Source organism: Martes martes (assembly GCF_963455335.1).
Source record: "Martes martes genome assembly, chromosome: X".
Lineage (NCBI taxonomy): Eukaryota > Metazoa > Chordata > Mammalia > Carnivora > Mustelidae > Martes > Martes martes.
Window position 1 is genome coordinate 46466515 of NC_137897.1, and position 72089 is coordinate 46538603.

The window sequence follows — 72089 nt, forward strand, 5'->3', positions numbered from 1 at the left end:
GGCAAGGTTTTAAAGATTATGTGACCACCAATCCAGCACTAAAATAAATATTAATGGGGGGGGTTCTATAAAAGAATGGAGAACCTGAGAGTGACATAGATCAGAAATGTACAAAGACAATCTATAGAAACAAGGACTTCACAGGCAATATGATGTCAATTAGAACTTATCTTTCAATAATCACTCTCAATGTGTACGGCCTAAATGTTCCCATAAAAAGGCACAGAGTTGCAGATTGGATAAAACAACAGGATCAGTTCATATGCTGTCTACAAGAGACACGTTTCAAACCTAAAAATACATCCAGACTGCAAGTGAAGGGATGGAGAAGCATCTTTCAATCCAACGGGCCTTAAAAGAAAGCCAGGGTCGCAATTCTCATACCAGATAAATTAGATTTTAAGCTAAATACTGTAGTCAGAGATACAGAAGGACACTATATCATTCTTAAAGTGTCTATCAACCAAGAAGATCCAAAAATTGTAAACATTTATGACCCCAATACAAGAGCAGCCAACTACATAAGTCAACAGTTAATCAAAATATAGAGTCATATTGATATCAATACATTAATTGTAGGGATCTTAAGATGCCACTCTCAGTAATAGACAGATCATCCAAGCAGAAAATCTATATAGACACAAGAACTTTGAAAGACACGTTGGACCAGATGGACCTCATAGATATATACAGAACATTCCACCCTAAAACAACAGAATACTCATTCTTCTCGAGCACACATAGAACTTTCTCCAGAATTGATCACATACTGGGTCACAAATCAGGGCTCAATTGATACCAAAAGACTGAGATTATTCCCTGCATATTCTCAGACTACAATGCTTTGAAACTGGAACTCAACCAAAAAATAGTTTGGAAGGAATTCAAAGACCTGGAAGCTAAAGACAACCCTGCTTAAGAATGTTTGGATCAACCAGAAAATCAAAGAAGAACTTAAACATTTCATGGAAACCAATGAGTTTGAAGACACATCCGTCCAAAACCTATGGGATATGGCAAAGGCAGTCCTAGAGAGAAATACATAGCCATCCAAGCCTCTCTCAAAAAAAAAAAAAAAAAAAAAAAAAAAAAAAAAAAAAAAAAAAAAAAGAAAGAAAGAAAGAAAGAAAGAAAAGGAAAGAAAAATCCAAAATATACAAGCTCTTTTTACACCTCAAAGAACTGGAAAATCAACAACGAATTAAGCCAACCCATGCACACGAAGGGAAATAATCAAGATTAGCACACAGATCAATGAGTTAGAAACTAGAGATACAGTAGAACACATCAACAAAACTAGAAGCTAGTTCCTTGAAGGAATCAATAAGATCAATAAACCACGGGCCAAACTAATCCAAAAGAAAAGAGAGAGGACCCAAATTAATAAAATTATGAATGAAAGGGCAGAGGTCACAACTAAAACCAAGGAAATAGAGTCATCAAAAATTATTATCAACAAAAAAATTAAATTAAATAAAAAAAGAAATTATTATCAACAGTAATATACCAATAAGTTAAGCAACCTAGAAGAAATGGATGTATTCCTGGAAACCTATGAGCTTCCACAAATGAATCAGCAAGAAATTGACAACCTAAATAGATCAATATCTGGTAACAAGATTGAAGAAGGGGTCAAAGACCTCTCAAAAACCATGAGCCCAGGACCTAACAGATTCTTTGGGGGAATTCTACCAAACTTTCAATGAAAAAAAAAATACCTATTCTCCTGAAGACATTTCAAAAAAATAGAAACAGAAGGAAAATTTCCATACTCTTTCTATGAAGCAAGCATTACCCTGACCCCCAAACCAGGCAAAGAACACATCGAAAAGGATAATTTCAGATCAGTGTCTTTGATGAATATGGATGCCAAGATGCTCAACAAGATCCTAGCTAAAGGATCCAACAGTACATTAAAAAGATTATCCACCAGGACCAGGTGGGATTTATCCATGTGATGCAAGGGTGGTTCAACATTTGCAAATCAATCAATGTGATAAGACAAATCAATAAGAGAAGAGAGGAGAACCACATGGTCCTCTCAATTGATGCAGAAAAAGTATTTGACAAGATGCAGCATCCATTGCTCATTTAAATGTTTCAAAGTATAAGGATAGAGGAAACATTCCTCAGTTTCATAAAATCTATCTATGAAAAATCCACAGCGATTATCATTCTCAATGGGGATAAGCTGACAGCCTTCCCTTTGAGATCAGGAACATGACAAGGATGTCCACTTTCACCACTGTTGTTCAACATAGTACTAGAAATCCTTGCAACAGCAATCAGACAACAAAATCCCCAAAAGGTATTCAGATGGGCAAAGAAGAAGTCAATGTCTCTCTCTTCGCAGATGACATGATACTTTACTTGAAAACCCCAAATTCGCCAAACTGTGGAAAGAACCAAGATGCCCTTCAACGGATGAATGGATAAGGAAGATGTGGTCCATATACACTATGGAGTATTATGCCTCCATCAGAAAGGACGAATACCCAACTTTTGTAGCAACATGGACAGGACTGGAAGAGATTATGCTGAGTGAAATAAGTCAAGCAGAGAGAGTCAAGTATCATATGGTTTCACTTATTTGTGGAGCATAACAAATAATATAGAGGAAAAGGGGAGATGGAGAGGAGAAGGGAGTTGAGGGAAATTGGAGGGGGAGGTGAACCATGAGAGACTACAGACTCTGAAAAACAACCTGAGGGTTTTGAAGGGGCGGGGGGTGGGAGGTTGGGGGAACCAGGTGGTGGGTATTAGGGAGGGCACAGATTGCATGGAGCACTGGGTGTGGTGAAAAAACAATGAATACTGTTATGCTGAAAATTAAAAAAATAAAAAAAATGGTAAAAAAAAATTCTCCACCCCCAAACTACTAGAACTCATACAGTAATTCAGTAATGTGGCAGGATAAAAAAATCAATGTACAGAAATCAGTAGCTTTCTTATACACTAACAATGAAAATACAAAAAATTATATTAGAAAATTGATTCCATTTACTATAGTACCAAGAACCATAGATACCTGGGAATGAAACTAACCAAGGAGGTAAAGGATCTATACTTGAGGAACTACAGAACACTCGTGAAAGAAATTGAAGAAGACACAAAAAGATGGAACACCATTCCATGCTCATGGATCGGAAGAATAAACATTGTTAAAATGTCTATACTGCCTAGAGAAATCTATACTTTCAATGCCATCTCGATCAAAATTCCACTGGAACTTTTCTAAGTGCTGGAACAAACAATCCTAAAATTTGTATGAAACCAGAAGAGACCACGAGTTGTTAAGGAAAGCTTGCACAAAGAAAAACACAACCGGGGGCATCATGTTGCCTGATTTGCAACTTCAGTGCAAAGCTGTGATCAACTTGACAGCATGGCATGGGCACAAAAATAGACACATAGAATAGTGGAACAAAGTAGAGAGCCCAGATATGGACCTGCCACCTTATGGTCAAATAATCTTCGACAAAGTAGGAAAAAATATCCAGTGGAAAAAAGGCACCCTCTTCAATAAATGGTGCTGGTAAAATTGGACAGCTATGCATAGGAGAATGAAACTCATCCACTCTCTTACACCATACACAAAGATAAACTCGAAATGGATAAAAAGACCTCAATGTGAGGCAAGAATCTATCAAAATCCTAGAGGAGAACATTGGCCACAGCAACTTCTTTCAAGTCATGTCTCCGAAGGCAAAGGAAACAAAAGGAAAAATGAACTTTTGGGACTTCATCGAGATCAAAAGCTTCTGTAAAGTAAAGGAAACAGTCAACAAAACAAAGAGGCCATCCTCGGCATGGGAGAAGATATTTGCAAATGACACTACAGACAAAGGGTGGATATCCAAGATCTAAAGAACTCCTCAAACTCAACACTCAAAAACCAGATAATTATGTCAATAAATAGGCAGATGACATGATCAGACACTTTTTCACGGAGGACATAAAAATGGCTAACAGACACATGAAAAAATATGCATCATCATTAGCCATCAGGGAGATTCAAATCAAAACCATATTGAGATACCACCTTGCATCAGTTAGAATGGCCAAAATTGGGGCGCCTGGGTGGCTCAGTGGGTTAAGGCCTCTGCCTTCGGCTCAGGTCATGATCTCAGGGTCCTGGGATTGAGTCCTGCATTGGGTTCTCTGCTCAGCAGGGAGCCTGCTTCCCACCCCCCCCGCCTGCCTCTCTGCCTGCTTCTGATCTCTGTCTGTCAAATAAATAAATAAAATCTAAAAAAAAAAATTGGCCAAAATTAACAAGACAGTAAACAACATGTGTTGGAGAGGATGTGGAGAAAGGGGAGCCCTCTTACACTGTTGGTGGGAATGCAAGTTGTGCAGCCACTTTGGAAAACAGGGTGGAGATTCCTTAGGAAATGAAAAATAGAGCTACCCTATGACTCTGCAATGGCACTACTGGGTATTTATCCCAACGATACAGATGTAGTGAAATAAAGAGCCATCTGTACCCCAATGTTCCTAGCAGCAATGGCCACTGTCACCAAACTGTGGAAAGAGCCAAGGTGCTCTTCAGCAGGTGGATGGATAAAGAAGAAACGGTCCATATATACAATGGAATATTATGCCTCCATCAGAAAGCATGAATACCCAACTTTTGTATCAACATGGATGGGACTGGAAGAGATTATGCTGAGTGGCAGTACGAAAGTTGTTCAAAAAATTAAAAATCGAACTACTGTACAATCTAGCATTTGAACTACTAGGTGTTTACCCAAAGGATACAAAAACCCTGATTCAGTGGGGCTCATGCACCCTGATGTTTAAAACAGCATTATTATCAATAGCCAAATTACAGAAAGAGCCCAAATGTCCATGAACTGAAGAATGGATAAAGAAGATGTGGCATATATGTATGTGTGTGTTTGTGTGTATCTATCTATCTATCTATCTATCTATCTATCTATATATAGGCATATATATGTATATATACAGATATAAAGGAATATCACTCAGCCATCAAAAAGAATGAAATCTGTACATTTGCAATGAAGTGGATGGAGCTAGAGTGTATTAAAGTAAGCAAAATAAGTCAGTCAGAGAAAGACAGGTACCATATGGTTTTTCTCATATGTCAGTTTAAGAAACAAAAGAGATGAAAATATGGGAAGAAAAATCAAGAGAGGGATGCAAACCATAAGAGAGACTTAACCATTGAGAACAAACTGAAGGTTAATGGCGGGGAGGTCGGCAGGTGTTGGTCTAAGTGGGTATTGAGGAGGACACTTGTTTTGAGCACTGGTTGTTATATATAAGTGATGAATCAATAAATTCTATTCCTGAGCCAATATTACACTATATATTCATTAAAATTTAAATTTTAAAAAAAACAAAAAAATAAGGAGTTGAATTAATTATGCCTCCTTCACTTCCAGATTCTCAACCAACTACAATATATACATAGGAATGAAAGAAAACTTAAAGTATCATGTTCAATATATTAAGTGAAAAAACAAAGTTCAGAATAGCGTGTAGAGAATGTCATAATTTGTACTAAAAAACTGATACACACATATACATGTTATGCTTTTGAAAACATATATTATCTCTGGAAGGACACATACTAACTGGTAGCATTGGTTAGTTTCAGAATGTGGGACTGGAGGATGGAGGTTGGGAGAGGGAAAGGAAGAATGGAGACTTTTTACTGCATGCTCTTTTTCACTGTTTGAATTTACTAGAAGGATGTGGGTCCCCCCACCAAACAACCTATATATTAAACAAATGTTTTAAAGAATAAAACTATATACCACCTTTATTGATGGTAGGTCTGGACTGGAGAATGTGGTTTGGACCTGAGCACAACATGAACTTCCACTGCCAGTCTAAAGACAATGGGATCCCTCACTCCAGAAAGATGGCGAGAGTCTACAGAGTGGGTGTTTACTCAGCCATGTAATGAAGGGCTGCAGTCTTTTCCATGGTTTGCAATGAAGAATGGATTCAAGAGCCAAGAGGGGCCTAGGCTGCTTATCTATAACCTTTTTTTTTTTTTCAACTTCATCAGATATTCCTCCTCCCATATAGAAAACTGAATGAATATAGCAATTGAAGATGGATAGAAATTTTCTTCCAAATATTTTTGAGGGGGGCAAGTATTTTACTTTCTTTCTTTTTTCCTTGAGTCAGAAACACAGACGCAGACGATAAATCCCTTCATACCCTTGGGCATTTTTTCTCTTAAGCCACAGTGATTAATATCCAAGACTATTGTTAACAAACAGGTTTTGACTGCCCCCTTTGGGAAAGACCAAGAATATTTAGGAATGTTATGCTCCCATCTGCGTAAGACTGGTGAGCCATTCTGCTTTTTCCCCTAGAAGACCCTGAAAGAAGTCAAAATAGAACATTAATTAAATTAACTCCAAAGCTATTATTACATCTCAAGGTGAGAATTCATTCACTATTTTATCATCGATTTACAATTATGTCCAGCCACATTATTCACTATAGCTTACAAAGGTTACATAATGAGCCTCAAAAATAGCATTAAACACTCTAAATAATACAGCATAATAAAAATGCCTTAATTTGAACTGTATGAAACCCACACCAACCATTACACTCCAAGGGAGAAATGAATGTTCCAATTTAAATTTCTATTTTAATGTCCAAAGGCAGTAAATTCTAAAATTCTTCCTTTCCCATTTTTTTTTTTCATTTCAGCCATACAGGTCTCACAAAGTTATCTGTACAGGTGTGTGTGTGTGTGTGGGGGGATCCCTCAGCAGCTTCAGCCTGACTGTCTTCCTACATCCTTTTGATGTAGTTCCTTCACAACTTCAGGAGCTGAATTAATCTAACCCCACAACTGCATGTCATATATTTTTAAGAGTTCACAGGGTCAATAGGACATAAGATCATTATAGTATCAGCCTCACATGCAAAAATTAGAAAGCACACTAATCCCCAGCTACTAGAGCAGATATCCCAAGCAAATTTATGTCCTCAGGACTTAATACAATAGGTAATATGACCCACGTTGCTGTTATCAATTATCTCAGCAGAAACTTAGTGGCAACAAGAGGAAGAAAAGTAGAGAAAACAGGGAAGACAAGAGAGTATCTTCTTGGTGTCAGCCCCCGCAGGATGTCAGTCTGTCTGTGCTGGTAGTCTGGACTCCATGACCTGTGAACTTAAACTAATTGGGTTAATTGTACTGTTGGGAGTCTCAGTCCCGAAGTTGCCATAGTCCAAGGCCTGTTACTGCTAAATGGGGCACATATTAGAAGCCCAGTGAGAAAGCACTGTCTTTGGCCAAGTGCTTCTCTATAAAATCTTGTGTATTTTCAAACTTGCTTTCTTAGGCTTAGTTTAACCTTCACTAATGCCTTTAATAATGGAGCATACATGGACCTTTTTATTACCTATTTTTCTCCTGCAGTGGGGCTCACCTTTTTCTTCACATAACTTTCATAGGACCAGCCAAGAAATGGTGTAAAGTTAAAAATTTTTAAAAAACCTAACAAATAACTATTATATTTCTATCTATCAATGCTAGCACTTAAAACATCAATAAGTGTATTGATCACCAAACACTGATTCTAATCTATGCTAAGATACCATGAAAGAATAAAGCTCATTTTCAGCCTTTCTTACTTTTAACAAGTGCCTTGCCCACTTCTTGGAAGCCCCCTAAGAATCATATCTAAAACCTAATATAAAAATTTTCAGATTCTCTTTCTTTTAAAAAAAGACTTATTTACTTATTCATTCACTCATCAATTCATTCATTCATTCATTCATTTAGTTAACAGAAAGAGAGAGAGAGAGAGAGAACACAGGCAGGGGGAGTGGGAAAGGGAGAAGCAGGCTTCCTGCTGATCAGAGAGCCCGACGTGGGCCTTGATCCCAGGACCCTGAGATCATGACCTGAGCTGAAGGCAGACACTTAACTGACTGAGCCACCCAGTTGCCCCTCAGATTCTCCCTTGAGATAAAAAATAAATCTGTATCTTAGTCTGATTCCAGATCTTTGTTCTTTCATTTTGAGATCCTAGACAGAACTGTCAATCCTTGTTATACCCAGTACTCACCATGTAACTAGAATAGAGGTTGGCTTAATCCTCCATTGAGCTGGCAGAGACCACTTGTGGTAAAGCTGGCCTGCACAGCCTGCATCTGTTAAAACCCACTCCCTGTTTGCAGGCATCAGCCAGAGTTACTGCAGACAACAGATACCCTAATGCCATTGATAGCCAACTTTTATTTGTCCACTTGGAGGTTTATTTCCAAATGCTTGCTTTCCTCACAATTTTGCTAGATTTCTCAGCCTATGCTTATATACTATAATGCAAAGTAATTATCCTCTTGATTTTGAACCAAGTTGAACAATAGTGAAAGAACCAGAAAGGGAGCAAAATGTTAGCCTTACTTTAATTCAACTGGGAAAGGAGACTAAAAATGGGCTTCCCACTCCTCCCCAAATTAGACTTTTGAAGTCACCTGGGAGACGGTTGAGGTTGCAAAGAGACTCACCCAGATAGTCATATTGAATATCTCAGGAAGCTTCACACTTCGAGTGCAGAGAGTTCAACTGCCCAAAAGAATGAGGTGAGAGGTGTTCAGCTACCTTTAATCTATTATCACCACCCAAAATGAAAATAAGGGCCACTGGATGTCATACTTTACCCTTTACATTATTAGACAAATCAATTATTCTCCTGTGGAGAAGAAGTAGTTAAAGGTTTGGAGTGATGGGCAAAAGGTTTCTTCAAAAAATATTTGATATGGTGAAAGTTTCTTCCTTCCTCCCTCCCTTCCTTCCTCCCTTCCTTGCCTCCCTCCCTTCTTCCTTCCTTCCTTTTTTCTTCCTTCCTTCCTTCCTTCCTTCCTTCCTTCCTTCCTTCCTTCCCCTTTTCTTTTCTTTCCTTTCCTTTTTTTGCTTTGCTTCTTTCCTTTGCTTCTTTTCTTTTTCTTACCAGGTAAAAGCATGCAAAATGGAGAAGATTGTTCTTACAAATTAGAGAGCAATCAAGACCTTTTGTTTGTATGGATTTTACAAATAGTCTCACATGTTTGGCAAATTTCAAGATAATCTCTAAGATGTTTTTACCAAATCATAGACATAGATATGGAAATCATCATCAAATTTGATGAAGTACACAGAGGGTTTTTCTTCTGCTTGATGAATGACCATGCCAGTTTTCTTAGAGTCATCAGCCTTGGCCTATTCCAGCTGTTAGCCTACAAGGCTGTCTACAACTTCTCCTGGCTCCACCTCTGTAAGAGGAGAATCATTGGAATCTGGAAGGATGTGTGGGTCACCATCTTTATAATCATCTAAGAGCTGATACATGTATAATACAGGATCTTTCTCATAGATAATGTAAAACCATGTGTTCATGACAGGTGCCTGAGCTAAGACCATCCACTTACATTCATTTTTGGAAAGTTTCTCTGTCTCAAAAATATGTTCTAGTGCTTTGCCAATCATAATTTCTATTAAGTGTGTATCACTGATTCTCTAGGTTGCAGTTCTATTAGGAAGGGCTTCAAGTGACAACACTCTTTCATCTCTGTGAAGTTTTAATCCATAAACACAGTCAAATCCATCATATTTTGTAAGATACAAAGAAAGATTTATAGGTACCTGATCCAGAATGGTTCCCTTCCACTGTGTTAGGGGTTCATGTCCATCTTTCCATTCATGCTGAATTCTGCCTATAATGCTTCCCTGAGGCTGGGAGGTGGGCCTGTGCTTCTTGTGTGCAGCCTTTCTCTTCACCATGGTAACGGATACACTGGTATGTCCTGTGGCTGTCCTGGGCTGCTGCCCTGCAGCCTTCTTTCCAAATGGGGTTTTCACACCTGCGAGGAGCACAGTAGCAAGACAGGCAAAGAAAGGAAATTGAGAAAAATTATATTCAATGTATGACATGATGAGCTTTTCTCCTAATTACTGCACTCCATCACCTGTGCCTAAGTTTTCCCTGAAAACTATACAGGAAAGCTGGAAATCAAAACATCCTGGCTATGTGCCTGCATTAACCTTATCCCCTAGTTCTTTCTGGCTATGCTAGAGTAAGAGAGCTGTGGTTGGGGCAAAAGAAATAGAGGGCACCCCTTCATTCTTCCTCCCATTGTCCAACACCTTCCAGGCCAAGGGACATAGACTCACCAAGGCCGCAGACTGTGGGCTTTGTGTGCCCAAATTGGGCACCTTGCTGCTGCCTCTGCTGTGGATCCTCCTGTGGCCAAGGAGTATTAGCAGGCTACCAGCTTTTTCTTGTAAGAGCTGGGAGGGGAGAATGCATAGGCAGGAGGGGCAAACAAAGAGGATACCACATTTGGCTCCCAACAAATGCTGCGGTTGCCAGGGTCTCTTCCTTCTTTCTGTAGCACAGCTTCCTGACAGGAGACAAGCCTCCCTTCCTGCCAAACACCATCCTGCCCCTTCTAAGTCTCATGCTCACCACTGTCCTGGATATAGGAGGCTCTCCTTGGCACCTTGCACACCCTTTTCAAAAGTCAGAAACCCCCTACCAAAACCACCTAAGTGCTGGCTCAGCACTTCAAGGTTTCAGGGTCCCCACCCCCACCTTAGTGTCACTGCCCCATCTGCTCTACATCTTCTAGGAATTTGCCTTTATTTTGCTGAGCTCTCCTAGAGTTGTTCCTTATATACAGACACCTGCCTTTTCTGCCGTTTAAGGGGATCTGAGATAGGACCAGAGAAATGTACCAAGGCTCAGTCAGCCATCTTGACCCAGTCTCTAAATAGTTTTTACTGATTGGTCATTCCTAGACTTCTTGAAGAATTTCTCCCCCTTGTTTTCCTCTTTTATCTTTTCTTTTTCACTGATTGCAACATAATTCTATGAACAATGTGGGTATAGTGTAAGATTCAGGAAATTGACATGAAGAAGAAAATGATCCATTGTAAGCACACCTCCTATTGTAAATAGTTTGTAGCAAAATATTAGCACGTTCCATTTTCTTTAAAAAAAGTTTTTTTTCGTTTATGAACATATAATGTATTGCTTTTTTCAGGGGTACAGGTCTGTGAATCTCACCATAACACATATCCTCCCCAATGTCCATCACCCAGCCACCCTATCAGTGACCCCACCCCCCAGCAACTCTAAGTTTGTTTCCTGAGATTAAGAGTCTCTTATGATTTGTCTCCCTTTGAGTCGCATTTTTTTTTAATATTATTTTTTTAATTTTTTTATAAGCATACAATGTATTATTGGTTCCAAGGGTACAGGTCTATGAATTGCCAGGTTTACACACTTCACAGCACTCACTATAGCACATACACCCAGTCGCATCTTGTTTCATTTTCCCCTCCCTTCCCCCAATCCTGCACTGTCTTCCAAATTCCTCATATCAGAGAGATCATATGAAAATTATTTTTCTCCGATTGACTTACTTTGCTTAGCATAATAGCCTCTACTTCCATCTACATTGTTGGAAATGACAAAATTTCGTGTGTGTGTGTGTGTGTGTGGCTGCATAGAATCTCATTGTATATATATAGCACATCTTTATCCATTCATCTATTGAGGGACATCTAGGCTCTTTCCATAGTTTGGCTATTGCGGACATTGCTGCTATAAACATTGGGGCACATGTGCCCCTTCTGGTCATTGCATTTGTATCTTTGGGGTAAGTAACCAGTAGTGCAATTGCTGGGTTCTAGGATGGCTCTCATTTTAACTTTTTGAAGAAACTACATACTGTTTTCCAGAGTGGCTGTACTAGTTTGCATTCCCACCAACAGTGTAGGAGGTGTCCCCTTTCTCTGCATTCTCTCCAACATCTGTTGTTTCCTGACTGATTAATTTTAGCCATTCTGACTGGTGTGAGGTGGTATCTCATTGTGGTTTTGATTTGTATTTCCCTGATGCTGAGTGATGTTGAGCACTTTTTCATGTATCTGTTGGCCATTTGGATGTCTTCTTTGCAGAAATGTCTGTTCATGTCCTCTGCCCATTTCTTGATTGGATTATTTGTTCTTTGGGTGTTGAGTTTGATAAGATTTTTATAGATTTTGGATGCTAGCCCTTTATCTCATATGTCCATTGCAAATATCTCTTCCCATTCTGTCGGTTGTGTTTTGGTTTTGTTGACCATCTCCTTTGCTGTGCAAAAGCTTTTGATCTTGATGAAGTCCCAATAATTCATTTTTGCCTTGCTTCCCTTGACTTTGGCAATGTTTCTAGGGAGAAGTTGCTGCGGCTAAGGTTGAAGAGGTTGCTGCCTGTGTTCCCTCAAGGATTTTGATGGATTCCTGTCTCACACTGAAGTCTTTCATCCATTTTGTGTCTATTTTTGTGTGTGGTGTAAGGAAATAGTCCAGTTTCATTCTTCTGCATGTGGCTGTTCAACTTTCTCAACACCATTTTTTGAAGAGGTTGTCTTTTTTTCAATTGGACATTCTTTCCTGCTTTTTTGAAGATTAGTTGACCATGGAGTTGCAGTTCCATTTCTGGGCACTCTATTATGTTCCATTGATCTATGTGTCTGTTTTTGTGCCAGTACCATACTCTTTTGGTGATTACAGTTTTGTAATCTAGCTTGAAGTCTAGATCTAGGTGGAATTGGGATGCCACCAACTTTGGCTTTCTTTTTCAACATTCCTCTGGCTATTTGAGGTCTTTTCTGGTTTCATATAAATTTTAGGATTATTTGTTCCATTTCTTTGAATAAAATTGATGGTATTTTGATAAGGATTGCATTAAATGTGTAGATTGCTTTAGGTAGCCTAGACATTTTCACAATACTTGTTCTTCCAATCCACGATCATGGAATGTTTTTTTCTATTTCTTCCTGTCTTCCTCAATTTCTTTCATGAGTACTTTTATAGTTTTCTTCGTACAGATCCTTTGCCTCTTTGGTTAGGTTTATTCCTAGGTATCTCATGGTTTTGGGTGCATTTGTAAATGGGATTGACTCCTTAATTTCTCTTTCTTCTGTCTTGTTGTTGGTGTATAGAAATGCAACTGGTTTCTGTGCATTGATTTTATATCCTGACCTACTGAATTCCTCTATCAGTTGTAGCAGTTTTGGGGTGGAGTCTTTTGGGTTTTCTTTTGGGTTTTCATCTGCAAAGTGTGAGATTTTGACTTCTTTGTTGATTTGGATGCCTTTTATTTCTCTTTGTTGTCTGATTGCTGAGGCTAGGACTTCTAGTACTATGTTGAATAGCACTGGTGATAGCGGAGAGCTCTGCCATGTTCCTGACCTTAGGGGATAAGCTTTTAGTTTTTCTTCTTTCTCTTGAGAATGATATTCGCTGTGGGTTTTTCATAGATGGCTTTGATGATATTGAGGTATGTACCCTCTATCCTCACATATTGAAGAGTTTTGACCAAGAAAGGATGCTGTATCTTGGAACACTGAAAAAAATAAAATAATATTTAAAAAAAGAAAGGATGCTGTGCTATGTCAAATGCTTTTTCAGGATCTATTGAGAGTATCATAAGGTTCTTGTTCAATCTTTTTATTAATGTATTGTATCACATTGATTGATTTGCAGATGCTGAACCAACCATGCAGCCCAGGAATAAATCTCACTTGGTCGTGGTGAATAATCCTTTTAACATACTGTTCGATCCTATGTTCAATCCTATGGTTATCCTATGGTATTCTGGTTAGAATTTTTGCATCCATGTTCATCAGGGATATTGGTCTGTAATTCTCAATTTTGATAGGGTCTTTGTCTGGTTTTGGGATCAAGGTAATGTTGTCCTCATAAAATGAGTTTGGAAGTTTTCCTTCCATTTCTACTTTTTGGAACAGTTTCAGGAGAATAGGTATTAAGTCTTCCTCTTTTTTTGGGGGGGAGCAATATTTTTAAATTGTTTTTCATGGATGTTCTCATCTTAATTAAAAATCAAATAGTTGTAATTTAACAACAGGAAAGGATGCTGATTTCAGATAATTAACATTACAAGGAGATCTTGCTGGTAACTCAAATATGCATGTCTTCATTTCATAAAAAAAACCTCTTAAAAACCCAACAAAGAAAGTCCTTCTGAAGTTTACATTTTACTCACTCATGATTTACATGAGGCAGAAATAATCTCAATATGGTATTTCAAGGTAAATTTAGTGGAAACATAAAATTGTTAGCTTTAGGACAGATATTACTTTTAAATGTTTAGTAGAATTGCCCTGGGAAGCCATCTGGCCCTGGGCTCTTGTTTGTTGGGAGACTTTTGATGACTGCTTCAACATCCTTACTGGTTATGGGTTTGTTCAGATTTTCTATTTCTTCCTTATTTAGTTTTGATAGTTTATAGGTCTCTAGGAATGTATCCATTTCTTCCAGGTTGTCAAATTCGCTGGTGTATAGTTGTTCATAATATGTTCTTATAATTGTTTGTATTTCTCTGATGTTGGTTATGATCTCTCTTCTTTCATTCATGATTATATTAATTTGGATTCTTTCCCTTTTGTTTTGGATATGTCTGGCCAGGGGTTTATCAATCTTATTAATTCTTTCAAAGCACCAGCTTCTAGTTTCATTAATCTGTTCTACTGTTCTTTTGGTTTTTATTTAATTAATTTCTGCTCTGATCTTTATTATTTCTATTCTCCTGCTGGGTTTAAGCTTTATTTGTTCTTCCTTCTCTAGTTCCTTTAGGTGTAGGGTTAGGTTGTGTATTTGAGACCTTTCTTTTTTCTTGAGAAAGGCTTGCATTGCTATATAATTTCCTCTCAGGATCACCTATGTGGTACCCCAAAGACTCTGAACAGTTGTGTTTTTGTTTTCATTTGTTTCCATGAATTTTTAAATTCTTCTTTAATTTCCTGGTTGACCTATTTATTCTTTAGTAGGATGCTCTTTAGCCTCCATGTATTTGAGTTCTATCCAACTTTCCTCTTGTGGTTGAGTTCTAGTTTCAAAGCATGTGGTCTGAAAATACGCAGGGAATGAACCCAACTTTTGTTACCGGTTGAGACCTGATTTTTGACCTATGATGTGATGTATTCTGAAGAATGTTCCATGTGCACTAAGAAGAATGTGTATTCTGTTGCTTTGGGACGTAATGTTCTGAATATATCTGTGAAGTCCATCTTGTCCAGGGTGTCATTGAAATCCTTTATTTTCTTGTTGATCTTTTGCTTAGATGATCTGTTCATTTCTGAGAGGGGGGTGTTAAAGACCCTACTATTATTGTGTTATTGTTGATGCATTTCTTTGATTTTGTTTTAATTGGTTTATATAATTGGCTTCTCCCATGTTAGGGGTATAGATATTTACAATTGGTAGACCTTCCTTTTTTAAATTTAATTTTATTTTTTGAGTGTTCCAAGATTCATTGTTTATGCATCACACCCTGGGCTCCATGGAATACGTGCCCTCCATAACACCCGCAAATAGGCTCACCCAACACCCCACACCCCTCCCCTGCAAAACCTTCAGTTTCATTCTCAGAGTCCACAGTCTCTCATGGTTTGTCTCCCTCTCTGATTTCACCCAACTCAATTCTCTTCTCCCTTGCCATTGTCCTCTGTGTTATTCCTTATGCTCCACAAGCAACTGAAACCATATGATATTTGACTCTCTCTGCTTGACTTATTTCACTCAGCATAATCTCCTCAAGTCTCGTCCATGTTGATAAAAAAGTTGAGTATTCATCCTTTCTGATGGAGGCATCATATTCCATTGTATATATGGACCATATCTTCTTTATCCATTCACCTGCTGAAAAGCACCTTGGTTCTTTCCACACTTTGGTGACAGTGGCCATTGCTGCTATGAACATTGGGGTACAGATGGCCCTTCATTTCACTACATCTATACCATTGGGATAAATATGCTGTAGTGTGAATGCAGGATCATAGGGTAACTCTATTTTTAATTTCTTGAGGAATCTCCATACTATTTTCCAAAGTGGCTGCACCAACTTGCATTGTTGTAAGTTGTAAGAGGGTTCCCCTTTCTCCACATGTAAGAGGGTTCCCCTTTCTCCACATCCTCTCCAACACATGTTGTTTACTGTCTTGTTAATTTGGGCATTCTAACTGGTGCAAGGTGGTATCTCAATATGGTTTTGATTTGAATCTTCCTGATAGCTAATGATGATGAATATTTTTTCATTTGTCTGTTAGCCATTTTTAAATTTTTTAAAAAAAATTTTTAAGTAACATATAATGTATTATTAGCCCCAGGGGTACAGGTCTGTGAATCGCCAGGTTTACACTTCACAGCACTCACCATAGTACATACCTTCCCCAATGTCCATAACCAAACCACCCTCTCCCTACCCCTCCCCCCAGGAACCCTCAGTTTGTTTTGTGAGTTTAAGAGTCTCTTATGGGGGGTGCCTGGGTGGCTCAGTGGCTTAAGCCTGTGCCTTTGGCTCAGGTCATGGTCTCAGGGCCCTGGGATTGAGCCCCACATCAGGCTCTCTGCTCAGCAGAGAGTCTGCTTCCCCCTCTCTCTCTGCCTGCCTCTCCGCCTACTTGTGATCTCTGTCTGTCAAATAAATAAAAAAAATTTTATATATAAAAAAAAGAGTCTCTTATGGTTTGTCTCACTCCCAATCCCATCTTGTTTCATTTATTCCTTTCCTACCCCCAAACTGCCCACTTTACCTCTCCACTTCCTCATATCAGGGAGATCATATGATAATTTTCTTTCTCTGATTGACTTATTTTGCTAAGCATAATACCCTGTAGTTCCATCTACATCGTCAAATGGCAAGATTTCATTTCTTTTGATGGCTTCATAGTATTCCATTGTATATATATACCACATCTTCTGTTAGCCATTTTTATGTCCTCCTTGGAAAAGTGTCTGATCATGTCATCTGCCCATTTATTGATGTGATTACCTGTTTTGTGTGTGTTGAGTTTGAGAATTTCTTTATAGATCTTGGATATCAGCCCTTTGTCTGTGGTATCACTTGCGAATATCTTCTCCCATTCTGTGGGTTGTCCCTTTGTTTTGTTGTCTGCTTCCTTTGCTGTGCAGAAGTTTTTGATCTTGATGAACTCCCAAAAGTTCATTTTACCTTTTGTTTCCTTTGTCTTTGGAGACATGTCTTGAAGAAGTTGCTGTGGCCGATGTCGAAGAGTTTACTGCCTATATTCTTTTCTAGGATTTTGAATATTCCTGCCTCATTTTGAGGTCTTTTGTCCATTTTGAGTTTATCTTTGTGTATGGTGTAAGAGAATGGTCAAGTTTCATTCTTCTATACATAGCTGTCCTATTTTCCCAGCACCATTTATTGAGGAGACTGTCTTTTGTCCACTGGATATGTTTTCCTGCTTTGTCGAAGGTTATTTGACCATAGAGCTGTGGGTCCATATCTGGGCTTGCTCTTCTATTTCACTGGTCTGTGTCTGTTTTTGTGCTTATACCATGCTGTCTTGGTGATCACAGCTTTTTAGTAAAGCTTGGAATCAGGCAATGTGATGTCCTAATTGTGTTCTTCTTTTTGCAACATTTCCTTAGAAATTTGGGGTCTCTGCTGGTTCCATACAATTTTAGGATTGTTTGCTCCAGCTCTTTGAAAAATGCCAGCAGAATTTTGATCGAGATGGTATTGAAAGTATAGATTGCTCTAGGCAGTATAGACATTTTATCAATGTTTATTCTTCTCATCCATGAGCATGGAATGATCTTCCACCTTTTTGTGTCTTCTTCAATTTCTTTCATGAGTTTTCTGTAGTTTCTCGAGTACAGATCCTTTACCTCCTTGGTTAGGTTTATTCCAGGTATCTTATGGTTCTTGGTGCTATAGTAAATGGAATCGGTTCTCTAATTTCCCTTTCTGTATTTCCGTTGTTAGTGTATAAGAAAGCAACTGATTTCTGTACATTGAATATGCATCCTGTCACATTACTGAATTGCTGTATGAGTTCTAATAGTTTAGGGCTGGAGTTTTTTGGGTTTTCCATATCAAGTATCATGTCATCTGCGAAGAGAGAGAGTTTGACTTCTTCATTGTCGATTTGAATACCTTTTATTTCTCTTTGTTGTCTGATTGCTGTTGTTAGCACTTCTAACACTGTGTTGAACAAGAGTGGTGGGAGTGGGCATCCTTGTCGTGTTCCTGATCTCAACGGGAAGGCTGCAAGCTTTTTCCCATTGAGGATGATATTTGCTGTGGGTCTTTCATAGATAGATTTGATGAAGTTCAGGAATGTTCCCTCTATCCCTATACATTGAAGCATTTTAATCAGGAACGGGTGCTGTATCTTGTCCAATGCTTTTTCTGCATCAATTGAGAGGATCATGTGTTTCTTCCTTTTTCTTATTGATGTGTTCTATCACATTGATTGGTTTGTGAATGTTGAACAACCCCTGAATCCCATGGATACATCCCACCTGGTCATGGTGGATAATCTTTTTAATGTACTGTTGGATCCTATTAGCTAGGATCTTGTGGAGAATCTTAGCATCCATATTCATCAGAGATATTGATATGAAATTCTCCTTTTTGGTGGGGTCTTTGCCTGGTTTGGGGATCAGGGTAATGCTGGCTTCCTAAAAAGAGTCTGGAATTTTTCTTTCTGCTTCAATTTTTTGAAACAATTTCAGGAGAATAGGCCTTATTTCTCCTTTGAAAGTTTGGTAGAATCCTTCAGGTCCTGGGCTTTTGATTTTGGGGAGATTTTTGATCACTGCTTCAATCTCATTACTAGATATTGGTCCATTCAGGTGGTCAAATTCTTCCTAATTCAGTTTTGGAAGTTTAGAGGTTCCAGGAATGCATCCGTTTCATCTAGTTTGCTTAACTTACTGACATGTAAGTGTTGACAATAATTTCTGATGATTGTTTCTATTTCGTTGGTGTTAGTCAAGATTTCTCCCTTTTCATTCATAATTTCATTGTTTTGGGTCCTCTCTCTTTTCTTTTGGATTAGTTTGGCCAATGATTTATCAAAATTATTGAGTCCTTCAAAAAGCCAGCTTCTAGTTCCATTGATGTGTTCTACTGTATCTCTAATTTCTATCTCATTGATCTCTACTCTAATCTTGATCATTTCCATTTTTTTGTGGGGTTGGCTTAATTTGCTGTTGATTCTCCAGTTCTTTAAGGTGTAAAGACAGCTGGTGTATTCTTGATTTTTCAATTTTTTGATGGAGGCTTGGATGGCTGTGTATTTCTCCGTTAGGACCACCTTTGCTGTATCCCGTAGGTTTTGGACAAAAGTGTCTTCATTTTCATTGCTTTCCATAATTTTTTTAAGTTCTTCTTTGATTTTCTGGCGGGTTCTTACATTTTTAAGCAAGGTGGTCTTTAGCTCCCAGGTGTTTGAATTCCTCCTGAACTTTTTATTGTGGTTGAGTTCAAAGTACTCCGTTGAGTCCTGGTTTGTGACCCAGTATGTGGTCTATTCTGGAGACAGTTCCATGTGCACTCGAGAAAAATGAGTATTCTGTTGTTTTAGGGTGGAATGTTCTTTATATAACTATAACGTCCACTTGGTCCAATGTGTCATTCAATGCTTTTGTTTCCTTATTAATTTTCTGCTTGGCCGATCTATTACTGAGAGTGGCATGTCAAGATTCCTTACTATTAATGTATTTATATCAATACAACTTTTTATCTTGATTAAGTTGTCTTATGTAGTTGGCTGCTCCCATATTGGGGGCATAAATATTTACAAATGTTAGATCTTCTTGGTGAATAGACCCTTTAAGAATGATGTAGTGTCCTTCTTTTCTCTGACTACAGTCTTTAAAATCTAATTTATCTGATATGAGAATGGCTACCCCAGCCTTCTTTTGAGGCCCATTGGCATGAAAGATGCTCCTCCATTCCTTCACTTTCAGTTTGGATGTGTCCTTAGGTTCAAAATGGGTCTCTTGTAGACAACATATAGACTGTCCTGTCGTTTTATCCAATCTGCAGCCCTTTGCTGTTTTATGGGAGCATTTAGACCATTCATATTGAGCGTGATTATTGAAAGATACATTTTTATTGACATCGTGTTGCCTGTGAAGTCTTTGTTTCTATAGATTGTCTCCATAAATCTGTTGTATGACACTCTTGGGTTCTTTATTCTTTTATTGAACCCCCCTTAATATTTCTTGTTGTGACGGCTTGGTGGTCACATACTCTTTTAAATCTTACTCTTCTTGGAAGCTCTTTATCTCTCCATCCATTTTGAATGTCATCCTTCTTGGAGAAAGTATCATTGGCTGCATGTTCTTCTCATTTACTGCCCTGAATATGCCTTGCCCTGCCTTTCTGGCTTGTCAGGTTTCTGTGCACATGTCTGAAGTTATTCTGATGGGCCATCCTCTGTACATAAGGAATCTCTTCTCCCTAGCTGCTTCTAGGCGCTCCTGTCTAAAATTATGATTCATCAGTTTCACACTCAGGTGTTTTGAGGTCTTTCTACATTCTATGATCTTGGGGGTAGCCCTTTCTGCCTCTAGGACATGAATCCTGTTTCCATTCCCCAGAGTGGGAAAACTTTCATGGAGAATTTGCTCAACTATATCTTCCAGTCTTCTTTCTTTCTCATCCGTCTCAGGATTTCCAACAATTCTGTCGTTGGAACTTTTTATGGCATCATTTATTTCCCTAATTCTGTGTTCAGGCTTCTAAGCTGTTTGTTCCAGGCCTCCTCCTGATCCATTTTCTCTATCAGTTTGTCCTCTAGATCACTAATTCTATCTTCTGCCTTAGTTACCCTAGCTGTTAGAGAATTTATATTAGATTGGAACTCATTGAGAGCATTGTTAACATCTTCCTTGGTGGCATTCACTTCTGCCCTTAGAGATTCTATGTTGCCACTAATAGTTTTCTCCAAGCCAGCCATTGGCTGCGTAATTGTTACCCTGAATTCTCTTTCTGGCATTCTGTTTATGTCCATATCCAATAGCTCTGATGGAGAGGGCACCGTTTCTGAATTTTTCTTCTGTTGGGTGTTCCTCCTCCTAGTCATTTTGGTGAGAGGTGTTTAAGGGGATGTTTAGCTGTATATTTCAACCATAATCCAGGAAAAGTGCACCCTGGAACATTTCAGTGCAATCGGACATCACCAAAAAGAAAGAAAAAAGAAAAAAGAGAGAGAGAAAGAGGAAAAAAGAAAGGAGAAAACCCAGCCATAATGAGCCCCAGAAATAAAATCTATAAGGTATATAAACAAAAAGGGACAAACAAAAAGACTGACAAAAGTAAATGACAAGAGAAAAAAAAAGGAACTCAGACAAAACGAAACCCATGAACAAGATTTATATAATATCAGAACAAAAACACATACACAGAAATGCTGACAGAAGAAAAAGATGGGACGGTGGTCTAAACCTTGATGTGGGTGAGGAAGATTATTTTCATCAGTACTGCATGTATCTTGATATCTTTGTTAAAGGACTCAACTTTCCAGAGATAAAGGGAGATTAAAACTGGTTTATATATAGGGGTAGTATTGATTAGGGAAAAAGGATTACCTTGAAGCTTATATCAAATGTATATTAAAAAGAATAGAAAAGAAAAGAAAACATCACAAGTATATGTATGAAAAAAATTCAAGTTAAGTGGTTATTATGGACTATATTATATTAAACCTCTAGTTGTAATGGTAAGTAGATTAAAAAAAAAAGAACAGGAATCATGAAAATGGATAAAAAAAGTTGTATGTATGAAATATACTGGTTTTAGGGCAATACCAAGTGCTTAGTATATTGTTTTCCCATGATGTTCGGGTTTTACAGTTTCATGGCGACACCCTATGGTAGTTGTCCTCTTGTTCTTTTGGCTTGTCTTCTGGAGGAGGGTCCTGCTGCATTTTTTTTTTTTTTCAGTCAGTGTTGCTTGGGTTGAGCTGGGCTCTGTGGAAACTGTTTTTTCAGGCTTTTGTTCTCTGGAGGTTTTCATTCTTCTTGTTTTTTTTTTTTTTGTGTGTCGACTTTTTGGAGGTTTAGTGGAAAGCAAACTGCATCCAGACCTCTACCTCAGAGAGAAGCCTTAGTCTGATCCCCTCTGGGTGCTCCAGAACACATAGACTTCCCCCTGCAAACTCTGCTGAATAGAACATCCTCCCACAGGTGGTGTGCATTCCCAACCACTGTCTCAGTGGTGGCCTGAGATGCCTCCTTATCTCTGCACCCCTGTGCCACTAAAACAACAAGAAATATTGGCCCAGGGAGCCCGCTTCTGGTGGTGCCTTTGCCAGGATTGCTGTCTGGGGTCCAGGCCCATGCAGTTTGTGCTCAGACCCCATGGTAGTGCAGGTTGCAGAAGGCTGCCTCCAAGGGATCCCAAGTAGAGTCATGCTGGGTTCTCCCACGTGTGGGCTGGGAGCGTCCAAACCCTCAGCTGGATGCAGATGGCCTCAGTCCTAAGGAGTGCCAGCTGGTACCCACACCAAGCTCTCTCAGGTGTGGGCAGGAGTGCACTCACACCCTGCAGTCACACAAAGTGTGCAGAGTACAGAAAGCTGTGGACCTAGAGAGTGCTGGCTGGTGCCCACGCCAGACTCCTCACACGTGGGTGGGAATGCTCCCAGCTGAGCAGAGGTGCAGGCAGTGGAATATGGGGGGGCTCAGGGACCCTGGACTAGTGGATGTGCTGCACTCTCTCTGGCACACGTCATCGCCGGTGGTGGCCATCCTGGGTCTGTGGGCTTAGGCCTGTGTCCATGACCACTTGATTCTACCAGATGCCCCTTAAAATCTTTTGCTCTTTTTGAATGCCTTCAACCAGACTCCAAGTTAATCCTGGTCTCCAACCACAGGCACTTTCGTATTGGGGTATTACTTTCCAATGGGTCCCTTCTGGTGGCTTCCTCCCCCTTCTGCTTATTCTTTTTTAACTGAATTATTCATTTTTGGGTGTTGAGTTTGATAGGTTGACTTCAAATTATATTGCAATGTTGTGTTGATCAAGACAGAATGGTACTGGCACAAAAACAGACACACAGATCAATGGAACAGAATAGAGAACCCAGAAATGGATCTTCAACTCTATGGTCAACTAATCTTCAACAAAGCAAGAAAGACTATGCAATGGAAAAAGGACAGTCTCTTCAATAAATGGTGCTGGGAAAATTGGACAGCCACATCCAGCAGAAGAATGAAACTGGACCATTCTCTTACACCATACACAAAGATAAACTCAAATGGGTGAAATACCTCAACATGAGACAGGAATCCATGAAAATCCTAGAGGAGAAGAGGCAGTAAACTCTTTGACATTGGCCACAGTAACTACTTTCAAGGCATGTCTCCAAAGGCAAAGGAAACAAAAGCAAAAATGAACTTTTGGGTTTCATCAAGATAAAAAGCTTATGCACAGCAAAAGAAAAATTCAACTAAATTTAGAAGCAACCTACAGAATGGGAGACAATATTTTCAAATCACATTACAGATGAAGAGCTGGTATACAAGATGTACAACGAACCTATTAAACTCAACACCCAAAAATGAATAATTCAGTTAAGAAAGGATCAGGATACATGAACAGTCACTTCTCTAAAGATGTATAAGTGACTACAGACACAGGAAAAAAAAATGTTCAACACCACTAGCCATTAGGGAAATACAAATCAAACCACAATGAGATACTACCTTACACCAGTTAGAATGCCAAAAATTAACAAGATTAGAAACCAGAAATGTTGGCACAGATATGGAGTAAGGGGAATACTCTTACACTGTTGGTGAGAATTCAAGCTGGTACAGCCACTCTGGAAAATAGTATGGCAGTTAAAAAAGTTTAGGGGCACCTGGGCGGCTCAGTTGGTTAAGCGACTGCCTTCAGCTCAGGTCATGATCCTGGAGTCCCGGGATTGAGTCCCACATCAGGCTCCCTGCTCAGCAGGGAGTCTGCTTCTCCCTCTGACCCTCTCCTCTCTCATGCTCTCTCTCTCTCAAGTAAATAAATAAAATTAAAAAAAAAAGTTAAAAAAAAAATTAAAAATGGCGCTACCTTACAACCCAGCAATGGCACTACTATGCATTTGCCCCAAAGATACAGACGTGGTGAAAAAGGGACACGAGGACCCCAGTGTTCAAAGCAGCAATGTCCACAATAGCCAAACTGTGGAAGGAGCCAAGATACCCTTCAACAGACGAAAGGATAAAGATTTGGTCTATATAAAAAATGGGACATTACTCAACCATCTGAAAGGACCAATATCTACCATTTATACTGACATGGAAGGAACTTGAGGCAATTATAAAATAAATCAATCTGAAAAAGGTAATTATCATGTGGTTGCAGTCACCCGTGGAATAAAATGAATAGCACAGAGGATCATAGAGGAAGGGAAAACAAAACTGAATGGAAAGAAATCAGAGAGGGAGAGGAATCATGAGAGACTCTGGACTCTGTGAATCAAGCTGAGGGTTACAGAAGGGAGGGGTTGTGGGGATGGGATAACCAGGTAATGGGTATTAAGGAGTGCATGTGTTGTGATGAGCAGAGGGTATTATACACAACTAATGAATCATTGAACACTATGTCAAAAAGTAATGATGTACCATATGATAGCTAATTGAACATAAAAAAAGATATATTTCCTTCCAGAACCTGGAGTATTGATTGCTTGGGAAACCCAGGTGGGGTTCGGTTGTTGATAAACTCTTATTCTCCTGGTGCCCAGGTGAGGTTTACACAATGAGAGGTTAAATCCACCACACCTCCTTAAAAATTTAGTTCCTGTATTTGCAGGTCTTCTTGGAGAAATGGCCCTAACACTGTTTTGCCCATTTGAAATGCAAGAACACAGGAAGTACCTTAGGAATGAAGCTTTGTAATAAAATATTTTTTTAAATTAAAAAAATACTAAAGAAATTTAAAAACACATGGAAACAAATGAAAATGAACACCAGTGGTCCACAATCTACGGGATGCTGCAAAATCATTAAAATATTTACTTATACATTTTAGAGAGCGAGAGGGAGAGGGAGAGACTGTGAGTTGGGGGATGGGAAAAAGGACATAATCTCGAGCACACTCCAGGCTGAGTGGGAGCACATCTTAGGGTTTGATCTCATGACTCTGACATCATGACCTGAGCTAAAATGAAGAGTAAGACACTTAACCGACTGAACCACACTGGTGTCCCAGCAGCAGCATTTTTAAGAGGGAAGTATATAGCATACAGACCTATCATAGGAAGCATGAAAAAAACTCAAATAAAGCACCTAACATTACACCTAAATGAACAATGAAAGAACAGCAAACAATTTCTAAAGCCTGAGGAAGGAAGGAAACAAAAAGCCTAGAGCAGAAACAAACAAACAAAGAAATGAAAAACAGAACAGACCAATGAAACCAGAAGCTGGTTCTTTGAAAAAAAAAATAATAAACTCGATAAACTCTTATCCAGACTTGTCAGAAAGAAAAGAGAAAGTTCCCAAATAAATAAAATCACAAATGAAAGAGGAAAAATAACAATCGACACCACAGAAATACAAAGTATATGAGAATATTATGAAAAACTATATGCCAACAAACTGGAAAACCTGGAAGAAATGGATACATTCCTAGAAACATATAAACTACCAGAACTGAAACAGGAGGCAATAGAAAACTTGAGTAAACTAATAACCAGCAAGAAACTTGAATTTGTAATTAAAAAACTTCAAACAAATGAAAGGACCTGATGGCTGCATTGGGTGAATTCTTTTTTTTTCTTTTTTAAAATTTCTTTTCAGTGTAACAGAATTCATTGTTTTTGCACCACACCCAGTGCTCCATGCAATACGTGCCCTTCTTAATACCCACCACCTGGCTCCCCCAACCTCCCACCCCCCGCCCCTTCAAAACCCTCAGGTTGTTTTTCAGAGTTCATAGTTTCTCATGGTTCAACTCCCCTTCCAATTTCCCTCAACTCCCTTCTCCCCATCTCCCTATGTCCTCCATGTTATTTGTTATGCTCCACAAATAAGTGAAACCATATGATACTTGACTCTCTCTGCTTGACTTATTTCACTCAGCATAATCTCTTCCAGTCCCATCCATGTTGCTACAAAAGTTGGGTATTCATCCTTTCTGATGGAGGCATAATACTCCATAGTGTATATGGACCACATCTTCCTTATCCATTCATTGCATGGGTGAATTCTACTTAACATTTAAAGTGATTTATTACCTATTCTTCTCAAATTATTAAAAAAAACAGAATAAGAAAGAAAATTTCCAAATTCATTCTATGAATGGAACATTATCCCGATACCAAAACCAGATAAAGATACCACAAAACAGGTGCCTGGGTGGCTCAGTGGGTTAAGTCTCTGCCTTCAGGTTGTGGGTCCTGGGATCGAGCCCCACATCAGGCTCTCTGCTTGGCAGGGAGACTTCTTCCTCCTCTCTCTCTCTGCCTGCCTCTCTGCCTACTTGTGATCTCTGTCAAATAAATAAATAAATAGATTAATAAAATCTTAAAAAAAAGATACCACAAAATAAGAGAACTACAGGACAATATCTCTGATAAATATAGATGTAAAATTCCTCAACAGAATACTAGCAAAAGGAACCCAAAAGTACATTGAAATAAATCATTCGTCATGATCAAGTGGGATTTTTTCCTGGGTTAAAATGTGGTTAAATATTTACAAATATGTCAATATGATATATCACATTAATAAAACAAAGCAGAGCTATATGATCATTCCGATAGATGCAGAAAAAGCATTTGACAAAGTACAACTTCTTTTCACTGTAACGCCCTCAGCAGAATAGATTTAGAGGGAACATACTTCCGTATCATAAAGGCCATCTATGAAAAATCTACAGCTATCATAGTCTTTAATGGGGAAAAACTGAGAGCTTTTCCCCTACAGTCAGGAACAAGACAGGGATAGGCATTCTCACCAATGTTATTTATAATAGTACTGGAAGTTCTAGCCACAGCAATCAGCCAACACAAAGAAATAAAAGGCATCCAAATTCATAAAGAAGAAGTAAAACTTTCACTATTTGCAGATGATATGATTCTATATATGCAAGACCTGAAAGAATATGAAAAAAAATCTGCTGGATCTTACAAACAAATTCAGTTAAGTCACAAGTTACAAAATCAAAATACAAAAATCTGTTGTATTGGGACACCTGGGTGGCTCAGTGGGTTAAAGCCTCTGCCTTCAGCTCAGGTCATGATCCCATGGTCCTGGGATCGAGTCCTGCATTGGGCTCTCTGCTCATCAAGGAACCTGCCTCCCCCTCTCTCTCTGCCTGCCTCTCTTCCTACTTGTGACCTCTGTCTGTCAAATAAATAAATAAAATCTTTAAAAAAATCTGTTGCATTTATATACACAAGCAGAAGGAAAAAAATCAGGAAATCAATACCATTTACAATTGCACCAAAATCTGTAAGATACCTAAGAATAAGCCTAACCAAAGAGGTGAAGGACCTGTACTCTGGAAACTATAAAACACTGATGAAAGTAGCCAAAGCTGAGACAAATAAATGGAAAGATATTCCATGCTCATTTATTGGGAGAACAAATAATTTTATAATGCCAATACTACCCATAGTAACCTACATATTTAATGCAACCCCTAAGAAAATACCAACAGCACTTTTCACAGAGCTAGAACAATTCTAAAATTTGCATGGAACTACAAGAGACACTGAAAAGCCAAAGCAATCATAACAAAGGAAAGAAAAGCTGGAGGCATTACAATTCTGAAGTTAAAGTTATATTACAAAGCTATTGTAATCAGAACAGTAATGTATTGACACAAAAATAAACACATAGATCAGTGCAACAAAATACCATCCCCAGAAATGAACCCACAACTCTATGGTCAAGTAAGCTTTGACAAAGCAGGAAAGAATATCCAATGAAAAAAAAGACAGTTTCTTTAACAAATGATGGGGAAAGTGGACAGCACTTCTGCAAAATAACGAAACTGGACCACTTTCTTACACCAAACACTAAAATAAATTCAAAATGGATCAAACACTTAAATGTGAGATATGAAAGTAAAAACATCTAGAAAAGAACACAGGCAGTAACATACTAACTTCTTATTAGCTATGTCTCCCGAGGCAAGAGAAACAAAAGCAAAAACAAACTATTGTCACTATATCAAAATAAAAAGCTTCTGCACAGTGAAGCAGAAAATCAACAAAACTAAAAGGCAACCTAGTAGAGAATATATTTGCAAATGACACATTCAATAAAGTGTTAACATCAAAAATACATAAAGAGCTAATAAAAGTCAACACCCCCAAAACAGTCCAATTAAAAAGTAGTCAGAGACAGGAATATACATTTTTCCAAAGAAGACATACAGCTCTAGAGTCACCTCCATGCAGCCTTGTTGGGGAATTTGAACTGTTTCAGTCCATGCCTACTGTGGTCTGTAATGCTTCATCGCTTTCCTTTACGATGTCCAAGGAAGTGCACCATGAACTGGAGGAGGTGGAGACTTTTGGCTTCCAGGCAAAAATTTCCCAAGTCATGTTCCTCATTACAAATACCTTCTATTCCAAGAAGATTTTCCTTTAGGGGTTGATCAGTAAAGCTTCTGACAATTTGGACAAGATTTGCTATGAGACCCTGACAGAGAAGATTTTACTCTTGTTCAAATCCCAATAGTTCATTTTTGCTTTTGTTTCTCTTGATTTTTAAAAAATTTTATTCAAATTCCTGTTAGTTAAACTAGAGTGTAATATTAGAATCACTTGTACAATTTAGTGATTCAACACTTACATAAAACATCTGGTGCTCATCAGAGCAAATGCACTCTGTAAACCCCATTGGTTATTTAACCCATCTGTTCACTCATCTCCCCTCTGGGAGCCATGTATTTGTTCTCTATACTTAGGACACTGTTTCTTATTGTTCCTCTCTCCTTTTTAACCCTTTGATCTTATGTTTTATTTCTTAAATTCCACATGAGTGAAATGATATGGTATTTGTCTTTCTCTGACTGACTTACTTCACTCAACATAATACTCTCTAAGTCCATCTATGTCATTGCAAATGGCAAGATTATATTCTTTTTTATGGCTGAGTAATATTTTATTGTGTATATATACAGCATTTTCTTTATCCATTCATCAGTCAATAGACATTTGGACTCTTTCCATAATTTAGGTATTGTAGATAATGCTGATATTAACATCAGGGTGTATATATCCCTGCAAATTAATATTGTTGTGTTCTCTGTGTAATTACTTAAGAGTGTAATTGCTAGATTGCATGGTAGTTCTATTAACTTTCTGAAGCATCTCCAACCTCTTTTCCAGAATGGCTGCATTCTCACTAACACTGCAGGAGGTTTCCCCTTTCTCCATATCTTTGGCAACGCCTGTTGTTCCTTTTTATCTTTTTACCTGTTTTTTTTTTTTCTTGCTTTGCTGATTTTAGCCATTCTGACTTGTATGAGGTGATATTTCACTGTAGTTTTGATTTGTATTTTCCGGATAATGACTGATGTTGAGCATCTTTTCATGTGTCTGTTGTCCATCTGGATTTCATTAGAAAAATGTATATTCATGTCTTCTACCCATTTTTAACTGGTTTACTTCTTTTTTGGGTGTTGAGTTTTACAAGTTCTTTATATATTTTGGATACTAAACCTTTATCAGGATATGTCATTTGTACAGATCTTCTATCCCATAGGTTACACTTTAGTTTTGTTGATTTTTTCCTTCACTGTGCAAAAGATACATATTTTGAGGATATCCTAATAGTTTATTTTTGCTCTTATTTCCCTTGCCTCAGGAGGCATATATAGAAATAAGTTGTTATGGCTGATGTCAAAAGTGTTTTTGTCTGTGTTCTCTTCTCATATTTATGCTTTCAAGTCTGACATTTATATCTTCAATCCATTTTGAATTTATTTTTTTGTGGTGTAAGAAAGTGATACAGTTTTATTGTTTTACATGTGTCTCTCCACTTTTTCCAACACCTTTTGTTGAGAAGGCTGTCATTTTCCCTTTGGATATTTTTTGCGGATTAGTTGTTGGTTCATTGCTGAGTTTTCTATTTTGTTCTGTTGCTCTATGTGTCTACTTTTCTGCCAATACCATACTCTCTTGATCACCACAGTTTTGTAATATAATTGAAGTGCAGAATTGTGGTGCCTGCAGCTTTGCTTTCTTTTTCAATATTGCTTTGACTATTTTTGGTCTTTGTGGTTCCATACAAATTTTAGTATTGTTTGTTCTATGTCTTTGAAAAAAGTTGGTGATATTTAGATAGGTATTTCATTAACTGTGTAGATTTCTTGGAGTAGTACAGATATTTTAATAATGTTTGTTCTTTGTATCCATGAGCATGGAATAATTTTCCATTTCTTTGTGTCAACTGTTTTCATCAATTTTTTTTATAGTATTCAGAGTGCAGATATTTTACCTCTTTGGTAAGTTTTATTCCTAGGTATTTTGTGGTTTTTGGTTCAATTGTGATTGTGATTGATTCATTGATTTCTCTTTCTGGTTCTTCATTATTGATGTATAAAAATGCAACAAATTTCTATACATTGACATTCTTATCATGTAATATTACTGAATTCATTTATCAGTTCCAGAATTTTGTGTGTGTGTGTGTGTGGAACTTTTAGGATTTTCTATGTAGAGTATCCTGTCATTTGCAAACAGTGAAAGATAGAATTCTTCTATATTGGTTTGGATGCCTTTTATTTCTTTGTGTTGTGTGATTGCTGGGGCTAGTGCTTCCAAAACTATGTTTAATAAGAGTTGTAGCAGTGACATCCCTGACATGTTCTTGAACATAGAGGAAAATCTCTCAGTTTTTCCCCATTGAAGATGTCTTGACTGTGGGCTTTTCATATATGACCTTTATTATGTTTAGGTATGTTCCTTTCATCTCTAATTTTTTGATGATTTTTATCATAAATGGATGTTCACTTTTGTCCATTGCTTTATTATGCATCTATTGAAATGCTCATATGGTTCCTATACTGTCTTTCATAGATGTGGTGTACCATGGTTTTCAATTTGCCAATATTGAACCACTCTTGCATCCCAGGAATAAACTCACTTAATTGTGTTGAATGATTAATGTAATGTTTGATTTGGTTTGTCAGTATTTAGTGGAGAATTTTTGCATCCATCTTCATCAAGGGTATTGTCATGTAGTTTTCTTTCTTACTGAATTATTTATCTGGTTTTGGTATCAGGATAATTCTGGCCTCATATAATGCATTTGTATTTTTCCTTTCTATTCTATTTTTTGGAATAGTTTGAGAATTATAGGCATCAACTGTACTTTAAATGTTCTGTAGAATTCACCTGTGAAGCCATCTGGCCCTGATCTTCTGTTTGTTGGGAGACTTGATTACGGATAGAATGTCTTTGGTGGTTATTGGTTTCTTCAACTTTTTTTTTTATATTTTCCTGTTTCATTTTTGGTAGTTTTTATGTTTCATGGCATTCATACATTTCTTTCAGGTTGTCCAATTTGTATGCATATAGTTTATCAGCATACTGTATCACGTCTGTTTTTACTTCTTTGGTGTTGTTTGTATGTCCCCTCTCTTATTTGTGGTTTTATTAATTTGGGTTATTCATCTTTTTGGTATGTCTCACTGGGACATTTTTAATTTTATTTATTTTTTTGAAGAAGTAGCTCCTGGTTTCATTCATTTGTTGTATGGTTTTCTTAGTTTCTCTATCATTTATTTCTACTCTAATCGTTATTATCTCCATCCTTCTGCTGGCATTAGGCTTCATTTGTTTTTCTTTCCTGCTCCTTTAGGTGTAAGGTTAGGGTTTTTCTTTGAATTTTTTCTTCCATATTGAGGTTAGCCTTTTTATTTTCCTATATACTTCTCTATTGAGACCTCTTTGCTGCATTCCAAAGGCTCCGGACAATAGTGTTTTTACTATCATTTGTTTCCATGTGTTTTAAAAAATGATTTCTTCTTTGACTTTCTGGTTGACACATTCACTGTTTAGTAACATGTTTAACCTACATATATTTTTGTTTTTTTCAAGATTATTTTTTATTGTGGTTGACATCAAGTTTCATAACATTGCAGTCACAAAATATGTATGATATGATCTCAACCATTCTGTACTTGTTAAGGCCTGACTTGTGATCTAGTATGGGATCTATTCTGGAGAATGTCCCACGTGTACTGCCCTTCAATGGATGAATGGATAAGGAAGATGTGGTCCATATACACTATGGAGTATTATGCCTCCATCAGAAAGGACGAATACCCAACTTTTGTAGCAACATGGATGGGACTGGAAGAGATTATGCTGAGTGAAATAAGTCAAGCAGAGAGAGTCAAGTATCATATGGTTTCATTTATTTTTGGAGCATAACAAATAATATAGAGGACAAGGGTAGATGGAGAGGAGAAGGGAGTTGAGGGAAATTGGAAGGGGAGGTGAACCATGAGAGACTGTGGACTCTGAAAAACAACCTGAGAATTTTGAAGGGGTGGGGGGGGTGGGATGTTGGAGGAACCAGGTGGTGGGTATTAGGGAGGGCACAGATTGCATGGAGCACTGGGTGTGGTGAAAAAACAATGAATACTGTTACGCTGAAAAGAAATTAAAAAAAAAAAGAAGACACCTTTCTACAGGGTGGGCTGGAGAGCAGTCATAGAGGGCAGAAAGAGAGAAGAGTATCTGGGCTAATGAGGAAATAATAAGAAAGTTTATCTTCAGAAGAGTTCTTGAAGCTTCATGCTTCTCTTATAAAATGTTCAGAGCTTTGCCCAAACAAGTACCATATAATGATTTGAATCTCATCATTATGAATCTGTCAGCAAATCAAGAATGTTGAAGGTTTTTTTTAGAAAACTGACCTGGAGTCTTTGAAGTGTTCATTATTATGAGAAATGTGGGATACTGGGCAGTCTAGATTGTGAAGACTAAAAGGACATATTAGGCCAATTAAATGTGTGAATTTTTACTGGATCTTTCATTTAAAAAAAAACATGAATATAGTTTTTCAGACAACTGGAGGTGGAAAATGTTTGGAAAGTTATGGGATAGAGTTGAATTAATGTTGATCTTTTCATGTATGATAGTTGTAGTTTTGTAAGGGAATATCCTTGACATCAAGAGATGGATTCTGCAGTATTCTTGTTCTTGAGATGCACATTTTGGAAGTGTTACTATGGATACACCCTATTGCTGAATGGTTTAGTAGCTGAAGTATGTGTGCAGGGAGAGAAATGGAGCAGTTAGTAAATATGGGGGTGTGTATTGTAATCTCTAACTTTTTTTTTATTGGTCTAAAAAGTTTCCGAATACAAACTTGGATATACATAGAATACATACATGCATGCACATAGCATACATACATGCATATATATAGGCATAATACCAGTAGGGTCTTATCCTAGGCTTGTCATGAGCAGTAAATGTGCTGGTTCATGTAAAGAGCTTATTAGTATGCCTGATAAATTGCTAATATTTTATACATGTTAATAAATATTAACGCAGAAAAAAATGTTTACTCTGCTTTAGGATAGAATATCATATATATATGTGCATATATATATATATATATATATATATATATAATGTCCCTCTGTTGCAGTGTGTCATTCAATGCCCTTGTTTCCTTGTTGATTTTCTGGTTAGATGATCTGTCCATTGATGTAAGTGGGGTGTTAACGTTCCCTACTCTTATTGTTTTATTATCAATGAGTTTCCTTATATTAAGTTAGTAATTGTTTCACATATTTGGGTGCTCCCTTGTTGAGTCCATAAATATTTACAGTTCTTAGGTTTTCTTGTACGATTGAGCCCTTTATGAATATATAGTGCACATCTTTATCTCTTTTTACAGGCATCGTTTCATAGGCCAAATTTTCTGATATACCTATTGCTACTGTGGCTTTATTTTTTCTTAAAATTTTATTTATTTTTTAAATTTCTTTTCAGTGTTTCAGAATTCATTGTTTATGTACCACACCCAATGCTCCATGCAATACGTGCCCTCCATAATACCCACCACCAGGCTCACTCAAACTCACAGCCCCCCTCCCCTCCCAAACCCTCAGATTGTTTTTCAGAGTCCATAGTCTCCCTTGGTTCATCTCCCCCAAAGAGGCACCCCACAGAATGGGAGAAGTTATTCGCAGATGACAATACAGACAAAGGCCTGATCTATGATCTATAAAGAACTCCTCAAACTCAACACACACAAAACAGATAATCATGTCAAAAAATGGACAGAAGACATGAACAGACACTTCTCTAATGAAGACATACAAATGGCTAACAGACACATGTGGCTTTATTTTTATGTCTATTTTTCTTTGTATTTTATTTTATTGTTTAACTTTATTTTATTATTTTTCTTTGCACCAAGTTTGTTTCCAATCTTGTTTATTGTACTCTCCATCTCTGCCTTACTCTTTTTAAAATCCTTTTTCTATCTGGTAAGGTACTCACTGATGTTATCTATTCTTTTCTCAAGCCCACTGTGTATCTCCATGATTGTTGCTTTACATTCTCTGTAAGGAATGTTACTTATATTTTATATATTACTTATATTTGCTTCATCTCTGATCATTGCCTTATCTTATTATTTCATTTGTGCCAATTTTTTTCTTTTCATTTTCTCTAAGTCTCTCCCTTCTTCTCTGTGTTAGAAAATGCATTTTTTCTTTTGTTTCCTTTGCCTTTGGAGACATATTTTGAAAGAAGATGCGGTGGCTGATGTCAAAAGGTTACTGCTTATGTTTTCCTCTAGGATTCTGATAGGTTCTTCCCTCACGTTGAGGTCTTTTACCCATTTCCACTTTATCTTTGTGTATGGTGTAAGAGAATGGTCGAGTTTTATTCTTTTATACATAACTGTCCAATATTCCCGGCACCCTTTATTGAAGAGAGGGTCTTTTTTCCACTGGATATTTTTCCTGCTTTGTCGAAGATTATTTAACCATAGAGTTGCAGGTCCATATCTGGGCATTCTACTCTGTTACACTGGTTTATGTGTCTGTTTTTGTGCCAGTACCATGCTGTCTTGGTGATCACAGCATTGTAGTAAGCTTGAAATCAGGCAACGTGACGCCCCAGTTTTGTTTTTCTTTTTCAACATCTCCTTAGCAATTTGGGGTCTCTTCTGGTTCCATACAAATTTTAGGATTGTTTGTTCCAGCCCTGGAATTTTGATCGGGATGGTATTGAAAGTATAGATTGCTCTAGGCATTATAAACATTTTAGCAACGTTTATTCTTCCAATCCATAAGCATGGAATGGTCTTCTATCTTTTTGTGTCTTCTTCAATTTCCTTCATGAGTGTTCTGTAGTTCCTCAAGTACAGGTCCTTTACCTCTTTGGTTAGGTTTATTCCCAAGTATCCCAGGTTCTTGGTGCTATAGTAAATGGAATCGATTCTCTAATTTTCCTTTGTGTGTTTTCATTGTTAGTGTATAAGAAAGCAACTGATTTCTGTGCATTGATTTTGTATGCTGCCACATTACTGAGTTGCTGTATGAGTTCTAGTAGTTTGGGGGGCATCTTTTGGGTTTTCCATATAAAGTATCATGTCATCTGTGCAGAGAGAGAGTTTGACTTCTTTGCTGCCAATTTGAATATCTTTTATTTTTCTTTGTTGTCTGATTGTTGTTGCTAGGATTTCTAACACTAGATTGAAGAAGAGTGGTAAGAGTGGGCATCCTTGTCATGTTCCTGATCTCAAAGGGAAGGCTATCAGCTTTTTCCCTTTGAGGATGGTATTACTGTGGGTTATTTAGAGATAGACTGAGTGAAGTTGAGGAATGTTTCCTCTATCCGTATGCTTGGAAGCATTTTAGTCAGGAACGGATGCTGTATCTTGTCAAAAGCTTTTTCTGCATCAATTGAGAAGACCATGTGGTTTTTCTCTCCTCTCTTATTGATTTGTTGAGAATCTTAGCATCCATACTCATCAGGGATATTGGTCTGAAATTCTCCTTTTTGATGAATCCTTGCCTGGTTTGGGGATCAGGATAATGTTGGCTTTGTAAAAAGAGTCTGGAAGTTTTCCTTCTGCTTCAATTTTTAAAACAGCTTCAGGAGAATAAGTATTATTTCTTCTTTGAATGTTTGGTAGAATTCCCCCAGGGAATCCTTCAGGTGCTAGGATCTTGTTTTTTGGGAGGTTTTTGATCACTGCATCAATCTCATTACTAGATATTGGTCTGTTCAGGTTGCCAATTTCTTCCTAATTCAGTTTTGGAAGTTTATAGGTTTCTAGGAATGCATCCATTTAGTCTAGGTTGCTCAACTTATTGGCATATAACTGTTGATAACACTTTTTGATGATTGTTTCTATTTCCTTGGTGTTTGTCATGATCTTTCCCTTTTCATTCATAATTTTGTTAATTTGGGTCCTCTCTCTCTCTCTATTTGATTAGTTTGGCCAATGGTTTATCGAAATTATTGACTATTTCGAAAAAACAGCTTCTAGTTTCAAAATCAAAAGCTTCTGCACAGCAAAGGAAACAGTCAACAAAACAAAGAGGCAACCCACAGAATGGGTGAAGATATTTGCAAATGACAGTACAGACAAAGGGCTGATATCCAAGATCTGTAAAGAACTCCTCAAACTCAACACACACAAAACAGACAATCACATCAAAAAATGGGCAGAAGATATGAACAGACACTTCTCCAAAGAAGACATACAAATGGCTAACAGACACATGAAGAAATGTTCATCATTACCAGCCAACAGGGAGATTCAAATCAAAACCACATTGAGATACCACCTTACACCAGTTAGAATGGCCAAAATTAACAAGACAGTAAACAGAGGATGTGGAGAAAGGGGAACCCTCTTACACTGTTGGTGGGAATGCAAGTTGGTGCAGCCACTTTGGAAAACGGTATGGAGATCCCTTAAGAAATTAAAAATAGAGCTACCCTATGACCCTACAATTGCACTAATGGGTATTTACCTCAATTATTCAGATGTAGTTAAAAGAAGGGCCATCGGTACCCCAATGTTCATAGCAGCATTGGCCACTATGTCAAACTGTGGAAAGAACCAAGTTGTCCTTCAATGGACGAATGGATAAGGAAGATGTGGTCCATATGCACTATGGAATATTATGCCTACATTAGAAAGGACGAATACCCAACTTTTGTATCAACATGGACGGGACTGGAAGAGATTATGCAGAGTGAAATAAGTCAAGCAGAGAGAGTCAATTATCATATGGAGTATTATGTTTCCATCAGAAAGGATGAATACCCAACTTTTTTATCCACATGGATCGGACTGGAGGAAATTATACTGAGTGAAATAGGTCAAGCAGAGAGGGTCAGTTATCATATTGTTTCGCTTATTTGTAGAGCATAACGAATAACATGCCATACCTGGGGAGATGGAGAGAAGTGAGTTGGGGGAAATTGGAGGGGGAGATGAATCCTGAGATACTGTGGACTCTGAAAAACAAACTGAGGCTTTTGGAGGGGAGGGGTATGGGAGGTTGGGTGAGCTTGGTGGTGGGTATTATGGAGGGCACATATTGCAATGGGCACTGGGTGTGGTCCATAAACAATGAATTCTGGAACACTGAAAAGAAAATAAAAAGTAAATAAAAAATTAAAAAAAGAAAAATGAATGGATTAAAAAATGCACATACCTCTCCTGCTTCTGAAAGTAAGGGCCTTATGTAGAAGAGGTAATGTAGTGCCTAGGTTGTGATTCCAGAGTGTCTCCAGTGTGTGCTGCTCCCATTCTGCTATTGTTTTTGTGGTACTTTATCCTTCAGGACAGTTATCTCCATAGGCTCTCTTTGCCAGCTTTGGGTATTGTTTAGTCTCTAACTGAATGTGGTTAGGTTTAACTAGTTGTCCTCTGCTCTGCTTGTGAAGCCTGCTTGTGAGACTTGATAACACTTTCACCAGACCTGAGATCCTACAGAACTCTGTGGTTGGGAGTTGTGGTGTGGTCAGGGGATTTTGCTGGATTGAAGGAGGACTCCACTGTGCTTGGAGTGAGGCAAACTTCACTGAGAAGGGAGATCCTGCCAGATCAAAGTGAGGGAGTATGTGTGGCCAATGTAACCATCTTAGGAAGCCAGTGTTGTTTTTTTCTTGTTTGTTTGGTTTTTTCTTTTGTTATTGTTATGTTAGCCACCATACAGTGCATCATTAGGTTAAAGCAGTGTTCAGTGATTGATTAGTTGCATGTAACACCTGGTGCTCATTACAATATGTGCCCTCCTTAATACCCACTATCCAGCTAAATCACCCTCTATCCTCCTCCCCTGTAAACTTTCAGTTTGTTTCCCAGAGTGCATAATCTCTCATGGTATGCTTCCCTCTCTGATTCCCACTCCCCTTCAGTTTTCCCTTCCTTTCGCTACAGTTCATATATACAGTGAAATATTACTCAACCATCAGAAAAGATTAATACCAACCAATAACACCAACATGGATGGAACAGGAAAGAATTATGCCAGGTGAAATATGTTAAACAGAGAAAGACAGTTATCATACGGTTTCACTCATATCTGGAACATAAAGAATAACAAGGAAGCCAGCATTGTTGCTGTATTGCTCTTAACATCTAGCATTTTTTAAATTAACTAATTTATTTTAATAAACGTATAATGTATTTTTATCCCCAGGGGTACAGGTCTGTGAATAGCCAGGTTTACACATTTCACAGCACTCATCATAGCACATACCGTCCTCAATGTCCATATCCCCACCACCCTCTCCCGTCCCCACTCCCCCCAGCAACCTTCAGTCTGTTTTTTGAGATTGAGTCTTTTATGGTTTGTCTCCCTCCCAATCCCATCTTTTCATTTTTTCTTTTCCTACCTCCCCCCAACCCCCCCACATTGCATCTCCACCTCCTCATATCAAAGAGGTCATATGATAGTTGTCTTTCTCCGATTGACTTACTTCGCTAAGCATAATACCCTCTAGTTCCATCCACGTTGTCGCCAATGGCAAGATTTCATTTCTTTTGATGGCTGTATAGTATTCCATTGTGTATATATATCACTTCTTCTTTATCCATTCATCTGTTGATGGACATCTAGGTTCTTTCCACAGTTTGGCTATTGTGGACATTGCTGCTATAAACATTGGGGTGCACGTGCCCCTTCGGAGCACCACGCTTGTATCTTTAGGATATATACCCAGTAGTGCAATTGCTGGGTCATAGGGTAGCTCTATTTTCAGTTTTTGAGGAACGTCCACACTGTTTTCCAGAGTGGTTGCACCAGCTTGCATTCCCACCAGCAGTGGAGGAGGGTTCCCCTCTGTCCGCATCCTCGCCAGCATCTGTCATTTCTTGACTTGTTAATTTTAGCCATTCTGACTGGTGTGAGATGGTATCTCATTGTGATTTTGGTTTGTATTTCCATGATGCCGAGCGATGTGGAGCATTTTTGCATGTGTCTGTTGGCCATCTGGATGTCTTCTTTGCAGAAATGTCTGTTCATGTCCTCTGCCCATTTCTTGATTGGATTATTTGTTCTTTGAGTGTTGAGTTTGCTAAGCTCTTTATAGAATTTGGATACTAGCCCTTTATCTGATATGTCTTCTGCAAATATCTTCTCCCATTCTGTCAGTTGTCTTTTGGTTTTGTTAACTGTTTCCTTTGCTGTGCAAAAGCTTTTGATCTTGATGAAATCCCAATAGTTCATGTTTGCCCTTGCTTCTGTTGCCTTTGGCAATATTCCTAGGAAGCAGTTGCTGCGGTTGAGGTCAAAGAGGTTGCTGTCTGTGTTCTCCTCAAGGATTTGGATGGATTCCTTTCTCACATTGAGGTCCTTCATCCATTTTGAGTCTATTTTTGTGTGTGGTGTAAGGAAATAGTCCAATTTCATTTTTCTGCATGTGGCTGTCCAATTTTCCCAGCACCATTTGTTGAAGAGGCTGTCTTTTTTCCATTGGACACTCCTTCCAGCCTTGTCGAAGATTAGTTGACCATAGAGTGGAGGGTCTATTTCTGGGCTCTCTATTCTGTTCCATTGATCTATATGTCTGTTTTTGTGCCAGTACCATACTGTCTTGATGACAGCTTTGTAATAGAGCTTGAAGTCTGGAATTGTGATGCCACTGACTTTGGCTTTCTTTTTCAATATTCCTTTGGCTATTTGAGGTCTTTTCTGGTTCCATATAAATTTTAGGATTATTTGTTCTATTTCTTTAAGAAAATGGATGGGATTTTGATAGGGATTGCATTAAATGTGTAGATTGCTTTAGGTAGAATAGACATTTTCACAGTATTTGCTCTTCTAATCCATGAGCATGGAATATTTTTCCATTTCTTTGAGTCTTCCTCAATTTCTTTCATGATTACTTTATAGTTTTCTGAGTATAGATTCTTTGCCTCTTTGGTTAGATTTATTCCTAGGTATCTTATGGTTTTGGGTGCAATTGTAAATGGGACTGTCTCCTCAATTTCTCTTTCTTCTGTCTTGTTGTTAGTGTAAAGAAATGTGACTGATTTCTGTGCATTTACTTTATATCCTGACACCTTACTGAATTCCTGTACAAGTTCTAGCAGTTTTGGAGTGGAGTCTTTTGGGTTTTCCACATAGAGTATCATATCATCTGCAAAGAGTGATAGTTTGACTTCTTCTTTGCCAATTTGGATGCCTTTAATTTCTTTTTGTTGTCTGATTGCTGAGGCTAGGACTTCTAGTACTATGTTGAACAGCAGTGGTGATAATGGACATCCTTGCCGTGTTCCTGACCTTAGCGGAAAAGCTTTCAGTTTTTCTCCATTGAGAATGATATTTGCAGTGGGTTTTTCATAGATGGCTTTGATAATATTGAGGCATGTGCCCTCTATCCCTACACTTAGAAGAGTTTTAATCAGGAAGGGATGCTGCACTTTGTCAAATGCTTTTTCAGCCTCTATTGAGAGTATCATATGGTTCTTATTCTTTCTTTTATTAATGTATTGTATCACATTGATGGATTTGCGGATGTTGAACCAACCTTGCAGCCCTGGAATAGATCCCACTTGGTCATGGTGAATAATCCTTCTAATCTACTGTTGGATCCTATTGGTCAGTATTTTGGTGAGAATTTTCGCATCTGTGTTCATCAAGGATATTGGTCTATAATTCTCTTTTTTGATGGGATCCTTGTCTGGTTTTGGGATCAAGGTGATGCTGGCCTCATAAAATGAGTTTGGAAGTTTTCCTTCCATTTCTATATTTTGGAACAGATTCAGGAGAATAGGAATTAATTCTTTCTTAAATGTTTGGTAGAATTCCCCTGGGAAGCCGTCTGGTCCTGGACTTTTGTTTGTTCAGAGATTTTTGATGACTGTTTCAATCTCCTTACTGGTTATGGGTCTGTTCATGTTTTCTATTTCTTCCTGGTTCAGTTGTGGTAGTTTATATGTCTTTAGGAATGTATCCATTTCTTCCAGATTGTCAAATTTGTTGGCGTAGATTTCCTCGTAGTATGTTGTTATAATTGTTTGTATTTCTTTGGTGTTGGTTGTGATCTCTCCTCTTTCATTCATGATTTTATTTTTTTGGGTCCTTTCTCTTTTCTTTTTGATAAGTCTGGCCAGGGGTTTGTCAATCTTATTAATTCTTTGAAAGAACCAGCTCCTAGTTTCGTTGATTTGTTCTATTGTTTTTTTTAGTTTCTATTTTATTGATTTCTGCTCTGATCTTTCTGATTTCTCTTCTCCTGCTGGGTTTAGGCTTTCTTTGCTGTTCTTTCTCCAGCTCCTTTAGGTGTAGGGTTAGGTTGTGTATTTGAGACCTTTCTTGTTTCTTGAGAAAGGCTTGTACCGCTATATATTTTCCTCTCAGGACTGCCTTTGTTGTGTCCCACAGATTTTGAACCATTGTGTTTTCATTATCATTCGTTTCCATGAATTTTTTCAATTCTTCTTTAATTTCCTGGTTGACCTATTCATTTTTTAGAAGGATGCTGTTTAGTCTCCATGTATTTGGGTTCTTTCCAAATGTCCTCTTGTGATTGAGTTCTAGCTTCAGAGCATTGTGGTCTGTAAATATGCAGGGAATGATCCCAATCTTTTGATACTGGTTGAGACCTGATTTATGACCCAGGATGTGGTCTATTCTGGAGAATGTTCCATGTGCACTAGAGAAGAATGTGTATTCTGTTGCTTTGGGATGAAATGTTCTGAATATATCTGTGATGTCCATCTGGTCCACTGTGTCATTTAAGGTCTTTATTTCCTTGTTGATCTTTTGCTTAGATGATTATTTCCTTGTTGATCTTTTGCTTAGATGACTGTGCATTTCAGTGAGGGGAGTGTTAAAGTCCCCTGGTATTATTGTATTACTGTCGATGTATTTCTTTGATTTTGTTATTAATTGTTTTATATAGTTGGCTGCTCCCATGTTAGGGGCATAGATATTTAAGATTGTTAGGTCTTCTTGTTGGACAGACCCTTTGAGTATGATATAGTGTCTTTCCTCATCTCTTATTATAGTCTTTGGCTTAAAATCTAATTGATCTGATATAAGGATTGCCACCCCAGCTTTCTTCTGATGTCTATTAGCATGGTACATTGTTTTCCGCCCCCTCACTTTAAATCTGGAGGTGTCTTTGGGTCTAAAACGAGTTTCTTGTAAGCAGCATACTGATGGGTTTTGTTTTTTTATCCATTCTGATACCCTGTGTCTTTTGATTGGGGCATTTAGCCCATTAACATTCAGGGTAACTATTGAGAGATATGAATTTAGTGCCATTGTATTGCCTGTAAAGTGACTGTTACTGTATATTGTCTCTGTTTCTTTCTGATCTACTACTTTTAGGGTCTCTCTTTGCTTAGAGGACCCCTTTCAATATTTCCTGTAGAGCTGGTTTGGTGTCTGCAAATTCTTTCTGCTTTTGTTTGTCCTGGAAGCTCTTTATCTCTCCTTCAATTTTCAATGATTGCCTAGCCGGATATAGTATTCTTGGCTGCATGTTTTTCTCGTTTAGTACTCTGAATATATCATGCCAATTCTTTCTGGCCTGCCAGGTTTCTGTGGATAGGTCCACTGCCAATCTCATGTTTTTACCCTTGTATGTTACAGACTTCTTTTCCCGGGCTGCTTTCAGGATTTTCTCTTTGTCGCTAAGACTTGTAAATTTTATTATCAGGTGACGAGGTGTGGACCTATTTTTATTGATTTTGAGGGGCGTTCTTAGCATCTCCTGGATTTTGATGTTTGTTCCCTTTGCCATATTAGGGAAATTCTCTCCAATAATTCTCTCCAATATACCTTCTGCTCCCCTCTCTCTTTCTTCTTCTTCTGGGATCCCAATTATTCTAATGTTGTGTCGTCTTATGGTGTTGCTTATCTCTCGAATTCTCTCCTCATGATCCAGTATTTGTCTCTCTTTTGCTCAGCTTCTTTATTCTCTGTCCTTTGGTCTTCTATGTCACTAATTCTTTCTTCTGCCTCATTTATCCTAGCAGTAAGAGCTTCCATTTTTCATTGCACATCATTAATAGCTCTTTTGATTTCAACTTGGTTATATTTTAATTCTTTTATTTCTCCAGATAGGGCTTTTATCTCTCCGGAGAGGCTTTCTCTAATATCTTCTATGCCTTTTTCAAGCCCGGCTAGAACCTTGAGAATCATCATTCTGAACTCTAGATCTGTCATATTACCAATGTCCGTATTGATTAGGTCCCCAGCCTTCGGTACTGCCTCTTGTTCTTTTTTTTTGTGGTGAGTTTTTCCTGCCTTGTTATTTTGTCCAGACGATATTTGCTTTCTCCTCCTCTAGAATCCGCTGGTCTTGGTGTGTGAAGTTGGTCTAGGCTGGGTTTCTTGTTGACCTTCTGGGGGAGGGGCCTGTTATAGTTATTCTCAAGTGTCTTTGCCGCAGATGGAATTGCACTGCCCTTGCGAGGGGCCGGGATAAGTAATCCACTCTGGTTTGCTTTTGGGAGCTTTTGTTCCCTGAGCGCTTTCCGTAGAGTTCCGGAGGACGGGAATGAAGATGGCAGCCTCCCAATCTCTGGCCCAGAGGAGCCGACAGCTTGGGTCCCCACTCCTCAGTGCGCCCTCAGAGAAAAGCGCCCAACCGTCTCGCCTCCCTGGCCTGCGGTCATGCCTGGAGGAAAGCAGTCAATTGCTGGCACTTGGAGAAAAGCGCCTGGTCGCTTCCATCTCCGTGGCCTCTGGCCACCCTCCGCACCCACCCATCCTGCAACCGGCACAAGGTAACCCCGGGTTGAGAGCTCTCTCCTCGGCTTTGTCGCTGTAGCTGGCTTCCCCGCTGTAATACCTGTAAGCTCTGTGGCACTCAGACACCCCCGGTCCTTCTGTGACCCCGCGGGACTTGGGGTTACGCTGACCCCGCCTGGGCTTCCCCCCGCTTTAGCCTCTGGAGCGATGTCCCTCTGTGGAGGAGACTTTTAAAAGTCCCGATTTTGTGCTCCGTTGCTCTGCCGCTTGCCGGGAGCCGGCCCCTCCCCCCGCGGTCTGTCTTCCCGTCACTTTGGATTCACTTCTCCGCAGGTCCTACCTTTCAGAAAGTGATCGATTTTCTGTTTTTAGAATTGTTGCTCTTCTTCTCTTCGATTTCCTGTTGGATTTGTAGGTGTTCACAATGGTTAGATAAGCTATCTAGCTGATCTCCTGCTACCCGATGTCATCTCAGCCTGCTACCTCTTTGCCATCTTGACTCCTTAACATCTAGCTTTTTAAAAAATTTATTTCATTATTTATTTTTTATTTTTATTTTTTATTATTTTTATTTTATTTATTTTTATTTTATTTTATTTTCATTATTTTTATTTTTTTATTTTCATTATTCATTATTTCATTATTTATTTTTTCATATATATATATATTCTCTTACTATGTTATGTTAGTCATCATACAGTACTTAATTTGTGATGTAGTGTTACATGATTCATTGCTTGCAATACATGCTCTCCTTAATACTAATCCACTCCCGCCTGTCCACCCCTCTGAAACCTTCAGTTTGTTTCCCAGAGTCCAGAGTCTCTCATGGTTCATCTCCTCCTCTGATTACCCCTTTTTCCCCCCTTCCTCTACTAATATCCTCCATGCTATTCCTTATGTTTCATATATAAGTGAAACCATATGGTAATTGCCTTTCTCTGATTGACTTATTTCACTCAGCTTATTTATTTCACATCCCTTCCAGTTCCATCCATGGCAATGCAAATTGTGGCTATTCATTCTTTTTGATGGGTGAGTAATATTCCATTGTATATATGGACTACATCTTCCTTATCCATTCATCTGCTGAAGGGCACCACAGCTCTTTCCATGGTTTTGCTATTGTGGACATTGTTGTTATGAACATTGGAGTGCATGTATCCTCTTTTTTTCACTACATCTGTATCTTTGGTGTTAATACTTAGTAGTGCAATTGATGGGTCATATGGTAGCTCTATGATTAACTTTTTGAGGAACCTCCATACTGTTTTCCAGAGTGGCTGGATCAGTTTGCATTCCCACCAACAGTGTAAGACGGTTCTCCTTTCTCCACATCTTCTCTAACATTTGTTGTTCCTGCCTTGTTAACTTTTGCGATTCTAACTGGCATGGGGGTGGTATCCCATTGCAGTTTTGATTTGAATTTTCCTGATGGCTAATGATGTTGAACATTTTTTCATGTGTCTGTTAGCCATTTGTACGTCTTCTTTGGAGAAATGTCTGTTCATATCTTCTGCCTGTTATTTTATGTTTTAATCATTTATTCATTTTTTAAAAAAATTCTGGTTAGTTGAGGGATTTGGGCAAAATGGCAAAGGGGTAGAGGACCCTATTTCAAAAGGTCCCCTGTATTGAGCTGGATCTCTACCAGACCACTCAGAACACCCACAAAATCAAATCAGCCTGAGATATAAGAAGATATATCCAGACTTATACCAACAGAATAAATCCAGTGGTAGGTTTAGAGGTATGAAGCAGGGAGCCATGATTCCGCAGGCAGATATCAGAACATAAACATAAGGGGAACGGAGCCTCTGGGATCCTGCACCACCTGGATCCTGCACACTTCTGAAACTCAATAACGTCCTGCACTGGGGACCAGGGAAAGACTCACAGACTGGTAGTGGTGTGGAAAGGACTTTAGGGGAGCCCTCCCCCCCAGACTGAAATCTGAAGCTGTGGGGGCATGTATGTGAACTGGGGTAGCTTTTGGCTTTAGAAGCACCAAGGGCAGAGATGTGCCTGGACCTAGAAGCAAGAGCTACGGCTATTGCTTGGGGATGCACAAACCAGGACACTGTGTTTTTTAGCAGCACAGACAAAAATGGAGTCATTGTGACCTGGAGAGCTTTCTAGAGAACAAACTGTGATCTCTCTGTTCTAAGACAGAAGTTTGGATATGGTCACTTCTACTCTGACTTTCAGAAGAGAGGCAGAAAACTGCCAAGGAAAGCAACCAGAGAACAAAAGTCCTCCCAAACCAGTTTTCATTGAGCCTATCTTCCCTCACAGGGGACAGGACAACTCTGCCCGAACAGGGTTGCCTATGTAACAGCATGGCCGCCTCCAGCCCCAGAAAACAGCTGAAGGAACAAGAGGCTGACAACCCTAAGGTCCCTATGAAACTGGTGCACCTTGCTTGGATAGTGGTCAAAAGTTTGGACTCTGTACATTCCTTCAACTTCCTCTCACCAGAATGACTAGGGGGAGCAACCCCAACAGAAGAAATATTCAGAGGCTGTGACCTCTGCCACATATCTAATGGATATGGATATAAGCAAGATGTCAGAAATAGACTTCAGGGTAACAGTTATGCAGACAATATTTAGGGTGGAGAAAAACATTAATGACAACATAGATTCTCTAAGGGCAGATGTGAGAGCTGATCTGGCAGAACTTAAAAATGCTATCAATGAAATCCAATCTAATCTAGATACTATAACAGCTAGGATAAATGAGGCAGAAGAACAAATTAGTCATCTAGAAGACACACTGATAGAAAAGAAGGATCAGGAAGAGACCTGGAACAAACAACTTAGAATCCATGAAAGCAGAATTAGAGAAATAAATGATGCTATGAAATGTTCCAGTGTCAGAATTATCGGGATCCCTTAGGGGGAGGAGAGAGAGAGAGGACTAGAAGATGTATTTGACCAAATCCTGGTTGAGACCTTCCCTAATTTGGGGACTGAAACAAACATTCATGTCCTAGAGGCAGAGAGTACACCTCCCAACATCAAGGAGAATAAACCAAGACCCCTATATGTAATAGTAAAACTCGCAAATCTTAAAACCAGGGAAATCATCTTAAGAGCTGTTAGAGGGAAGAGATTCCTTATATACAAAGGGAGTAACATCAGGATAATGTCAGACTTGTCCACAGAGACATGGCAAGGCAGAAAGCGCTTCCAAGACATAATCAGTGTACTAAATGTGAAGAACGTGCAGCCAAGCATATTTTATCCACCAAGGCTGTCATTTAGAATGGATGGTGTCATAAAGAGCTTCTGAGACCAGCAAAAACTGAAAGAACATGTGACCACCAAGCCAGCCCTTCAAGAAATATTAAGGGGGGGGGTGTGTTGTTCTATAAAAGGAAGAAGTCCCCAAGAGTGACATGGAACAGAAATTTACAGAGACAATCTATGGAAACAAGGTCCTCACAGGCAACATGATGACAATAAAATCATATCTTTCAATAATCATTCTCAATGCGAATGGCGTAAGTGCTCTCATAAAATGGCACAGGGCTGCAGATTGGATAAAAACACAGGACCAATCCATATGCTGTCTAAAAGAGACTCATTTTGAATCTAAAGATACATCCAGACTGATACTGAAGGGATGGAGAACCATCTTTCATGCCACAGACCTCAAAAGAATGCTGGGGTAGTGATTCTCATGTCAGACATTAGATTTTAAGCTAAAGACAAGAGATACAGAAGGACACTATATCATTCTTAAAGGGTCTATCCAAAAAGAGGATCTAGCAATTGTAAATATCTATGGTCCGAACATGGGAGCAGCCAACTACCTAACTCAACTGTTAACCAAAATAAAGAGACATACTGATAATAATACATTAATATTAGATCTCAACACTCCACTCTCAGCAATAGACAGATCATCTAAGCCAAAAATTAATAAAGAAACAGGAGCTTTGAGTGACACACTGAAGCAGAAGGACCTCATAGATATATACAGAACCTTCTACCCTAAAATAATAGAATACTCATTCTTCTTGAATGCACATGGAAATTTCTCCTGAATAGCCCCCATTCTGGGTCACAAATCAGGTCTCAACTGATACCAAAAGATGGAGATAATTCCCTGTATATTCTCAGATGACAGTGCTTTCACACTGGAACTCAATCACAAGAAAAAGTTTGGAAGAAATTCAAACACTTGGAAGCTAAAGATCATCCTGCTCAAGAATGTTTGGATCAACCCGGAAATCAAAGAACTTAAACAATTCATGGAAACCAATGAGAATGAAAATACATCTATCCAAAACCCATGGGTGGTGGGAAAGATGGTCCTAAGGGTGAAATACATAGCTATACAAGCCTCACTCAAAATGAACAAACAAACAAGCAAACAAAAAAAGAAAAATCTTGAATTCACCACCTAACTTAACACTATAAAGAACTGGAGAAAAACAACAAATGAAGCCTCAGCCACACACAAGAAGAGAAATAATTAAGATTAGAGCAGAGATCAATGGCTTAGAAACAAGAAATACAGTAGAACACATCAATGATACTAGAGGCTGGTCTTTTGAAAGAATTAATAAGATCGATAAACCACTGGCCAGATTTGACCAAAAGAAAAGAAAGAGGACCCAAATTAATAAAATTATGAATGAAAATCCAGATATAACAACTAACACCAAATAAATAGAAATAATTTTTAGAAATTCTTAGCAACCTAGAAAAAAATGGATGCCTTCCTGGAAACCTATAAACTACCAAGACTGAAACAGGAAGAAATTGACAACTGAATAGACCTATAACCAGGAACGAGATTGAAGGAGTGATCAAAAACCTTCCAAAAAACAAGGGTCTAGGGCCGGATGGATTCCCTGGAGAACTCTGTCAAACACTGAAAGAAGAAATAATACCTATTCTTCTGAAGCTCTTTCAAAAAACAGAAACAGAAGGAATACTACCATACTCATTCTATAAGACTAGCATTACCTTGATCCCCAAACCAGGGAAAGACCCAGAAAAAAAGAGAATTTCAGAAAAATATCCCTGACAAATATGGGTGCCAAAATTCTTAAGTTCCTAACTAATAGGATCCAACAGTACATTTAATGGATTATCCATCACCACCAGGTAGGGTTTATTCCTGGGATGCAAGGGCAGTTCAACATTTGCAAATCAATCAATGTGATAGAACAAATTAATTAGAGAAGGGAGAAGAACCACGTGGTCCTCAAAGTATAGAAAATGCATTTGACAAAATACAGCATCCTTTCCTGGTTAAAAGCCTTCAGAGTATAGGGATAGAGGGAACAATCCTCAATTTCATAAAATCCATCTATGAGAAACCCATAGTGAATATCATTCTCAATGTGGAGAAGCTCAGAACATTTCCCTTAAGATCAGGAACATGACAAGGATGCCCACTCTCAGCACCATTGCTCAACGTAGTACTAGAAGTCCTAGCAACAGGAATCAGGCATCAAAGAGAAGTAAAAGGTATTCAAATTGGCATGAGGTCATGATACTTTTTGTGGAAAACTCAAAAGACTACACGTCCAAATTACTAGAACTCTTATAGCAATTCACTAACGTGGCAGGATACAAAACCAATGCACAGAAACCAGTTGCTTTCTTTTACACTAACAATGAAACTATAGAAAGAGAAATTAGTGAATCAATTTCATTTAAAATAGTACCAAAAACCATAACATACCTTCGAATAAACTTGTTCAAGGACTTAAAGTGTCTATACTCCAGGAACCACAGAATACTTATGAAAGAAAATGAGGAAGACACATAAAGATGGAAAAACATCCCGTGCTCATGGATTGGATGAATAAACATTGTTAAACTATCTATGCTGCCCAGAGCAATCTACACTTTCAATACCATCCATATTAAAATTTCATTGGCATTTTTCAACGAGCTGGAACAAAAAATCATAAAATTTGTATGGAACCAGAAAAGACCCTGAATCGCCAAGGAAATGTTGAAAAAGAAAAACAAAGCTTGGGGCATCACCTTGCCTGACTTCAAGCTATATTACAAAGCTGTGGTCACCAAGGCAGCATGGTACTGGCAGAAAAACAAAAACAAAGACCAATGGAACTGAATAGAGTGCCCTAACTCTATTGTCAAACAATGTTTCACAAGGCAGGAAAGAATATCCAGTGGCAAAAAGTCTTTTCAAGAAATGGTGCTGAGAAAATTGGACAGTTATATACAGAGGAATGAAAGTCAACCATTCTATTACAGCATACACAAAGATGAACTCAAAATGAATGGAAGACCTCAATGTGAGACAAGAATCCATCAAAATCCTACAGGAGAACATACAACCTCTTTGACATCAGCCACAGCAACTTTTTTCAAGCCATGTCTCCAAGGGGAAGGGAAACAAAAGCAAAAACGAACTATTGGGACTTCATCAAAATAAAAAGCTCCTGCACAACAAAGGAAACAGTCAATGAAACAAAGAAGCAACCCATGGAATAGAAGAAGATATTTCCAAATGACACTACAATCCCAATGTTCATAGGAGCAAATTGCACAATAGTCAAAATGAAGGAAGAGCAGAGATGCCTTTGAGCAGACGGATGAATAAAGAAGATGAAGTCCATATATACAATGGAATATTATTCAGCCATCAGAGAGGATGAATACCCAGCTGTTGCATTAACATGGATGGAACTCAAGGAGATTATGCTAAGTGAAATAAGTCAAGCTGCGAAAGTCAGTTACCATATGGTTTCACTTTTTTTGTGGAACATAAGGAATATTATGGCGGACATTGGGGGAAGGAAGGGAAATATGAAGGGGGGGAATTGGAAGGGGAGATGAACCATGACAGACTATTGGTTTTAGAGGGGAGAGGATGGGGGGATGTGTTAGTCTGGTGATGGGTATTAAGGATGGCTGGAGTATTGCATGGAGCACTAGGTGTTTTATGCAAACAATAAATGTTGGAACACTACATCAAAACCTAATGATTTCCTTTATGGTGACTAACATAACATAATAAAAAAAATCTAGTTACTTAACATATAGGGTAATACCATTTTCAGGAGAATTTAAAGATTCCATCACTTACATATAACGTGCAGTGGTCATCATAACACGTGCCCTCCTTAATATCCATCACCCATTAGCCCATGTCCCACCTCCTCCCTACATCAGCCCCAGTTTGTTTTCTATCTTTAAGGGTCTCTTAGGCTTTGTTTCCCTCTCTCACTTTTACCCATCTTATATATTTTTCTGTTTTGTTTCTTAAATTCCACATGTGAGTGAAATCACATGGTATTTGTCTTTCTCTATGGGACTTATTTCACTTAGCATAATGCACTCTAGATTTATCCCTGTCATTGCAAATATCAGAATTTCATTGTCTTTGATGGCTGAATAATATTTTGTTTTATATATATATATATATATATATATATATATATATCACATCTTTTTTTTATTTTTTTATTTTTTAATTAATTTCTTTTTAGCATAACAGAATTCATTGTTTGTGCACCACACCCAGTGCTCCATGCCATACGTGCCCTCCTTAATACCCACCACCTGGCTCCCCCAACATCCCACCCCCCACCCCTTGAAAACCCTCAGATTGTTTTTCAGAGTCCATAGTCTCTCATGGTTCATCTCCCCTTCCAATTTGCCTCATCTCCCTTCTCCTCTCCATCTCCCTATGTCCTCCTCATTATTTGTTATGCTCCACAAATAAGTGAAACCATATAATAATTGACTCTCTCTGCTTGACTTATTTCACTCAGCATAATCTCTTCCAGTCCCATCCATGTTGATACAAATGTTGGGTATTCATCCTTTCTGATGGAGGCATAATACTTCATAGTGTATATGGACCACATATTCCTTATCCATTCATCCGTTGAAGGGCATCTTGGTTCTTTCCACAGTTTGGGGCCCGTGGCCATTGCTGCTATAAACATTGGGGTACAGATGGCCCTTCTTTTCACGACATCTGTATCTTTGGGGTAAATACCCAGTAGTGCAATTGCAGGGTCATAGGGAAGCTCTATTTTTAATTTCTGAAGGAATCTCCACACTGTTCTCCAAAGTGGCTGCACCAACTTGCATTCCCACCAACAGTTTAGGAGGGTTCCCCTTTCTCCATATCCTGTCCAACACATGTTGTTTCCTGTCTTGCTAATTTTGGCCATTCTAACTGGTATATACACCACATCTTTTTTTTTTTTTTAATTTTTTATTTATTTTCAGCGTAACAGTATTCATTGTTTTTTCACCACACCCAGTGCTCCATGCAATCTGTGCCCTCCCTAATACCCACCACCTGGTTCCCCCACCCTCCCACCCCGCCCCTTCAAAACCCTCAGGTTGTTTTTCAGAGTCCATAGTCTCTCATGGTTCACCTCCCCTTCCAATTTCCCTCAACTCCCTTCTCCTCTCCATCTACCCTTGTCCTCTATATTATTTGTTATGCTCCACCAATAAGTGAAACCATATGATACTTGACTTTCTCTGTTTGACTTATTTCACTCAGCATAATCTCTTCCAGTCCTGTACATGTTGCTACAAAAGTTGGGTATTCGTCCTTTCTGATGGAGGCATAATACTCCATAGTGTATATGGACCACATCTTCCTTATCCATTCATCCGTTGAAGGGCATCTTGGTTCTTTCCACAGTTTGGCGACCGTGGCCATTGCTGCTATAAACATTGGGGTACAGATGGCCCTTCTTTTCACGACATCTGTATCTTTGGGGTAAATACCCAGCAGTGCAATTGCAGGGTCATAGGGAAGATCTATTTTTAATTTCTGAAGGAATCTCCACACTGTTCTCCAAAGTGGCTGCACCAACTTGCATTCCCACCAACAGTTTAGGAGGGTTCCCCTTTCTCCATACCCTGTCCAACACATGTTGTTTCCTGTCTTGCTAATTTTGGCCATTCTAACTGGTATATACACCACATCTTTATACATTCATCAGTTGAGGGACGTTTGGGCTCTTTCCACAGTTAGGGTGTTGTTAATGCTGCTATAAACATTGAGGTATAGGTACCCCTTCAAATCAGTATTTTTGTATCCTTTGCATAAATACCTGTAGTGCAATTGCTGGATCAGAGAATAGTTGTATTATTAACTTTTTGATGAATCTCCATACTATCTTCCAGAGTGGCTTCACCAATTTGCATTCACACCAAGAGTGTAAAAGGATTCCCCTTTCTCAGCATCCTTGCCAACATCTGTTGTTTCTTGTTTTTCATTTTAGCCAATCTGACAGGTGTGATATTTCGTTGTATTTTTGACATGTATTTCCCTAAATAATAAGTGAAGTTGAGCATCTTTTCATGGGCCTCATAGCCAACTGTATGTCTTCTTTGAAAAAAAATGTCTATTTATTCCTTCTGCCCATTTCATAAGTGTCTTGTTTTTTGGGTGTTCTGTTTGATAAGTTGTTTGTAGATTTTGGGTACTAACCCTTTATAAGATATGTCATTTGCAAGTATGTTCTCCCATTCTATAGGCTGTCTTTCAGTTTCATTGATTGTTTCCTTTGGTACAGAAGCTTTTTATATTATGAAGTCCCAATAGTTCATTTTTGCTTTTGTTTCCTTTGCCTCCAGAGATGTCTACCACTACATGGAGACATGCCTCCAGAGACATTGCTCCATGCAATATGAGGTTTAAGACAACCAAGGCCTAAGAGGTTGCTGCCTGTGTCCTCCTCTCAGATTTGGATGGTTTTCTGTTTCACATTTATGTCTTTCATCTATTTTGAATTTATTTTTTATATGGGGTAAGATAGTGGTCCAGTTTCATTCTTCTGCATGTTGTTGTCCAGTTTTCACAACATCATTTTTTGAAGAGACTGTCTTTGATCCATTGGCTATTCTTTCCTGCTTTGTTGAGACTAGTTGACCATATAATTGTGGGTCTATTTCTGGGTTTTCTATTCTGCTCCATATCTATGTTTCTGTTTTTGTGCCAGTACCATATAGTCTTGATGACTATAGCTTTGTAGTATATCTTACAGTGCAGAATCATGATGCCTCTAGCTTTGCTTTTCTTTTTCAGGATTGCTTTGGCTAGTCAGTGTCTTTTGTAGTTTCATAAAAAATTTTAGGATTCTTTGTCCTGGTTCTGTGAATAATACTGTTGCTCTTTTTATAGGGATTACATTAAATGTGTAGATTGCTTTGGGTAATACAGATATTTTAACAATGTTTGTTCTTTCAATTGATGAGCATGGAGTGATTTTCCATTTCTTTGTGTCCTATTCATTATCTCTCATAAGTCTTCTATAGCTTTTGGAGCATAGATCTTTTATGTCTTTGGTTAGGCTTATTCCTAAGTATCTTATTGTTTTGGTGCAATTGTAAAAGGGATAGATTCTTTGAAATCTCTTTCTGTTGCTTCATTATTGGTTTATAGAAATGTAACAGATTTCTCTACGTTCATTGTATATCCTGTAACTTTGCCAAATTAATATATTCGTTGTAGCAATTTTTTGCTGGAGTGTTTCAGTTTTTCGAAATAGAGCATCATGTTGTCTGCAAATATTGAAAGTTTGACTTCTTCCTTTTCTGATCTGGATGATTTCATTTCTTTTTGTTGTCTGATTGCTGAGACTAAGACATCTAGTAGTCCATGAAATAGTAATGGTGAGAGTGGACTTCCCTTTCTTAATCCTGATTATAGAGGAAAAGCTCTCAATTTTCCCACATTGAGGATGGTATTAGCTGTGTGTCTTTCATATATTACCTTTATCATGTTGACGTATGCTCCATCAACACCTACATTGTTGAGGGGTTTTAATCAAGAATGGATGCTGTATTTTGCCAAATGCTTTTTCTGCATATGTTGAGAGGATTTTTCTATTGTGTGGTGTATCATGTTGATTGATTTTCAAATAGAGAACCACCTCTGTGGCTCAGAAATATTTCCCACTTAACTGTGGTGAGTAATTCTTTTAATGTATCATTGGATTTAATTTGCTAGTATCTTCATGAGAAATTTTGCATCTATATTCACCAGGGATATTGGCTTGTAATTCTCTTTTTTAGTAAGGTTTTTGGTTTTGGAATTAAGGTAATGTTGGCCTCATACAATGAGTTTGGAAGTTTCCCTTACATTTCTACTTTTTGGAGCATTGTGAGAACAATAGGGCTAATTCTTCTTTAAATGTGTGGTAGAATTTCCCTGGGAAAACATCTGGTCTAGGACTTCTGTTTGTTGGGCGATTGTGGATTACTCCTTCAATTTCCTTGCTGGTTATGGGTGCTTTGAGGTATCCTGTTTCTTCCTGGTTAAGTGTTAGCAGATTTTAGGTTCCTAGGAATTTGTTCTTTTTTTTTTTTTTTGAATTTTATTTTTCCCCAGTGGTCCAAGATTCATTGTTTATGCACCACACCCAGTGCTACATGCAATATGTGCCCTCCTTAACACCAACAAACAGCTCACCCAAAACCACCCAACCTCCACCCCTCTAATACCCTCAGTTTCTTTCTCACAGTCCACAGCTTCTCGTGGTTCATCTGCCCTCTGATTTCCCCCAACTCACTTCTTCCCTCCTTCTCTCCATGTCCTCCGTGTTATTCCTTCTGCTCCACAAGTAACTGAAACTATATGATAATTGACTCTCTCTGCTTGACCTATTTCACTCAGCATAATCTCCGCCAGTCCCATCTAAGTTGATATAAAAGTTGGGTATTCATCCTTTCTGATGGAGGCATAACATTCCATTGTATATATGGACCACATCTTCTTTATCCATTCATCTGCTGAAGGGCATCTTGGCTCTTTGTACAGTTTGATGACAGTGGCCATTGCTGCTATGAACACTGGGGTACAGATGGCCCTTCTTTTCACTACATCTGTATCGTTGGGGTAAATACCCACTAGTGCAATTGCAGGATAATAGAGAAGCTATTTTTAATTTATTAAGAAATCTCCACACTGTTTTCCAAAGTGGCTGCACCAACTTGCATTCCCACCAACAGTGTGAGAGGGTTCCCCTTTCTCCATGTCCTCTCCAACACTTGTTGTTTACTGTCTTGTTAATTGTGGTCATTCTAACTGGTGTAAGGTGGTATCTCAATGTGGTTTTGATTTGAATCCCTCTGATGGCTAGTGATGATGAACATTTTTTCATGTGTCTGTTAGCGATTTGCATGTTGTCTTTGGAGAAGTGTCTGTTCATGTCTTCTGCCCAGTTTTTGATGTGATTATCTGTTTTGTGTGTGTTGAGTTTGAGGAGTTCTTTATAGATCTTGGATATCAGCCCTTTGTCTGAACTGTCATTTGTGAATATCTTCTCCCATTCCATGGGTTGCTGCTTTGTTTTGTTGACTGTTTCCTTTGCTGTGCAGAAGCTTTTGATCTTGATGAAGTCCCTAAACTTCATTTTCGCTTTTGTTTCCTTTGCCTTTAGAGACATATCTTTTTTTTTTTTTCGCAGATGACTTAACTATTTATTAGTAAAATCCTACGGTAGCAAAAAACTTCTAGGACTAAGTCTGTTTTCGTACAAAGGATCAATGTAGAAAATTCAGTTATATTTCTTTCTTTTTTTTAATTAAATTTTTAATTTATTTTCAGCGTAACATTATTCATTGTTTTTTCACCACACCCAGTGCTCCATGCAATCTGTGCCCTCCCTAATCCCCACCACCTGGTTCCCCCAACCTCCCACCCCCCGCCATATCTTGAAAGAAGTTGCTGTGGCCGATGTCACGGAGATTACTGCTTATGTTCTCCTCTCGGATTCTGATTGATTGCTGCCTCACGTTGAGATCTTTTATCCATTTGAGTTTCTTTGTGTATGGTGTAAGAGAATGGCTGAGTTTCATTCTTCTACACATAGTTGTCCAATTTTCCCTGCACCATTTATTGAAGAGACTGTCTTTTTTCCACTGTATATTTTTTTCCCCCTGCTTTGTCGAAGATTATTTGACCATCGAATTGAGGCTCTCTACTCTGTTCCACTGGTCTATGTGTCTGTTTTTGTGTCAGTACCATGCTGTCTTGGTGATCACAGCTTTGTAGTAAAGCTTGAAATCAGGCAGCGTGGTGTCCCCAGCCTTGTTTTTCTTTTTCAACATTTCCTTAGCAATTCAGGGTCTCTTCTGATTCCACACAAATTTTAGGATTTTTTTTTCCACCTCTTTGAAAAATGTCAGTGGAATTTTGTTTGGGATGACATTGAAAGTATAGATTACTTCGGGAGTATAGACATTTTAATAATGTTTATTCTTCTGATCCATGAGCATGGAATGGTTTTCCATCTTTTTGTGTCTTCTTCGATTTCTTTCATGAGCGTTCTGTAGTTTCTCAAGTACAGATCCTTTACCTCTTTGGTTAGGTTTATTCCCAGGTATCTTATGGTTCTTGGTGCTATAGTTAAGGGAATCGATTCTCTAATTTCCCTTTCTGTATTTTCATTGTTAATGTATAAGAAAGCAACTGATTTCTGTACATTGATATTGCATCCTGCCACATTACTGAATTGCTGTATGAGTTCTAGTAGTTTGGTGGTGGAATCTTTTGGGTTTTCCATATAAAGAATCATGTCATCTCTGCAGAGAGAGAGTTTGCCTTCTTCTTTGCCCCTTTTATTACTTTTTACTAGTTTTTGTTGTCTGACTGCTGTTGCTAGGACTTCTAGTACTATGTTGAACAACAGTGGCAAGATTTGGCATACTTGTAGTGTTCCTGATCTCAAAAGGAAGGCTTCCAGCTTTTCCACATTGAGAATGATATTTACTGTGGGTTTTTTAATAGATGCATTTTATGAAGTTGAGGAATATTCTCTGCGTCCCTACAATCTGAAGAGTTTTATTCAGGAACAGATGTTGTATCTTGTCAAATGCTTTTTCTGCATCAATGGAGAGGACCATGTGGTTATTCTTTCTTCTCTTATTGATTTGTTCTATCACAATGATTGATTTGCAAATGTTGAACCACATTTGCATCCCAGAGATAAATCCAACCTGGTCCTGGCAGATAATCTTTGTACTGTACTGTTGGATCCTATTAGCCAGGATCTTGTTGAGAATCTTGGCATCCATATTCATCAGGGATATTGGTCTGAAATTCTCCTTTTTGGTTGGGTCTTTTCCTGGTTTGGGCATCAGGGTAATGCTGGCTTCAAAAAAGAGTCTGGAAGTTTTCCCTCTGCTTCAGTTTTTTGAAACAGCTTCAGGAGAATAGGTATTTTTCCTTCTTTGCATTTTTGGTAGAATTCTCCAGGGAATTCCTCAGGTCCTGGGCTCTTGTTTTTTTGGGAGGTTTTTGATCACTGCTTCAATCTCGTTACTAGATATTGGTCTATTCAGTTTGTCAATTTCTTCCTGATTCAGTTTTGGAAGTTTATAGGTTTCTAGGAATGCATCCATTTCTTCTAGGTTGCGTACGTTATTGGCATATAACTGTTGATGATAATTTCTGATAATTGTTTCTATGCCCTTGGTGTTAATTGTGATCTCTTTCCTTTCATTCATAATTTTATTGATTTGGATCCTTTCTCTTTTCTTTTGGATTACTTTGGCCAATGGTTTATCAATCTTACTATTCTTTCAAAAAACCAGCTTCTAATTTCTTTGATGTGTTCTACTGTTCCTCTAGTTTCTATCTCATTGATGTGTGCTCTAATCTTGATTATGTCCACTCTTGTGCATGGGGTTGGCTTACTTTGCTATTAATTTTCCAGTTCTTTAATGTATAAAGAGAGCAGTGTGTTTGGGATTTTTCAATTTTTTTGAGCGACGTTGTGATAGCTATGTATTTCCCCTTAGGACCGCCTTTGCCATTTTGGACCAATGTGTCTTCATTCTTATTGGTTTCCATGAATTGTTTAAGTTCTTCTTTGATTTACTGATTGATCCAATCATTGTTAAGCAGGGTGGTCTTTAGTTTCCATGTGTTTGAATTCTTTCCAATTATTTTCTCGTGGTTGAGTTCCTGTTTCAAAGCATTGTGGTCTGAGAATATGCAGGGAATAATCTCAGTATTTTGGTATCGGTTGAGCCTTGATTGATGACCCAGTATGTAGTCTGTTCTGGAGAAAATCCCATGTACATTGGAGAAGAATGAATATTCTGTTGTTATAGGGTGGAATCTTCTGTATATATCTATGAGGTCCGTCATGTCCAATGTGTTATTCAAAGTTCTTTTTTCTTAGTGATTTTTGCTTGGATGATCTGTCTATTACCGAGAGTGGCATGTTAGGATCCCCTACTATTAATGTATTCATACCAATATGACTCTTTATTTTGGTTAAGAGTTGGCTGCTCCCATGTTGGGGGCATAAATATTTATAATTGTTAGAACTTCTTTGTTGATAGACACTTTTTGAATGATGTAGTGTCCTTCTTTATCTCTGACTACATTCTTTAGTTTAAAATCCAGTTAGTCTGGTATGAGAATCGCTACCCAGTTTTCTTTTGAGGCCTGTTGGCATGGAAGCTACTTCCCCATCCCTTCACTTTCAGTTTGGATGTATTTAGGTTTCAGATGTGTCCCTTGTGGATAGCATATGGACCCGTCCTATTGTTTTATCCAATCTGCAACCCTGTGCCTTTTTATGGGAGCGTTTAGGCCATTAACACTGAGAGATTATTGAAAGGCACTTTTTTATGGACATCATGTTACTTGTGAAGTCCTTGTTCCTATAGACTGTCTCTGTAACTTTCTGCTCTGTCACTCTTGGGTTCATTTTTCCTTTATAGAACCCCACTTAATATTTCTTGTAGTGCCGTCTTGATGTCACATACTCTTTTAAACCTTACTGTTCTTGGAGGCTCTTTATCTATCCATCCGTTTTGAATATCAACCTTGCTGGATAAAGTATTCTTGTCTGCATGTTCTTCTCATTTACTGCCCTCAATATGTCTTGCCAGCCCTTTCTGGCTTGTCAGTTTTCTGTGGATAGGTCTGATGTTATTCTGATGGACCTTCCTCTGTACATAAGGAAACTCTTCCCCTTAGCTTCCCTCAGAAGCTCTTGTCTAAAATTATGATTTGTCAGCTTTGCAATTAAATGCCTCTTCGTCTTTCTAGATTTATTGATATGGGAGGGTGTTCTTTCTGCCTCTAGGTCAGAAACACTTCTTCCACTCCCCAGACTGGGAAAATTTTCCTTCAGAATTTGTTTAACTATGTCTTCTAGTTTTCTGTCTTTTTCCACCCCCTCAAGGATCCAAATAATTTTCACATTGGTATGTTTCATGGCATTGTTTATTTCCCTAATTCTGTTTTCATGGCTTCTAAGCTATTTGTTCCATGCCTCCTCTGCATCATTCTTCTCTATCATTTTTTCCTCTAGATCACTAATTCTATCTTCTGCCTCTGTTATGGTAGCTGTTAGACAATTAAGATTAGATCAGATCCAATTGATAACATTTTTAACTTCTTTCTTGGTGGCTCTCACTTCTGCCCTTAGAGATTCTATGTTGTCACTAATTGTTTTCTCCAACCTAGCCATCGCCTGAGTAATTGTTACCCTGATTTCCCTTTCCAACATACTGTTTATGACTGTACCTAATAGTTCTGATGGAGAGGGCACAGTCTCTGAGTTTTTCCTTTGTTCGGTGTTCCTCCTCCTAGTCATTTTGGTGAGAAGTGGTTGAGGGGATGTATAGCTGAATATATCAACCATGATCCAGGCAAGGTGCACCCTGGAACTCTTTGGAGCAATCGAAAGTACGACCAAAAAGAAAGAAAAAAAAAGAGTAAACCCAGGCAGAATGAACCCCCAAGGTATGTTTTATATGATATATAAACAAAAACGGACCAAAAAAAAAGACCAACAAAAGTAAATGACAAGAAAGAAAGAAAAAATAAACAGTCAAAATGAACCCCACAAATTAGATTTATATAATACCAGAACAAAAACAAATACACAGAAACACTGACAGAAGAAGATGGGAGGGTGGTTATAAATCCTCCATGTTGGCGAAGAAGGTTATTTTGGTTCTTCCTGGGTGTATCTTGTTATCTTTGTTAAATGACTCACCCTTCCAGAAATAAAGGGAGATTCAAACTGGTATATATAGGGGTAATATTGAATAGGGAACAAGGATTACCTTGAAACTTATATCTATATGTATATTTAAAAAAAGAAAAGGAAAAGAAAAACACAAGTATATGTATGAAAGAAGTTCAAGATAAAGGTTTATTATGGAATATATTGTATTAAACCTCTAGTTGTAATGGTAAGTTAAAAAAAATAAAAGAACAAGAATCGTTAGAATAAATTAAAACAACAAAGTTGTATCAAGGACATATACAGGTTTTAGGGCAATACGGGGAGCTTAATATATTGTTTCCTCCTGATGTTGAGGTTTACACTTTTGTGGGGACCGTATGGTGATTGTCCTCTTGTTCTTTTGGCTTGCCTTCTGGGGGAGGGCCCTGCTTCATTGTTTTTCAGTCAGTCTTGCCTGGATTGAGTTTTCCTGCCCCCTCTGAAGGTGCTGGGCTCTGTGGAAACCGGTTTTTTAGGCTTTTGTTTTCTGGAGGGTTTTTTTTTTTTTGCCCCTTTTTGCAGCTTTTTGGAGGTTTAGTGGAGAGCAAACTGCACCCAGACCTTCACCTCAGAGAGAAGCCTCAGTCCGCTCCCCTCTGGGTGGTCCAGAACACACAGACTCCCCCTCTGCAACCGCACAACCTCCCAGAGGCAGTGTGCACAACCCCAGCCACTGTCTCAGGTGTCGTCCAGAGCACCTGCTTGTCTCTACACCCCTGTGCCACCAAGACTGGGAGCAATGTTGGTCCAGGTAGCCCACTTCCATTAGCTGCCTTTACCAGGATTGTTGTCTGGGGACCAGGCCCACGCTGTATGGTGCGCCGGGGTATCCAGGCCAGAGTTCACCCCGAGTTCCTTCAGGCATATGCTGGGAGCATCTAGACTCTCTACCAGTCCTAGAGACCACTGGCTAACACCCCCACCAAGCTCCCTTCGGCATGGGCGGAAAGTGCTTTCAAACCCCTGTCATGTAGCCCATGCAAAGTGCAAAAGGGTGTGGTTCTAGAAAACACCCACCAGACTCTCTCCTTGGGGGCGGGAGTGTGCCCAGCTGAGTGGTGGTGCAAGCAACACACAGCCAGGGGCTCAGGGACCAGGAACTGGAGGCTCTGTCTCACTCTCTCCACCTCGGGTGGTCATCAGTAGTGGTTGTTCTGGGTCCATGGGCTTAGGCCTGTGCCTGTGACCATCCAATTCCACCAGTTGCCCCTTAAGTTCTTTTGCTCTTTTTGAGTGATTTTAACCAGACTCCAAGTTAATGCTGGTCCCCAACCACAGGACACGTTCATATTGGGATATTACTTTCCAGTGGGTCACTTCTGGTGGCTCCCTCCCCCTTCTGCTTATCCTTTGATATCAGTCCAATTGTTCTCACTCTTTACCTCTCCACTGGTGTCTTCTGCCCCCGTAGAGATCCAGCAGTGCATAATTCTGCATCTCAGGCTGATTCCATGGGTGCTCAGAGTGTTCTGATAGTTATTTAGCTCACTTTAGGCGACTGGTTGAAATAGGGTTTCCTACATCTCTGCCATCTTGCCCTTCCTCATTTCTTCTTATTTTTTGTTTGTTTCTTGTGTGTGTGTGTGTGTGTGTTTTAGAGATTTTATTTATTTGACAGAGACAGAGAGAGGGAGAGCACAAGCAGGCAGAATAGCAGGCAGAGGGAGAGGGAGAATCAGACTCTCCTGCACTGGCAGGGAGACTGATGTGAGTCTTGATCCCAGGATCCTGAGATCATTTCTTGAGCCAAAGGTAGACATCCAACCAACTGAGAAACCCAGGTTCCCTAGAATTTGTTCATTTCTTCCAAAGTGCCCAGTTTATGGGCACATAGTTTTTCATAATATTCTCATTTATTTGTTTGTATTTCTTTGGTGTTGGTTGTTATCTCTCTTCTTTCACTCATGATTTTATTTATTTGAGTCCTTTCATTTTTTGACAAGTGTGGCTAGGTGTTTGATTTTATTATTTCTTTGAATGAATCTGCTCTTTGAATGCTCTTTGAATCTGGCTTGTGGGTTTGTTTTTATATCGTTTATTTCTGTTCCCATCTTTATTTTTTCCCTTCTAGCTTTATGGCTCATTTGCTGTTCATTTTCTAGCCCCTTTAGGTGTAAGGTTGTGTATTTGAGACTTTTCTTCCTTCTTGAAGTAGGCTTGTATTTCAGTACACTTCCTTAGATCTGCCTTTGTTGTATCTGAAAGATTTTGAACTGTTGAGTTTTCATTTTCATTTGCTTCCATGTAGTGTATAAAAATACCTTCTTTAAATGCAAAAAGATGTAAAAGCATTCCATCCCCATCCATTGGAAGAATAAACATTGTTAAAATGTCTATACTGCCCAGAACAATCTATACTTTCAATGCCATCCTAACCCAAATTCCACTGGCATTTCTCAAAGTGCAAAGAATCCGATAATTTTTATGGAACTAGAAAAGACCCCGTATTGCTATGGAAATGGTAAAAAGAAAAACAAAACTGAAAGCATCATGTTGCCTAATTCCAAGCTTTATTGCAAAACTGTGATCACCAAGACAGAATGGTAATGGCACAAAAACAGATGCATAGACCAATGGAATAGAGTAGAGAGTCCAGATATGGACCCTCAACTCTATGGTCAAATAATCTTCGACAAAGCAGGATAAATATCCAGTGAAAAAAAGACAGTCTTTTCAATAAATGGTGCTGGGAAAATTGGACCGCTCTATGTATAGAAGAATGAAACTCAAACATTCTCTTACATCATAAACAATGATAAACTCAAAATGGATAAAAGAACTCAATGTGAGGCAGGAATCCATCAGAATCCTAGAGGAGAACATAGACAGTAACCTCCTTGACATTGGCCACAGCAACTTCTTTCAAGACATGACTCCAAAGGCAAAGGAAACAAAAGCAAAAAACGAACTTTTGGGACTTCATCAAGATCAAAAGCTTCTGCACAGCAAAGGAAACAGTCAACAAAACAAAGCGGCAACCCACGGAATGGGAGAAGATATTTACAAATGACGGTTCAGACAAAGTGTTGATATCCAAGATCTATAAAGAACTCCTCAAACTCAACACACACAAAAATAGATCATCACGTCAAAAAATGGGCAGAAGACACGAACAGACACTTCTCCAAATAAGGCATCCAAATGGTTAACAGACACATGAAAAACTGTTCATCATCACTAGCCATCAGAGAGATTCAAATCAAAACCACATTGAGATACCACCTTATACCAGTTAGAATGGCCAAAAATAACAAGACAGTAAACAACAAGTATTGGAGAGGATGTAGAGAAAGGGGAACCCTCTTACACTGTTGGTGGGAATGCAAGTTGGTGCAGCCCCTTTGGAAAACAGTGTAGATATTCCTCAAGAAAATAAAATAGGGCTGCCCTATGACCCTGCAATTGCCCTACTGGGTATTTACCACAATGATACAGATGTAGTGAAAAGAAGAGCCATCTGTAACCCAAGGTTCCTAGCAGCAATGGACACAGTCACCGAATGGTACAAAGAGCCAGGATGTCCTTCAACAGATGAATGGATAAGAAGATATGGTCCATATATACAATGGAATGTTATGCCTCCATCAGAAAGGATGAATACCCAACTTTTGTATCAACATGGGTGGGACTGGAGGAGATTATGGTTAGTGAAATAAGTCAAGCAGGGAGAGTCAGTTATCACATGGTTTCAGTTATTTGTGGAGCATCAGGAATAATATGGAGGACATTAGAAGAAGGAAAGGAAAAGTGAATTGGGGGAAATCGGAGGGGGAGATGAACCTGGAGAGACTGTGGTCTCTGGGAAACAGACTGAGTGTTTTGGAGGTGAGGGGTGTGGGGTATTAGGTGAGCCTGGTAGTGGGTATTAAGGAAGGCACACTTTGCATGGAGCACTGGGTGTGGTGCATTAACATTCAATCTTGGAACACTGAAAAAATAAATTTAAATGAAAAAAATGATAATAAATTTTAAAAATAAGTAAAAATATCTTTAATTTTCTGGTTAGCCTACTCATTGTTTTGTAGGATATTCTTTAACATCCATTTATTTGTGATCTTTCCAAATTGTTCAATAGTTAAATCTCATACCATTTTGGTCTGATAATATGCATGCTTTGGTTGATCTTCTTGTACTTGTTGAGGGGTAATTTGTGACCGAGTATGTGATTTATTCTGGAGAATGTTCCATGTGGTATTGAAAAGATTGTGTGTTCTGCTGCTTTAGGATGAAATGCTTTGAAAATATCTGTTAAGTCCTTCTGATCATCATTCAAAGTCATTGTTTCCTTGGTGAATTTCTTTCTTCAGGTGGCTTTGTTTTTATGCTCAGGGTTAGGTGAGGGAAATGACACCATTCAGCACCTTTGTTCCAGGGGAGACCTCTGTGTATGACTCCTCTCAGGTCAAGCTCAGAGAAAAGTGAATAATCAACACCTTGTATCTCCCCAACATTTTTCAGATCACTGTTTTCCTGCAGTCTACCCCTGGATTCTTTTCCTGCCTTCCCTCCAAGAGAAGAGCTATGTTCTGTGTGCTCTATCCCAGCCAAACCTGGTGACCTTTAAAATTCCAGTCTTTAAGCCCTCCTGGTTGCAGGAACTCAAGAAAGTTAGCTCCTTTCAGCCAATGGCATTAGGGAAATGTTTTCCTTGTGTGTTACTCTGTGGAATCCTCTCTCTCTTGCCCTTACTGTGACCAAGGCTCTTTCTTTTCTGCTGCACCTTCAATAAATTTCTCTCCCAAGTCATGTCTCTTCACTTCCTACCTTCTTCAATGTGGCCTCTTTTTTATATTTATTGTGGAGTTTGTCGTGTCAGTCTTCCGGTCTATTTCTGTGTGTGTATGTGTGCGTGTGTGTGTGTGTATGCCTGCATGTGTATTTTGGATGATTTGATAGTTATCTTGTGTTCATGGGATTATACAAGCCTAGTGTCCCCCTACTGTCACCCTCCTCTACTACCAAGTTTATTACTTTTTTTTCCTACATATGTTATTATTTTTTAAAGAGTTTATTTATTTATTTGTCAGACAGAGAGAAAGAACAAGTGAGCACAAGCACAAGGAGCAGTAGACAGTGAGAGAAGCAGGCAGCTGAAGAAGGAGGCTCCCCATTGAGCAAGGATCCTGATGTGGGACCCTAGGTCCCTAGGACCCTAGGATCATGATCTGAACGGAAGGCGAATGCTTAACTGACTGAGCCACCCAGGCATCCCCCTATGTATGTTATGATTTTAGAATACCCTCATATCTACAAAAAGGCAGCATTGTGTTGAACGCTTAAAAATTTTAGTAATGTAACTATAAATCCAAACAGAGAATGCTTACCTTTTCTATAGGTTCCAATGGATAGTCACTCCCAGAGACATAGTGCTGAAAACGTTCATTACTGTTGGGTAGACCCAAAATTAGAGATTATGACAGAGCGTGTGTGGCAGTTTTCATAACAGAATGTTGTTTGAAGCCCCTTTCAAAAGAGGGTGATTTATAGATATTTGATATAGAGGACAAAGCAGAATACCCCAACAATCATTAACATTTTTCAATATTCAAAAGGTTCAGTTAGGTGCTTGTCATAATTTTTCATTATGGGGGGGATGAAGAAACAAGTTTTCTTTGATTGACTGAAGAACTAATTGTAACAGGGAAATGGTTAGCATGTCTCACTACTTGTTGCTTCTGTTTCCTTGCTGATGTGACATATGAATTAGAAACTTCTACTTAGTCTTACACATAGGCACATTACAGCTAAATTAGCAAAAATTTCTCCTTACCCAAAACCTTACCAGAGATGAGGAAGTAGCCACAGAAGTTATCATTGTAATTTCTGAAGGCTGAGAATTGATCATAACTCAGGGGGGAATTGAAATTGTGCCCCATATGTTTAATAAGTTTGAAAGTAGCAGAAAGCTTACATCTTGTTTTTCAGAGAGCTGTTTCGCCCTAATCAGCCATGATGTCTTTTCAGACCCTATTAACAAATCCACTCCCCTGTCTCTGCAGAAGCCTTGACTCCAGATCAACTGATATGATGCCAGTCTATGAACAAGCAAGGCCCTAAATTTCTTTCCTTAGATAAGGATGCTAAGATCCATTCCAGTTTATACAGCTCTCTGAACGTGCCCATAGCCATACCTTCTTGTCTTAAGATAATCTCCTGACTTCAGGGGTGAATTTTCCCTCCTCCTGATATTAAGTCACCACCCCAAGTTGAACATGTTATGTATGTTACAAACAAGTCTGCTTAACACACATGCTACATCTTTCCTTATAGTCATAAATTTCCCCACACTTTTCATCAGTATGTATGCAATCTCAATGCCTATGATTATGAAAAAACAAACAAACAAACAAAGCCTTGTTCTCTCCCCATTCCAGGAGACATTTAGGGCCTTATTTATTTGATTTGTCTCAATTAAACTCTTTCCTTGTTGCCTACCTGATGTCTAAGGGATTGGCTTTGCTGTGCATCAGGTAGACAGACTTGCGTTTGGTTACATGAGTATTGTAAATATTGTCTACATAGTACTGCAAATCATGACTTGGTAAGTAGGCTCTTGAATTTTGTTGGGACATCTTGGATACCACTTCTAGGCAAAGTGTGATACCATAGGTTGAATTATTGAGATGGAGTCTTCTGATTGCCAATAATCAGGGCATTATGTATGTAGTGAAAATTTTGGAAATCAAAGTGTAGAAGCATTTGCACTAAATTCTGACCCATCCAATTTTGGCAAATGTCAGGGGAGTTCAGGCAACACTAAAGGAGTACAAGAAACATAATTGGAGATCTTTTTACTTGCATGCAAAAGATCTTGGACTTTTACATGTCTTTGAACCTCTTACTACCCGTGCTTCCTTTAAGTCTTTAATCTGAGCTTTAATTTTCATTTTTCTTCCAGGAATTGTATTCACTCGGGAGGAGACAGGGAGACTGGTGGGAGAGTGACTGATGTGTTCCACTAACATTTCTCTACATGTGGATGAATCTCATCAGGACTTTATGGGGCAGGGAAATACAAAGATCTGTTCCTACTATATACTCAGATTTAGAGGTAACACCTAGAGTGCACAGAATTAGCCATAAAAATTTCACTCACAAGGTCATATTGGCTATCTTTTACCCCTATAAGCCCAGCTGAAACCCTATAAGCTCATTATTGATGACGTTCCCTTCCTCAGATCTGGGTAGACAAGATACAGCAGCCATTACTGATTAAAACACTTTAAAGTTCAGAGATAGAGGAAACTTTCCTCAACTTCATAAAAATCTATGAAAAATCCACAGTGAGTAACATCCTCAATGGGGAAAACCTGACAGCCTTCCCTTTGAGATCAGGAACATGACAAGGATGCCCATTCTCACCACTTTTGTTCACTATAGTGTTAGAAGTGCCAGGAACAGCAATCAGACAACAAAGAGAAATGAAAGGCATTCAAATGGGCAATGAAGAAGTCAAACTCTCTCTCTTCGCAGATGACATGATACCTTGTATGGAAAACCCAAAAGACGCTACCCCCAAACTACTAGAACTCATACAACAATTCAGTAATGTGGCAGGGTACAATATCAATGTACAGAAATCAGTTGCTTTCTTATACACTAACAATGAAAATACAGAAAGGGAAATTAGAGAATCAATTCCATTTACTATAGCACCGAGAACCATAAGATACCTGGAAATAAACCTAACCAAAGAAATAAAGGATCTGTACTCAAGGAACTCCAGAACACTCATGAAAGAAATTGAAGAAGACACAAAAAGATGGAAGACCATTCCATGCTCTTGGATCGGAAGAATAAACATTGCTAAAATATCTATACTGCCTAGATCAATCTATACTTTTAATGCCATTCTGATAAAAATTCCATGGGTATTTTTCAAAGAGCTGGAGCAAAGAATCCTAAAATTTGTATGGAATCAGAAGAGACCGCGAATCGCTAAGGAAATGTTGAAAAACAAAAATAAAATTGGCGGCATCACGTTACCTGATTTCAAGCTTTACTACAAAGCTGTGATCATCAAGACAGCATTGTACTGGCATAAAAATAGACACATAGACCAGTGGAGCAGAGTAGAGAGCCCAGATATGGACCCTCAACTCTATGGTCAAATAATCTTCGACAAAGCAGGAAAAAATATACAGTCGAAAAAAGACAACCTCTTCAATAAATGGTGCTGGGAAATTTGGACTGCCATGTGTAGAAGAATGAAACTGGGACATTCTCTCACACCATACACAACGAAACTCGAATGGATAAAAGACCTCAACGTAGGCAGGAACCCATCAGAATCCTAGAGGAGAACATAGGCAGTAACCTCTTTGACATCGGCCACAGCAACTTCTTTCAAGATATGTCTCCAAAGGGAAAGAAAACAAAAGCAAAAAATGAACTTTTGGGATTTCATCAAGATCAAAAGCTTCTGCACAGCAGAGGAAACAGTCAACAAAACAAAGCGGCAACCCACGGAATGGGAGAAGATATTTACAAATGACAGTTCAGACAAAGTGTTGATATCCAAGATCTATAAAGTACTCCTCAAACTCAACACACACAAAACAGACAATTATATAAAAAAATGAGCAGAAGACATGAACAGACACTTCTCCAATGAAGACATACAAATGGCTATCAGACACATGAAAAACTGTTCATCATCACTGGCCATCAGGGAGATTCAAATCAAAACCACATTGAGATACCACCTTACACCAGTTAGAATGGCCAAAATTAGCAAGACAGGAAACAACGTGTGTTGGAGAGGATGTGGAGAAAGGGCAACCCTCTTCCACTGTTGGTGGGAATGCAAGTTGGTGCAGCCACTTTGGAGAACAGCATGGAGATTCCTCAAGAAGTTAAAAATAGAGCTTCCCTATGACCCTGCAATTGCACTACTGGGTATTTACCCCAAATATACAGATGTAGTGAAAAGAAGGGCCATCTGTACCCCAATGTTTATAGCAGCAATAGCTACGGTCGCCAAACTGTGGAAAGAACCAAGATGCCCTTCAATGGATGAATGGATAAGGAAGATGTGGTCCATATACACTATGGAGTATTATGCCTCCATAAGAAAGGATGAATACCCAACTTTGTAGCAACATGGTCGGGACTGGAAGAGATTATGCTGAGTGAAATAAGTCAAGCAGAGAGAGTCAAGTATCATATGGTTTCACCTATTTGTGGAGCATAACAAATAATATAGAGGACAAGGGTAGATGGAGAGGAGAAGGGAGTTGAGGGAAATTGGAAGGGGAGGTGAACCATGAGAGACTGTGGACTCTGAAAAACAACCTGAGGGTTTTGAAGGGGCGGGGGGGTGGGTGGTTGGGGGAACCAGGTGGTGGGTATAAGGGAGGGCACAGATTGCATGGAGCACTGGGTGTGGTGCAAAAACAATGAATACTGTTACGCTGAAAATAAACAAACAAACAAACAAACAAAAAAACCCACCACATTGAGATATCACCTTACACCAGTTAGAATGGCCAAGATTAGCAAGACAGGAAACAACATGTGTTGGAGAGGATGTGGACAAAGGGCAACCCTCTTCCACTGTTGGTGGGAATGCAAGTTGGTGCAGCCACTTTGGAGAACAGTGTGGAGATTCCTCAAGAAATTAAAAACAGAGCTTCCCTATGACCCTGCAATTGCACTACTGGGTATTTACCCCAAAGATACAGATGGAATGAAAAGAAGGGCCATCTGTACCCCAATGTTTATAGCAGCAATAGCTACGGTCGCCAAACTGTGGAAAGAACCAAGATGCCCTTCCATGGATGAATGGATAAGGAAGATGTGGTCCATATACACTATGGAGTATTATGACTCCATCAGAAAGGATGAATACCGAACTTTTGTTGCAACATGGATGGGACTGGAAGAGATTATGCTGAGTGAAATAAGTCAAGCAGAGAGAGTCAATTATCATATGGTTTCACTTATTTGCGGAGCATAACAAATAACACGGAGGACATGGGGAGATGGAGAGGAGAGGGGAGTTGGGGGAAATTGGAGGGGGAGATGAACCATGAGAGACTGTGGACTCTGAAAAGCAACCTGAGGGTTTTGAAGGAGCGGGGGGTGGGAGGTTGGGGGAGCCAGGTGGTGGGCATTATGGAGGGCACGCATAGCATGGAGCACTGGGTGTGGTGCAAAAACAATGAATTCCGTTACGTTGAAAAGAAATAAAAAAATTCCTAGGAACAGCAATCAGACAACAAAGAGAAATGAAAGGCATTCAAACTGGCAATGAAGGAGTCAAACTCTCTCTCTTTGCAGATGTCACGATACCTTGTATGGAAAACCCAAAAGACGCCACCCCCAAACTACTAGAACTCATACAGCAATTCAGTAATATGGCAGGGTACAATATTAATGTACAGAAATCAGTAGCTTTCTTATGCACTAACAATGAAAATACAGAAAGGGCAATTAGAAAATCAATTCCATTTACTATAGCACCAATAACCATAAGATACCGGGGAATAAACCTAACCAAAGTGGTAAAGGATCTGTACTCAAGGAACTACAGAACACTTGTGAAAGAAATTGAGGAAGACCAAAAATATGGAACCATTCCATGCTCATGGATCAGAAGAATATACATTGTTCAAATGTCTCTACTGCCTAGAGAAATCTATACTTTCAATGCCATTCTGGTCAAAATTCTACTGACATTTCTCAAAGAGCTGGAACAAACAATCATAAAGTTTGTATGGAATCAGAAGAGACCCTGAATTGCTAAGGAAATGTTGAAAAAGAAAACACAACTGGGGGTATCATGTTGCCTGATTTCAAGCTTTACTACAAAGCTGTGATCTCTAAGACAGCAGGGCACTGACACAAAAACAGACACATAGACCAGTGGAACAGAGTAGAGAGCCCAGATATGGACCCTCAAGTGTATGGTCAAATAATCTTTGACAAAGCAGGAAAAAAGCCAGCCTCTTCAATAAATGGTGCTGGGAAATTTGGACTGCTATGTGTAGAAGAATGAAACTGGGACATTCTCTCACACCATACACAACGAAACTCGAATGGATAAAAGACCTCAACGTTAGGCAGGAATCCATCAGAATCCTAGAGGAGAACATAGGCAGTAACCT

General features: G+C 38.7%; 1 pseudogene across 1 annotated transcript; it reads right to left on the minus strand.

Moving 5' to 3' along the window:
• Nucleotides 1–9076: 9076 nt before the first annotated feature.
• LOC308337365 (spindlin-3-like) lies at nucleotides 9077–9916 on the minus strand (annotated as a pseudogene). Its single transcript has one exon. The product of its transcript is annotated as a spindlin-3-like (transcript).
• Nucleotides 9917–72089: the final 62173 nt, after the last annotated feature.